Genomic DNA, 65,279 nt, shown 5'->3' with positions numbered 1-65,279 from the left:
TTGATTCCTTGAACTTCCGATGGCGCAAGTTTTGTTGCATTATTCCAGCTAACAAATCATGGTTCACGTGTAAGACTTCGTGCACCGCATGAGTAAATCGCCGAACATAGTCCCTCAAACATTCTCCTTCTTTTTGAATGACTGTGAACAAATATGCTGCTGTTTTTGGGTATTTTTTGTTAATTGAGAATTGCTGGATGAAGCAGTCAGTAAGTTGCTCCAAATTGGCAATAGATCCAGAGGGTAACTTGTTGAACCATGTGAGTGCTCTTCCTGATAATGTTGTTCGGAAAATTTTACAGTATGCAGCATCTGTGATATCATACAAATCCGCTTTCACGCAGAATTTGTCAATATGGTCTTGGGGGTCACTTGTTCCATCGAACTCAGGTAAGCTGGAGATTTTGACTCCCTTTGGTAATGCTTCAGATAATATGTCATCAGTGAAGGGGCTTCGGCGTGACGGCAAAATTGCGGACATATTCTCTCCAGTTACATGTGTGCGAGATCCATCCTTCCGAGCTGGATTAGTGATCTTGTTTTCGCCAGAAATGTCATGAACTGTGTGAACACTTGCTTCACCGTCTTTCTGAGTAGTATTTTTCTTGGTCCCCCCTTGATCTTTATCATTCACTTTAGATTTATCTTTATTTGGGTCTCCGTTATTAGGGTCAAGAGATGACGAGCCTTCAGTCTGAGCCTTTTTCTTGCTGCTTTTGTGCTTGCGGGTTTCTAGGTACTGAGCAACTGCATCTTTTGCTGCGAGTGCGGCTGTGTTTTCCATTAGCGCAGTCAAGTCTTCACGGGTGAGAGTAATACTCGGCGGTACGTTTCCATTGTTAATATTTTCTTGAGACATTTTTGAAGTAATATGTGTTCTCAATGACGTAGTGAACGGGTTCCCACGGACGGCGCCAAGCTGATGTAGCCAAAAATCACTTATATATGACACGTTGCTTCCGCAAAGTCTGGAGTATCAACGGATCCTTGTATGTTCCCGGTGGAGATCTTCAGTGGGTTGTTCCTACGTCACAAAACAAAATCAGAGGAGCCGGGAGGGTTCCCGGCGAAGGCACTCCGACGCTCAAGTCAGTTATTACTCAAGGAATAATAATCAAGAGTAGAGCAATATAGTGCTAAAGAAAGAGTGTACCTTAATAATGAGGTGACTTGAGCTATTTATAGATATTCGGAGAGTTTCACGGGCTTGAGCCTCTTATGGGCTTTTATAGAATTCAGGGCTTGCTTGAATTAAATATATATAATATTTAAATAAGCTTGGGCCTGAAAAATATTTGGAATGGACCTTCATGATTGGGCTCAGGCCCAGTTGAATTTTTAGGTGTAACCTATCAGTACCTTCAATATAACGATCAGTCAAATCAGGCACTGCAATGTCATGAGTATCACAAAAATTATTCACACTCCACAGAAAATCTTCCCATTCATCATCTCGCATTTTCTGGAAAAGCAATTTTGTAGTAGCGACTAAACTCATTGCATTCAAAATGTCTTTATTTTTTCGTTGCAATGCGTGGCACAACATATCAGATGTTTTCAAAACTCTATTCATCAACAACAAGATAAACACAAAATCAAATGTCATCATCACTTTAAGAAAACCTTTAGCCTCTGCACTATGCTAAAGGTCAACTTTCCGTCTTTTCCCCCATGAGATCTTCTAGAAATGTACAAATTGAACCAAATAATTCAATAACCAGGATAACAGGAGTGTAATGTGAACTCCAACGAGTAGATACGGGTCGTTGAAAAGTAGTAGCTTGATTAACTCCAGTTCTAGTCCCAAGCTCTCCAGATGTTATCAAATCAATGATTTCATCTTCTTGAATTGATTTCAATTGAGAATGTCTCTTTGAAGAAGAACCCACAAATTTGACAATTGAACTCAATTTGAAAAAAAAATAAGTCATACATCTGATACCTCTTTAGCTGCTCCAACTAAAGTAAGTTGCAGTCAGTGAGCAAAACAATGAATATAATATGCAAACGGACAATCTTTGAGGAATAATGCTTGTAATCCATTTCATTCTCCCCGCATATTTCTAGAACCGTCGTATCCTTGACCTTGCATATTTTCAATTGAAATCTTATGTTGTGTCAAGCTGTTATATATGTGTGTTTTTAAAGTCAAGGAACTAGTGTCATCAACACCAACAACTTCATAAAATCTCTCTCTAACAAACTCGTCACAATCTACGTACCGCAAAACAATAGCCATTTGTGATCTATGAGATTCATCAACTGCTTCATCAACAAGAATACAAAATTTAGCATCACCCACTTCATCACGGATTTTACTTCGCGCAAGATCGACAATTATTTTTAGTATCTTCGGTTGAATTGACGGCGATGTATACTTGGCATTTTTAACAGCTTTATCTAATATAATATCACCAATTTTTTTTGCACAATTCTCCTTGAAATTTGACCAATTCAATAAAATTTCCACGATTATGAGAATCTACAGATTCATCATGTCCTCTAAATTCACACCCTTGCAATGCTAACCACCTCACAGCTCTAATCGATGTCCTTAGAAGCAATCTATTTTGATTTATAATATTTTTTTATTGTATTTTCATCCTTCTATCAATATGTTGAGATTCATTTTTCAAGCCCTCCCATTTTTGCATACCATGTAGTGAATTGCAATCCCATGCATGTCTTTTCAATGGACATGTTTTTCAATTCACTTTTTTCCAATTCTTGAATCCTTCAATTGTAAATTTTTTATGATGTGATGAAGGAATATCAAAAATATAACAGGGGAAACAAAATGCACTTTTTTTTTTTACTTTAGAAAACTCGAGCCATGAAAACTTTACGAACCAAGAAGACTGAAAACTGCACTTTTGATTCTCAAAATCAACAAATGGATATTCATAAATGGGTTGATATGGTCCCATACCAACATATCCTCTCCGAACATCATCTTGTTTATCACAGGGATATTCCCATATTGCAATTCGTTTCCCAAGATCTCGCTCATAGAATGTATTATTTCATTCTAATGGATCAAGAGCAACTTCATTGTCAAGTTTGAGCATTTTGGTTTCCACTGTAGATCTTGAACTCAACGGAGGAGGATCATTTGGAGCACTTGAATTTTCTGATAATTGATCGCTATTTTTTTTGAATGAAGTAATCCGTGATATTTCTTTTTGACATTTTGATTTACCTGTGAATAAAAAAATTCACAGCTCATCAATTTATTTCACCTATAAACATATTATTAATGGAACAAAAAAATTCACAAGGATTTAATAAAAGATGCATTTATAAATTCTAAATTATGAAGCAAATTCTACTGCTATAAAAAATTAAATTTTCAAATCTTACAAATGCAAATTATAAAAAAGCTATGTAAATTTTATTCACAACCAAAATATGCAATATCAATGATCAAATAACCACAATTAACAATAAAAACAAATAAACTAGTGCATTCAACTATGTATCTATTGTAGGGGCGTAGCTAGAAAATTTTAATTTGGTGGACAATTTGTTTTCCATAACATATGTATAAATGCGAAAATAAAAATGCAGCACATTACATTTGAATATGGTCAATAAATCTAAAAATACTAAATAGCACGATTTCAGTAAAATATAAAGATTTTTTCATGCATATAAGATTTGAGGTTATGACATCTTATATTATATTTTTGTCAGGTAAATAACTCCAAATCCATTTTAATACTTATAAATTTTAAATTTATAATTTAAATAAATAGTAAAAATACAAGATGATAAATTTATTTTGGATATGAAATACAATACCTAATTTATTCAAAAAAATCAAAATTCAAATATTTTATATCACAAAATATAGTGAGACAAAAAATTTTATTTTCGTATATTAAAAACACAAGCAACAAATAGTGGTTAAATCGAAATAAATACAAGAAGATTGGGAAGAATGAATTGTTGGGTCAGAGAGTTGAGCACCTTTCATTTATATAAAAAAAATCAAGGAATTAATTGATTTATTTGACAAAAATTGTAAATAATTAGAATTCTGTAGTATTGAGCTTTAATTACAAAACACTTAAGCCAAAAAATTCTGCTGGGCAAGAGCCCACCTTTTCCCCTACATACCTCCGCCCTTGATCTATTGTCAATTTTTTTTAAAACATAAAAAAATACTTTTTGTGATTTGCCACTTGATTTAATATGAAAGAGTAAGGACTTAGTGTAGACTGCAAAGATGAGGGGAGATGAATCAACTCATGAGTCACAAAATGGACGATGAATTGTTTTTACGAAGATAAACTTGAAGAGAAGAGAAGCTGATTAATTTTTTAATGCAAAAAATTAAAGTGTTAAAACAGGATTATGTAGGATAAAATAATCGGGTGAACTTTGGTAAAATTGTGGACTATACACCTATATATATACAAAAAAAATTGTGGGTCAAGCTCAGCCAAGCCCATACATATCATACGCCATTGAGTCCACACCTCATGAACCTACATTCCTCTTGACCTCCAAAGATGCCGACTTCCCTTCCCTCATTGAATAAATTATAAATATTTGAATTTTGTCCCAATAATTTTATTCTCTAACTGGAAAATTTAATTATACATGATATTAATAGAGTGTAGGCATTAAAAAATTAACTAAAAGTGAAACATAAAGTATTTGGCTTATAATTTTAACCAAAAAAGCCAATACTACCCAATCTATAAAAACTATGTACGATTGGTTTCAATAAAAAAAAACGATGTACGATTACGATAAAGATATATCATTTATCAAAAAAATAAAATAAAATGGGGGATTCACAAAATCCACTCCATAACGTGTGTTTCTTGTACATTTAGATTGTGAAAACGATAGATGAAATCCACAAGAATATCACGAGGTCAACGCTGGAAGGGGAGAATTGAATTTTATAAATAATTAATTAATTACTAAAAACGTATATACCACGATATTTTTCTTCATATAATATAAATAGTAACAATACATTTTCAATCCCAATTAATCCACAACCAATATTATTTATTAGTAGAATTGGAATCCATTATTTTTTTAGTGGTGAAATGCTACTTGACCCCCCAACTATTCATAACTAGCTAAAAATTTCTGAAAAGGAAATATGTACATAAAAGAACATATGTCCTTGGAAATTCAAATTCGAAGAGGAACATTGTAAAAATAGGTTATTATATATGGTGTCACATGCTTCTACCCAAACCATGATACTTCTTCCTTGTAATTCAAGCTTTATAATTCATCTGACACCGATGTCTCAAATTCGATACAAAATCTTGAATTCAAAATCCAATCGTAACAACACCGCCCGGATAACAAAAAACTAGAAACAGTACGAAAGGAAAAAAATAAGTAAAAACGAATACTTAAACCATAAATATTATGCCAAAACACTTCATAGACACTGCAACCACATGCGTTACTAGAGAGAAACCCTGACTTCAATTAGACAAACTCTCCATAAACCTCCAGATGATAGGAAACAGAGACCAAAACGCAGTACCATTTCACGTAAATAATAACAGTCCCCAAATGACAGGAAACAGAGACCAAAACGCAGTGCAATGTTGAAAATTTCGCATTTTAATCTTTTGAAATATTCAAATTAAAGGTGTGAGATAAAACTTGTTGATAAAAGAAATTCAAAAGTGCAACCAAATTATAAATATGAAAAGTAGAGGGTGTAGAAAAGGGGAGGTTATTTTAGAAAGGGTAATGCTACATGTACACGTAGTCTTACACATTGGGTTACACATGTACATGTAGCATTATCCTTTTAGAAAATGTTAATGCTACATGTACATGTAGTCTTACACGTTGGGTTACACATGACACTTAAAATATTAATGCATCTCCCTCAATAATACAGCAAACAGAGTAGCCCATAAATTCCATGCACAACCAACCGGAACGGCCTTTGCCATTCCAAAGTTCCAGGCTAGACCGGTGGTTGTATTTCACGCTGGAACGGAACGGATCGGAGGAAAGTAACAGTTTCTATCCTATTTTTTGAAATATTATATGATTTTTTTAAGCGTTTTATATTTTATATTTTTTTAATGTTTTTTTGTGGTTTTTAACTTTCCTAATTTATCAATTATTTCTCCATCTTGGTTAAAATAATATTTAGTTAGTTTAGAACATGAAAATAAAATTATGATAATATCTCATTAATGGGAGTAAAATATTTAATTAATGTATTCCCATACATTTATGATAGATTATTATTACTGCTAGTAATATTTATGATATTTTTACTAATTTCTGAGATTTTTAATTTTTTTTTATAAATCCGCCACCGTTCCAGACCCGTAACTTGGAACTGGAACGGTGGTCATCGCGTGATGAAAACCGCTACCGTTCCGGCGAATCATGATGCAGAGAGATACGGTTATTATGTAAAGAGACATGTAAAGATGATTGTCTATTCCAAAACGGGATTTATGGTGTTCGTTATATAATACATATTAACTTCATTTCCCCGAGATCAATCACCCAACACTAACTAGTTGAATATAATCTTGATTTTCCAGAGAACCATGAGGATTGGAAACCTATGCCTCAAATTACAAAGTGCATCTAATTCTATAATCTTTGAGGTATCCCTTGATTTCTTTATGAATGGTAATTAGTGATAACTGCTAATACAACCGAAAATACTGGAGAATAAACAACAATTTACGTGGTATTATGAAACTTAAAAGTGAAACCCAGTACTAAATATGGAAGAAGAACTGATATCAGTAAGACAATCGCCTGACCTTATTAAAGCATGATTTCGAGATATAAATTACTTTATCTTAAAATTTTGATAAACCAAGATTCCGATAACTTTAAATCAATATTGATAAACCCGGGTTGACCCGAACCCAACCCATTAAATTTTTTGGGTTAGCTTTCGGGTCAACTCGATTCAACCCGAACTCAAAAACCCCCAATCCTAACCCGATATTTTGCCGGTCAACTCGTGTTGAGTTGAAGGATTAGGTTCATTTTTGCCACCCCTAGAACTATGGTAACCATTTATATTATGTCCAACTACAATTAAAGATATCTTTTAAAACAAAGAAGAAAATTTTGAAACCTTGCAGGATGTTCAAATAAGGCTCCAAATCCTAGAAAACAACCAAGTTACAATCAGAGGATTACAGGAGGAAGGCTACCACCATCTTTTGGTACTAAACTCTTATTAAATCAAAAAGGGAACCAAGGTGGTGCAGAAGCCTCTGAGACGATGAGAAAATGATCAATCTTATCAAGGGTGTCTCGGGAAAATAGATAAATTGATGACAACTACATAAAATATTGGTCTCGATGATCTTCAAGAACTTACGAAATCCTTCACAAATCTTAAGGTTTTAAAAATGAATACAATTGGGGATGATCAATCCTTAAGACAACCCTCAAAGATCAACAAGGGAAGAAAGCGTGAGATCTAGTGGCTCAAACATCAGAGAAAAACACATTGATTTTCAAGTTGGAGAGGAATCACACCCGGCGGGAAAAAAGGCAAGAAGGAATAAAATTCCCTTGCAAACACCATGTGGAAAGATTTTTTTTAGAACCAATACATCTTTATGGAGTTATGCTTAACCTAGATGTGCTGGACTTAAAAACCAGGGAAGATCTCATAGATGCATGACTTAACATCAACTATGAGAATCACATCAGATATTCTTAACCTAAATAAAGAGGGATTCATCAAACTTTTGGAAATGATTTTGATGGGATCAATCAATATAACATGGACATGACTGCAACAGGAGAATCTCTTAGTGAGATAATCGGAAGAATGACTATTATTTAAAGCACAATTCATATGATGGATTATTTTAATAGTTAAAACACAGAGAAGAAAAAAGAAATATACACAAGCTCTGTAGCGCCTAAAATTACTTGACATCTATTTAGTAGATGAATATATTATGATATTCACTAAATATAGATGGAACACATGAGTCGAAGAAAGTGATGCAATGAAACTTTTTTCCGCAAAAATGCCAAGTCTCTAGAGACAGATGCTTATAAAAGAATATGTTCCCGACATCGCAGATGCTCTAACTAGAAAAGTCTTTTTTCTTGAAGAGAAATTGGCATAATGGTGTCATCTGAAATAATTACAAAAGAACAAAAAAAAAAGATTAAGAGATATTAATAAACATATTCATTTATGTTTTAGAGAAAATAATTTTTCAACTATTATTGGAAGTAATCTATAGAGTCATAAAAAGAAGAAATTTAGAACTCATCTTTACGTTAAAAGTGGAAGAATTTATTGGAAACCAAGAACAGTCTAGTCAAGACAGAAATTAAAATCTTATAAATCTGGAGAAAAATGTGGACCATCAAGAAGTAGAATCTCGTCTCAATCATCGAGTTCATCTCGAAGCACCGAATGAACACCAACAAGAAAAACTTTCGGTAGAGCTCACTAGAGCTAATGAAAGTTTTAAAGATTGCAACAGTTTAACATGTGAAGCAAGAGGACATTTCAACCAACTGTTCATAAAATGAGAAAATAGGAGATTAGGAATAAAGCACTTTGAACCCACTCCAGATATTGAAGCAGCGGTTTTGTTGAAACATTTCAAGGTTCGGTGTTGACAACACAAATTTAGAAAAAAAAACATGTTGAGTACAGAATTGGTTCAGAATCCATGACTAAACCACTCGACTGAACAAGTTCACGACTGAAGTACTCAATTGAGTTGAATTTGACCATGATCAAAATTGAAGTACTCAAATAGTCAAGTCAACTGGACTAAACTAAACTGTTCCAGTAAGCTAAACTGAAGAATCACGACTGAACAACTACTTAAACCGATCACTTAGGAAAACCGACCGGTATAGCCAAATCTGCGACTGAAGTCATCATTCTACCTCAGCGAATGGATAAGGTTTTCCGTACAGGACTGACACCGTTGAACAAAGCAGAAGCATCAGTGTACCCTGTGTCAGAAGAATTACGAGGTAGCAGACATAGTCAAACCAACGGTAATAATTTAAATCAAGTTATCATTGAAGTTGTAAGTTATAAATAGAAGAGCAGCTGAGGCCAAAAAGAAGTGGAGAAGCTGGAGAAACAGAAAATGATCAACATCGAGTGAGATTAACAAAAAAAAGCAAGTTCACTCTCACATCTCAACTGATATAGCACACACTTAATTCATAGAATATATCTGATCATGTATAGAATCAATTTGTGCTAAGTATATTGAGTTGTAATATTCATATAATAGATCAGTTGAGGTGCTGCAAACCTCTACGTAATGAATCAGTCGAGGACTGTATTTATTCGAGGTATTAGAAGTTATGGGATAGGCAGTGGGTAAGTCCTAGTCTTTGATTGGAGTGTTGCAAGCTATTGTAATACTCAAAGTATTCTAGTGAATCCTTCCAACAAGAAGAAGGGGTGACGACTTAAGGGTGTGCAATGGTTGGTTCGGTATTAACAAAATCCAGTTCGGTGTTTCGGTTTACGGTTTTTTAAATTTCTAATCCAAAACTAAACCATTTTATTTCGGTTTGGTTTGATTTTTTATTACGGTTTCGGCTATTATGGTCATTTTTTACGGTTTGAGTAAGAATTCGAGTTATAAATGAAGTTGTATGTTAAGAAATTTAAAACAAATATAATAAAAAAACAACGAGCAAACCAAGTTTTTGATTATCTTGAAACATCAAAATTAAGTAATAAAAATAGGCATAGTTATGATTCTTGTAACCAATTTGTTATTTATCTTACAAACATCAAAACAAAATAATAAAATATATAGCGATTGACGGTTACCAGATTAGGGATTGACGGTGAAAAGTCATGAGGGGAGGCGGTAAATCTATAAACCTAATGAAAATTACATACTCGGTTTTTAAAAATTCAAAACCAAAAACTGGACCGAAAAACCAAAACTATCAAAAATAAAAACCAGAACCGACTGAAAAACCATTTAAACCGAACCAAAAAAACCAAAATTTATGGTCTGGTCGGTTTTTTCGATTTGAATCATTTAATGCACACCCCTAAATAACGTAAAAGCAGTTGAATATCTGAACATCCAGAAACAAACACTCGAGTTCTTACATTTCACTTGTCCCTTCTCACACCAGTTTAGTCATTTTGAAACATTGTTCTTATATGTCAGTTGAACTCACTCCGCACATTTATATATATTTGTTGGTCAATTGACAGGACAGTCGAGAAAGAAACAGTCCAGTTGCCAACCATAACTAAACTCTGTTTAGCAAGATTTGTTAGTGTAAACCGATCCCAACAAGTTTATTATCAAGAATTGATTCAATTATACCAGTTTGAGGATATTCACTCGAACAAAATTATACATGAAGAAGAAGAAGAAGAAGAAGAAGAAGAAGAAGAAGTGGTTTTGAGTCAAGAAAGAACTGATGAACAGACCGAATCAAAATCCGACTGAAGGAGAACTAGTGTTTTGAAATGAAACACATGAAGACTTATTTGATTTTTTTTATCCAGACTACGATATCTCATAATATGGTTCAGAAGATTATGAGAGAAAACAAGACCTCGAAAGATATAAAAAATTCTCTCCAAGACAGGTAGAAAAGTTCTTAGGAAATTTTTGCCTAAGAAATAATTTCATATCATCGTTTTATTTAAAATCGTGTGTCATGATTTTGTATTTTTGTCGGATTCATGAAACTATACAATCTAATAATATACATACATGCATACTTTTATATATCACATATATCATAATATGAAAATTAAATAAATAAGGATGATCACTTGCAATACTATTTGATCCATGTGAGCCAAATATAGATTCAAGCCAACATCCTAGGTAAATGCAGAGATTCAAATAAAACTTATTACATAAACTTCTAATATTTTACATGTTTTCATCTTAATCATAGGGCTCATCATCTTCCAATCTTGATCTCCCACTAATTCTAATAATTACATTTGAATAGCCATGACATATAAGAGATACATCTCATGGGGTGGAAACGAGCCATAAATCATACCCACTTTTATTGAAAATAAAAGAAATAATAAAAACATTAAAATATCCTAACTTACACCTAGCACATTGGTCATGACTCTCGATCATCCTTCATGCATATAATATCACATATTAAAAATTCCAAAAAATCATGTATCTTGTAATTTTATTACTAACCATCATAATTATTAAATGAATTAATAAATTAAATAAACTCTTTTATTTAATTTTCAATTAATTCAATAATAATTAATTTCTTATAAAACTCGTTTTACTATAAATAATTAAAATCATATTCTAATTATTTATTTCATAAGAAAATATTTATAATTTTACTAAAAATTAATTTTAAGGGTTAATTTGTCAAATTTTCTTAAAATTTCAATTGTACACAAAATAATTTAAAATTATGAAAATCGCATCGAACCCGAAAATCCTTTCGAAACCCGAAAACTTTTTCGGACAACTTGCCCCTTGCCCGTACACCGCCCGAACAATTCGAGCATCCTGCAATTGGGCCGTCAACACCGGCCCAATTGCAAATTGCAATTCATGAATTGCAGTTTATATAATTGTTTTTTTTATTTTTATTTTGGAAAAATATAAATTTTTAACGCGTTGCAATTTTTCTGAATTTTCTTATGCGATGACATGAAATTATCCATACGATATAGAGAATCTGGCTCGGATACCACTTTTGGAGTATCGTTTCTTTCGTGTCCAAAATGCAACGGAAATTTTAAAAAATTTCCTTTTGACGTTCAAAGCATACTTGGGCACTCGTATGATTTAATCAACATACATATGGTATTATAGAATTTATACCTTAGTGAAAAATTCATTTGACATCAACTATTCCAGGATTAGCGGAGATAGTTCTTGTTGTAACTTCCTACGAATAATCAACTTGAATACACATTTTTTCGATCTCCGAATCAGGTCCATGACTGGAATACATGTTCTTCTTCGAACTCACACTAGAGAGAAAGAAAGAAGTTTTTCGTTGAGATTTCAAACGGACAAAAAAACTCCACACAAAATCATCTATCAACCAAAGGAGGCGGTCGATTCTTGCATATATAAATTATGGTTTTTTTTTTCCGAAAATCATACATGTATATATTATGTATTTTTTTTGGTGAGCAAGTTATGTGTTAAGACAATAATATATCAACCATTGTATATTATTACCATATATATATATATATATCATATAAATATATATATTTTTACCCACACTCACACGCTTAAACCATATATATCCATATATATAATATTGCATACATATATATTAATATTAATATATATATATATATGTATTAACGTGCATATATATATATATATAATATTTATATGTCTGCTTTATGAACCTTTTAATCCAAGTCCAACTAGGATAAAATTAATTAAATCTATTTAATAATTTAATTATTTTGCATGATGGACTTGTACCCTTACAAGTTCGTGAATCATGCGCCCATTACAATGATCTCATCATAATCCCGATCGATGATTCAATATCACCGATATGACAATTGTAACTTGCTTGTTATTATGACTCACATTTTCATTTTCGAAATCAATGAAGGACAACTGCTAATTTTGTACACTTTCACTGAAATTAGATGTGTGGATTAATATTACTATAAACTCTTATAAACTCATTTATAAGCCTATCGTTTGATCCTATCAAACTTATTTATTATAAATTCAACTATTTGAATTTATTATCTCAACGGAAACAGGAAAACCAGTGCTTATGTGATCCTAAATGGTTTAGGGATACAGCTAGCCGTGGGTTCACAACTCTTTGTGATTCAAGACATCTTCCCTTATGCGAGCTTACCCTAACTCGCCCCATTCTATGCATTAACACCTTGATCATAAGAATGTCAAAATTCATTTCTGATTGGATCTATCGAATCATGGTAAGAGTGTCTAGTAACATCGCCCCGTGATTCCCTAGGTATCGCTGATATTGTCTGCAAGAACCAATCAATTATGGTTATCCTACAGTACGGTCCCTTCATCTCATATATCCCGATCGAATCTTCAATCATTGGTTCATCGAGAGTTGCATGTGAAGTTCGATAAAGATGTGATGCATCTTTGAGAATGCATAGTGGCATTGCATATGAAACGATGGAACCACTTTACCCTAATGCACATCTCATACTCTGGTCAGAGATTTCATGCACTACTATCTAATAAGATCACATAGGATATCCACACCCGTATGTGAGCGGTGAATTCTCTACTACAATGTACTGACTTCTATATGTCGCAACTATACCTAATCTCGCCACCTGATGACCCTCATGGAGTCGGTAAACAAGTCAAAGCACAGTCCTAGCATGTAGAGCGTCAGTGTTATCTCGGATCGTAAGAACTAATGGTGTAAAACCATAACCACAGACTTATGTGCTCGAGGAATGATAATCACTTTAGTGAACTTTTTGTATGTTCACCAATCTGTATGATTGAAATTCTCTATGTCTATACCAATGAAACGTGGTACACAACATCACAGATTCCAGTCTCGAGCTCGAGCAATCCTTATACTTATTTTGGACGGCCCAATCGACTAGGAACTTGATTTAGGATATACAGTAATTTAAAATATGTGTTTCATGATTGTTATCACATGTACAACCTCATATTTATTTACTATACTATATTTAAGGTGTGAGACCTCGGTTCTAAACATCTAATCTCGGACTAAACAATAAAAAACATTTAAAGATCCAAGATTAAATGCAGTAAAAGAAATTTTTTTTAAAAGTTGCACCGCTCGATCGGTTGAACTCAACCGATCGAGCGCGGCAGAAATCTCAACTCCCTGCCTCAAAGCAAACAAGGCTCCCGCTCGATCGGTTAAACTCGACAGATCGAGCGGCAGCCAAAACTCAAAAGTACTGCCTCAATATAAATGCCTCGCGGTCAATCAGTTTAACTCGCCCAATCGAGTGCGCACCTCTGAACAAAAATTCCAGAATCTTATATCTAAGGCATGCATTCCTCCATTCTTCAATCTCAACATGAATACTCGTTCCAATCCACAAATACAATAACGAGGTAGTTCTAGAGTCGTACAATAATCGAACTAGAAGAACATGCATCATTTTTAAGTTCTACAATTCAACGTTAAAAAAATACAAACGAGTTCTAATACTAAGTTCGACTTTTAAACCGAGCCTCACTTCTATCACTTTCAACTCGATCTAGTCATGCTACTTCTGACTCGAACCTGCCCCACCTATTGCCAAGTACACATACAAAACAAGACAACAGCCGGATAAACCCGGTGAGAAATATATTCCCAGTAAAAGAGACAAAACATGCATATCAATTAATATATCAACTCGTGATATACAAACATCAACAATACAATTCCAGAGACTCTAATATGAAATGCATATCTTTAAAATCTGGGATTATCAAGTCTGGATAATCACAAGGTAAATGTTCTCTGCTCATATTGGGATCCCGAGGACAAAATATCACCAACACACCGACTCTCCCGATCGAGGTGGACGGTTCATATTTTACTCTTCTAGACTCTGGACATCTATAGAGAGTGTTTCTCGACAATTGGTATAAATTCTGCTCACCAATGTCACTCAACTATAGCCCTCAGAACATCTAACTCTTCTGGGCCGCTCTTGCTAGTAAAACAAAGGTAATTGGCTCAATATGAATGCAATGCAATTCATAACTCATTCAACTAAATTCAAGTAAAACAAATAACATGCAAGTATGTGATTCTTCGGAACATTCGAATCAAGTCGGATTCGAGTTAATCATTCCATTCCAGTTTAAGTCATCTTTTACCTCTTCTTTGATTGGCGTAGCTACAATCCGGACAAGCTACAAGCACAAAAGACTCAATCAAACATCATTCGATTCAAGTCAAAGAATAAAATAACCTCGATACCAAACCTTGATCAATTCTTCAACGATTCGAATTCTGTCAATTCTGGACTCCACGATCTGCAACTGAATCTGAAAGGAGATATAAAAGAATTCCAAAGTCAATCCATTCAATTCAAACCATTCAAACTCAATTCCAACTCCTAAATCCAAAATCTCATCAATATAAACGATTGATATTCCAAAACTCAAAGTGACGGCATAACAGCTAAAATCTGACAAACCGAAAACCACAGACATCAGTATCTCAATCCAAACGAACTACCATCATCCATAAATCATCCAAAACACTTCAAAATCCAAAAAAATATAATTCCCCAATTTCAAATTATGATTATAAATTCATAACAAATCCGAACGACTTTCTTTTTCCAATTCGACAGAGAATAAACGATACATGCTAGCTCAAGAACGATATATCCGAATTTAAACAAATTATAACGGCATCCCAAAATCGAAGTATACTGGATCGAAGAAAAACTTACGGTACAACGAAGCTATCTCAGCCGTGATCGCTAATCTGCCTTCGGATTAAAATTCTAACGGACGGATCGAGCTCGGAATGAAATCTGAAAGCTCAAAAGGGCTTTCATGGAGGTTGGAGAAGAATGAGAAGGCGTGAGGAAGAAGGAGGGAGGAAATGAAGACCAAGTCAAAGATATCGATATATAAAATCTCATTTTTGCACTTTGGTCCCTGAATTTTCCCAAATTTGCAAATCGGTCCCTCATCGAATATCAATTAAAACCTCAAATTCCCTAATCTCCGATTATCAATTTTAATCTCCTAAAATCTCAAATAGGCTAATTTTTAGGGTGTTACACAAGGTCTTTATCTATGCTGGTTGAATGGGAACACAAATAAAGTAAATGCCAACATTGAATAAAAGAGTAATTATATTAAAATAAAAATTGTTTATTACACTTGAGTCAATGAAATCTCTAGCCAACAATTGACTGGGAGAGCATCTACTCTAACAAAGGAGACATAGTCTATAAATATTTACTTAAATTAATTCATCAAACACTTGCGTAGAAACACAATTTCAAGACAAGTAGAAGCACAATTCATTAAACAATTTCATTAGACGTACGTGTGTGTTCTTCTTGCAGGTGAATCAAGAAATTATAGGCGCAACAGATCACTTTGATTCATTGTTTATTTCAAATCATACTATAACAAAATCAATTTATGATTCGAAAGTGATCGTAGATATCGATGAAAAGGTAGACCGCTTTTTATCGTGTCCTGATATTGCTCCTGAAATATTCAACAACTTACATGCATTAGAATGCAAGAAAATACGGCCGCTGAAATCAACACAAGTAGACGAAAAACATGGTTATTTTGTCGAATGGTTAGTGAGGATCGTTGAAGAGTTGGGGTTTTCCAAAGAGACCCTCTATTCTATTATGTCATCCGGTATTTTGATAGTTGTATGATTGGGAAAGTGGCGGACGATAGAAAAACAGAACTACTTTGTGTTTCTTGCGTAATCCTTGCATCCAAGTATGAAGAAGTTCAGTGTCCTAGCACGAGATTCAATTCAACAAAATACAAGTTCTCTTGTGAACAAATGGCTGCACGGAAAAATCGGTTTTAAAGTCCTTGGGATATGAGTTATCCAATCCCACAACATGCTCTTTCATAAAGAGATTTATAAAAGTTGCGCAAGGCGGAGCCGAGTTGAGGTGCATGGCCTGTTATATCGCAGAGCTTTCATTTTACTCCTACAATATAAACATCTACTTGCCTTCGATGGTGGCCGCCTCATCGGTGTTGTTGGCGAAACATTCTTGACCCATCACAAATGCCATGGAACCCCACCTTGCAACACTATACGCTTTACAAACCACCTGATTTATGGGATTGCATCATAGAACTACATAATATCATTCTTGGGAAAACGTATAATTTTCCTGGAATCGGAGATAAGTATAGTCGGTTCGTTTATCAGCATGTAGGATTGAAGGGAGGTGTTCCTCTATCCATTCTTACAAAATATTTCTACAGTATCTAAGCTTTCACGAGTACCATCGATATCGATATATAGTACTATAGATTTTGTAATTTGTTTCGGTTTCTTTTTTTTTTTTTGAATAAACCGAAAAGATATAATTCCATCATATCATCGATTACAAAAGGGCTTAAAAACAAAGGACAAAATTCTACACAATCTAGTAATTCCCAGACGATAAACCATGAGAAGCTAACATATGAGCTACACGACTATCCGATCGTCTACAAAAATGTAGAGCAAAAGAAGAATCTTGACTACTATAACGATGGATGATATTAATGATAGGAGCTTCAGATGCAAAAGGAGATGGATTAGTGATAGCTTTCACTGCATTCAGAGCACCGGTTTCGACAATAATATTAGACCAACCAAATTGAGAAGCCAGTTTAAGACCTACTTGGATTGCCGATAATTCTGCTAGGTGGATTGGAAAGGCCCCTTGTAAAAATGTGGCCCGAGCCATAATCACAATTCCCTGATTGTCCCGCACAATAATTCCCACTCCAAAGCCAGACAACCCACTAATGACCGCATCATCCACATTTATTTTTATTGTACCTAAAGGAGGAGCATTCCATCTTTGATATTGAGGTAGTGTTTGAGACATCTTCTAGGAAGCACTTTTCAGCTTATCGTTAACAAAATTTCACAAAAATTCAAAATTTTGTTAATGAAAAGCTGAGAAGTACTTCTTAGAAGCTCTCAAACATTGCCTGAGAATGAGATGGACAGGTAGTAACCTTCAGATTTTGACAAAGAAAAAATTGTGCCCAAATATTGTTACCTGCACGAGAAACTATATCTTTGGCTAACATCTTTTCCTCAAAGACATATTGATTTCTGGTGCTCCAGGAAACCATCGCAAATGTTCCAAGATCATCACTAGTACAATTGAGAAACACCCATTGCCAAAGATCCATAAACGTCTGACATTTAAATCTGGAAAGAACCGACCATAAGGTTGTTTCGCACCATACCTTCCAAGCATCACAACAGTGCCATAAAACGGGAAAGCTATGTTCAGGAAATGAGTTACACCGGTTGCATAAAACATTAAGTTGAATGCCTCGAGAAGCCAAATGGAAATTAGCTGGTAGGATTTCATGAATTGCCTTCCACATAAAAATTTTAATCTTGCTCTGTATTTTGTAAAACGATTTTTTGTATACAAAGTTACAAACTCACAATTTTCATTCATTCTAGCTAAATTATTCTTTCTAATTTGTGGGCGTATATATTATCATTATTATTATAAAGTTGAAGAACACTAAACTTCTAGAATTGAATAAATTATAAATATTTTAATATAATATTGAATAAATCATAAATATTTTAATTTTGTCCCAATAATTTTATTCCAAATTGGAAAATTTAATTATACATAATATCAATTGAGTTTAGGCCTTAAAAAAATTAAATAAAAGTGAAATATAAAGTATTTGACGTTATAGTTTTATCGAAAAACAAAAAACAAATACTACCTAATCTAAAAAAAATGATGAACTAACGATAACACTATGATATATCATTTGTCAAAATATATAAATAAATAAAAATAAAATCGCTAGAATAAAAAATGGGGGATTCACAAAATTCACTCCAAAACATGTTTTTTGATAATTAAGATTTCGTAAATTTCAAATCAATCATAACCACTGTTACCTTTACCACATTAATTGGAAAATTTCACTCTACATGTACAGGTCCGGCCTAATAGTGTGTATTCACTATTCTTGTCTAAGGCGGTCTCAGTAGGCAATCCGAGGCTTCCAACGGGCGAGGCGGTTAAGGAGGCGGAGGCGATCGAGGCGGTGAATGATTTTAAAATCCATGTAATTTTAAAAACCAATCAAATTCAATCAATTTAAAAAATCCCAGATATAATAAAAACACATCTCACTCTCTTTTGTATTTACTTTTGGTTTCAAGTGTCCTCCACCATCTGCCATCACCTCCCTCTAATCGACTCCAGCCGCCCGTCGTCGCTGCCTGATAAGCCTGTCGTCAGCCAACAAAATTAAAATTTCTACTCCTTAACAAAACGAGTATAGTAATGAGCAGGGTCGAATCCACAGGGAACGGAAATTTATCTCTTTCGAGGAATAACAATTAAAAAGGGGGAATTTTTGGTTTTCAATAGAAATAAAAATAAAAATAAACGAAAATTAAATAAATGAGCTGAACAATTAAATAGATATGAAATTCAATAATTAAACAAACTCTGATTCAAGGAATTTCCGTATTTCAATTATATCACTGGTCATCGGCTAACAAATAATTTATTCATGCAGTTCTAGCAATTAACCTTAAAATCATAGGGATAACCACTAAGATTTTTGTGTTCTCCTATTTTAATTGACCAAAACCAGCATCCAGTCAAAACTTATAATAACCAACTGGGCACGATAGCGTTCCATTATGATTAAAAATAGCTTTTCGATTTGTGAAAACAATTAATCCTAAAATTTAACAATCAAGATAGCTGCAATTGTTAAATCTAGTTCCGTCACACCTAATCTATCGCTACTCAAGTACCAACCTTTCATGACAATTACGGATCACTGAATTCATGGATAACATTCAAAAGACGTAAAGCCAATTAATTTGTCAGATTAATTGACCTACAACTTTCATAAAATAAATCATAAATCAACAAATACTAGAGACAAGCAAGAACATCAATTTAAATCAAAGCCTCACAGTAATAAATCGAAATACAAGAAATATTCCTTGAACCAGAACTATAAACTTAGCCAAGCATAATTGGCTTCATAATTCTCTAAAAATATGAAAGATTAAATCTAGAAATAATTAAGAAGAAAAGAAGAAGAAAAATATTCACTGTCTTGGCCGTGCAGAGCGTTCAGATACAGAGCATAAATCTGGAAATCTCCAATCTCCAAAACTAACGTGTAAAAACTTAGAAAACAAAGAAAAAATAAAATCCCAAAAATTCAAAAAGAGATAAAGCCTAACCTAAAAAGATAATGTAGAGATATTGTTTTTAAATAGAAAATCTCCAACTATCTTTATTTATTTAAAAATCTCCTCTTCAAAATTCTTTCATTAATTAAATACCATATTTAAAATTCCTAAAATATGGTATTTTCTTCTCAAATTCTGAAATCTTCAACTACCACAAAACAGTAACATCGTAGTAACTCAGCGCGCCCACGCCTTGCCTCAAGACCTCTTCTAGTTTGCTCAATTTCTCAAACTTTCTTCTTGGCAATTTCAAATGTAATAGAATTCAACTTTTTAGCCCAAATATTTGCCAAAATCATCAAACTTCCTTCAACTACAAAACACGACAAAAACGCACCAATTAACAAATGCAACAGATAAAAACCCAAAAAACATGATATTAAAAATATAAATATTATAAACCTATCAAAATCTCCCACACCTAAACTATGCTTGTCCTCAAGCATATACTAGTTCAATCCATCATCCCAACTTATCATCCTCTTTTCTCTTCCTCAACCAATCCCAAACAAAAATTCATGCATCTCATGCATGAAAACAAGCCAAAAGAAGAAATTCTCACACCAACATCATAGACAATCAACTCAATCAATTGTATCAAAATTAAAATGTATAGGTCCAACAACTCCTCACAGGATTCACTCATTGCACTCCAAAAAAAATGTTTTTGGTATATATATATATATCAAAGAAAATGCTCATGTCAAAACATAGAAAATTTTTAACCATAAGCTTGCAAATATATCACGTATTTCCCACCAAATGAATGAATTAAAATGCATGATCAAAGGGCATAAAGATGGTTGTAACAGGGCTATGGGTAAGGTAGGATAAAAAAGATAAAATGACTAATAGAATTGAAATAATCATATAAAACCTTCCACAGACACCAATTCACCCAATTATCATCTGCAGCTCATTAAAATCTTAACTTCCAATAAACTCATTCATCACTCTTGTTTTTTTTTTTTCTCTCTCTCTCTTTTTTTTTCTTTTATTTTCCTTTTTGAATTCTTTTTTTTTTCTTCCCCGTATTTTCTCTTCATTTTTTTTTCGGGAATCTGAAATGTAGAAAAGAGAATTATAAAACTTGGAGCATAAGTAACTAAATCTCCACACTTTTTCTCAGCTTTTGCTACAAAATTGTGTCCTATGTGAAAAGTTTACATGATTTTTCAATTCAAGGTTCAAAAATGGGATAATCAATGAAGAAAGGATTTTCATGGCTTGTAGTGTGGGTATTTTTCAAAGAAAAGGATCAGGCTCAAAATTGGCTCACTAAGGATATATGATAAGGGTAAGCTCAAAGCAGGGGTATGTGAAAAAAAAATTGGTTTTAGGGCCCTTAATTTTTGAACAATGCATTCAATCCACCAAAGGGGTTAATTAGAACATGTATAACAATGCAAGTTCTAGAAAAATCAACAATGCATGACAAACACACCATCAAGAAAATAGAACATGATATAGTGATTGCTCCTTGGCTCAAATCTCACCACAAAAGATGGCTATGTGTTAGACCCATACATCTGTCCTTTCAACCAATTATCAAGAGCAACTACCCACAATGCAGCAAAGAGAATACAAAAAGGAATTTTTTTTTTTCAGAGGGGATCAGTGTCAGAAGTATCAAGGATTCGGAAACGAGAAACAATAATCATGAACTAAATACCTCTTGGACAAAAACTCACTAAATTAAATTAAAAGAATGAAAAACAAAAGCCATAATTATCCACCTATAAAAATGACACAAATAACTTAAACCCTCCCACACCTAAATCTGGCATTGTCCTCAATGACATAAATAAATGCTCAAATAAAACAAGAAAAACGTAAGGAAAAGTAGAGAACTCCCCTGAAAATTTTGAGCATCGAAGAAAGTGTAATCTACTGCTGAGGTGGGGAAAACGGCGGATCAAAACCCATGTGTCGATAAAATGCCAGCTGATTTTTCTCCATTCTTATCAATTTCTGCCGGATATCAGAAATTTCCTCGATGAAGCGCCTGGTAGACGGTCGAGAACCGGATGATGGTGTAGAAATCGGTGATGGTGGACGAATGTCCAGTGGCTCGGGCGAGATATCAGGATCAAAATTGGTCTGGCTAGACTTCGCTGTAGCAGGACCTGGTGGACAAAACGAGAAAACTCCTTGCATTTGTTTTATGAGTCCCATACTCTCTAAACAACGCAAATCCAAAGGATACATAGGACAAGCCACATGCAAATTATTATCATTCAAATCAAGCAATTTGGCATTGACAGCTAGTGCAGTAATCAAGGAACCAAGAATCAAATGATGTTTATTTGCTACTACACTAGCAAATTGTGAAACCAACCAATAACCCAAATTAACTTTTTTCTGGCCTTCCATGCACCAAAGGAAGAAAAGTTCAGATTTTGTTAGCACACCTGTAGAATGTTTTCGACCCGAAAAATTAAAAGCCAAGAACCTATGAATGTATTTCCAAGCTGGATCATAAAGGTACGAGTCCTTGGACTTACTTGGGTCATAATCTTTTTGGTTCGATGTAGCTCGATAAACAAGAATGGGGGTAAATTTGTCATCATAGTCACAAGCACTAGTCAAATAATCATCAGTTTTAGCAAATTCTTCGGTGATAAAACCAAAGGTCAAATTAAATTCAGTGACTGATAATTTGAAAGTGCGCCCCATCAAACGAAAACAAACTACTCCTGGGCTCGAGAGTGTAAAATTTTCAGGTTTGACAAATTCAAAAGTAGTATAAAACTCTCGCACCAGCTCGATATATGCAGGACATGAAACAGAAAAATAAGACTCCCACCCAATGTTATGAATTAATTTCAACACGTTATCCTTAATATTCAAAGTCTCCAAGGTGGGGTGATCAATATACTTACAGGGAATTATCTGTTTTTGACAAATCAATTTGTACCTATCCTTTTTCGCCTTTTTATTAAAAACTAAATTATCATTCAAATCAGATTCAGAAGGCGGTAACACATTCATTCCCTTTCCCATTCTCGGCCTTTTATACTCAGGAGACGAATTAGATTCACCAACTCTCTTTTTCGTAGCACTAGACTCTCGACCCATGATATCAAAAATATATTTTCAACAAAGTAACCGGCAACAATGCAATCACAGTAACACACAAATAAATAATCAATTAATGAGCAAACAAAAAGGGAAGAGATATCACCGATTTGTTATTGGCGGAGACGCTGTCGGAGATGAAGATAAGTAGCGGCCGCTGGAGTTGGATATATGTGGACGATGTCGCTGTTGTGGTGATGTTTGAAGATGATATATGGTGAAGATCGACAATGTCACTGGCAGAGATGGAGATGAGCGGGCGCGACTTCGGTGATGGACAACAGTGGCGTCTGGAATTAAGAAGACGACAAGTGATGATGGAGAGAAACACGGTCTGTGATTGTTCGGCGCGAGAGACGAACAGAGAAAGATGCAGGACGCTCGTGTTGCGACGCTGCTATTCCGTGACGACGAAGGTGAGACGATGGTGATGTTTGGGCGGGGGCCTAAAAGATAAGAATCGCAGCAGCGTCCCTGTTGTGAAGGGGAAGATGATGACCGGTGATGATGATGAGATAAGGCGGCTGTTGGTGCACGGACGGTGAAACAAAGGTGGCTGGACGGTGGTGCGGGCGGCGCTGAGAAGATGTCGGAGGGGTGGTGGTGATTTATGATGGTGAAGGTGGTCTGCGAAGTGAAGCGGGACAGTGATGATCAGACGGCAGCGTGGAGTTTGCAGGAACGATCGGCGGTGACTGGTTCAAAAACAGGCGGTGATGTTCGTCCCTACTGTTCGGCGCAAGGGATGATGGTGAGAAAGAGCAGAACAGTAGGGAGTGATTTGCGATGGGTAAGATGATGATGATGCTAAAGGCAAGGGACGAACAGGGTTATGCAGCGGCGGTGTTCCTTTTGTACAGGAAAAAAAATCGGCGATGAAGTTGTGAGGAAGATGGCGGTGTAAGAGACACGATCAGAAAAGAAACGAAAAAGAAAGAGGCGGCCCTGTACAAAAAAAAATTTATTAGGCTATAAACCCTATTTTAATTATTATTAACGTAATTATTAATAAAAAAAACTAAAACAAATTATTAAGTGCTATTTTAAAACAGAAAATAATTTTTAATAGGGCGTGGGCACGCCTTATAGAAATTTATTTTCTAAAAATTTTAACTTTTAAAGAAGAAAAATTGATTTTTTTGTACAGAAAAAGATTTTTCATAGGGCGTGGGCACGCCTTGTAAAAAATTATTTTCTGAATTTTTTTTTTTTAAAAGTAAGCATAAAAAAATCTAATAACAATAATAAATAAAAAAAACATTGGGTTGCCTCCCAAAAGCGCAATTTTTTAGCGTCGTTATGCTCGACGTTACCAATCCCCTCAAGTTGTGGAATAATCAGGATTTGTTAACTCGATCTCCATGTACGACACACTCTCATCTTCAAGATACACCTTCAGTCGATGTCCATTCACTTTGAAATTTTTTTCTGTATCCAAACTCTTAATTTCTACTGCACCATAAGGGAACACGTGAGTAACAACAAATGGACCAATCCATTGAGAACGAAGCTTACCTGGTATTAATTTCAACCGAGAATTAAAAAGCAGTACTTTTTGGCCAACAGTAAATTGCTTCCTCAAGATGGAGTTATCATGAAACAGCTTCGTTTTCTCTTTATAAATCCTTGAGTTCTCATAAGCCTCCAAACGTAGTTCCTCTAACTCTTGCAGGTGCAGCTTCCTAGTCTCTCCTGCCTTATCCAAGTTCATGTTACAGCGTTTCACCGCCCAATATGCTTTATGCTCAATCTCAACTGGCAGATGACACGCCTTCCCAAACACTAATCTGTAAGGGGACATCCCAATAGGAGTTTTGTATGCGGTTCGGTAAGCCCAAAGTGCATCATCTAGACGAATACTCCAATCTTTCCTTCCTGGATTTATCGTTTTTGCAAGAATCGATTTGATCTCCCTATTTGAAACTTCTGCTTGACCATTCATTTGCGGGTGGTAAGCGGTGGCTACCCTGTGATACACTCCATATTTTTTCAGTAAAGCCTCAACATTTCTATTGCAAAAATGAGTCCCTTGGTCACTGATTAGCGCTCTAGGGATTCCAAACCTGCTGAAAATATTAGACTTGAGGAAACCTACAATAACCTGTGAATCATTAGTCCTGGTGGGTTTTGCTTCTACCCACTTCGATACATAATCAACTGCCAAAAGTATATAAACATAACCACATGATGAAGGAAACGGACTCATGAAATCTATACCCCATATATAAAAAATTTCACAAACAAGAATTGGAGTTTGGGGCATTTGATTTCTATGAGATAAAGAACCCGTTCTTTGGCACTTTTCACAGTTTTTACAAAACAGATAAGCATCTTTAAACAAAGTTTCCCAGTACAAACCACTATCCAAAATTTTTCTAGCAGTTCTTTTCGGTCCAAAATGACCACCACATGCATAGTTATGACAAAAAACCAAAACTGACTTGTACTCATTTTCAGGCACACATCTCCTAATAACTTGATCAGCACAAAATTTCCATAAATCAGGTTCCTCCCACACATAATACTTTGCCTCACATCGAATCTTATTCTTACGGGATTTACTAAGGGAAGAGGGAAAAATTGAAAGAGTGGGTGCCCGGTTAGCCAACTTGTGGCTAAGGGCTTTTATGACTATGTAAAACAATCTTTTGTTTAATATAATTTACACTTTTATAATGGCATTGACTTTATCTTTCTTCATAATGTTATATTATGATATACTATTGTTGTTTTGATAAAAACCTTGAATATACTATAGTGTATGTAAGATGTGGTAGCACATGGGGATGGCTATCATGAAACACATCTTATAGTCACTGTATATTCTAAACTGTTCCTAGTCAATTGAGCCATCCGCAAATAAGGATAAGGATCGCTCGAGATTGAGACTAGCATTTGCGATGCCGAGTACCACGTTTCATTGGTGTGGAACATAGAGATGTTCAAAGCATGCAAATGGATATTCATATGATGAATGATCGAACTACCCTATTCGGACTTTCCAAGTGGTTATCACTTATCGAGTGGATAAAGTCCGCGGTTTTGGTTGTACACCATTAGTCCTTATTACTTGAAATATCATTGAGACTCTATATGCTAGTACTGTACTTTGACTCGTTTATCGACTCTATTGTGGTCATCAGGTGTCGGGATTGGGTACAGTTACGATACATATAGGAGTCGATGCTTTGTTGTCAAGGATTCACCACATACTTGCGAGTGTGGATATCCTATGCGATCTGAGGAGATATTAGTGTGACGAATCTCTGGCCAGAGTACATGATGTGTTTTAGGTTAATGGGTTTTCCTAGTAACACATGCGATGTCACTATTTGATCTCCAAGATGTAATGCATAGTTATCGAATCTCGAACGACTCTCGATATACCAATGGTTGTTGATTCGATCGGGATATATGGATGAAGGGACCGTACTGTACGCTAACCAAAATCTACTGGTTCTTGCAGGCACTATCAGTAATACCTAGGGAATCATGGGGCGATGTTGCTAGGCGCTCTTACCATGATTCGATGGGTAAGTCGGAAATTGTTGTTCCGAGTCACAAGGAGTTGTGAGCCCACGGCTAGCTGTATTCCTGAACCATTGAGGGTTACACAAGTAATGGATTACTAAAACCCCGTAGAGATAGTTAAATTTAAAGAGTTAAATTTAATGAAAGAGAAGTTGGACTTCTTAACTAAAGAGAGTGGGATTTCCTAAAATGACATAGGTATTGGCATTTTTGGAAATCACTGAATTCGGATTCAGAAAAATTATCTTGACTTTAAAAGATGCAGAAATGGTTTCTGTGTACATTGGTAAAATCAGTTTATCAATCGGAGTCACGATGAATTTTATATTAATTTCTATAACAACAGGCTTGGCTTGTTGGGCTTAAGTTATGGATTGTGGGCTTTAAGGAGTTATAGTCCTGATACAATTATAACTAGAAATTATCTATAAATAGAGGTTTTGGGTTCGAAAATTAAACACATTGAATACTGCAATTTTCAAAATTCACTCTATACTATTCAAGAGGATTTTTCGAAAATTCCTCTGTCCCTTTGAAGAAAATTCGGCTTGTGATTTTTGTGAAAAATTACAAATCGAATTAACAGATCATATCTGTTTATTCTCTACGTAAAACTTCTGATTGATTTCTAGTGCAGTCAATCAGAGGGTTTCTATTTTTCATTCGTGGACTTAATTCCGGAGTTAGATCGTGACTGTCATCGGTTCCCGGGATTTACAAGAAGAGCATATTAAATTCTGTTGGAGTCCACGATCAAGCCTTTGCTTGACGAGGTAAAAATTTAACTGTGTTTTATTTTTACTTGAACAAATTTAATCGTAAAAGTTTTGATACCCATATATGGAATCGTTCCATATAATAAAATAAAAATTTTAAACTTCCGCTGCATCGGGTATCAATTCTTAATTGATCTGAACACTGTTTTCCAACAGTGGTATCAGAGCCAGGTTGCTCAGATCAAACGATTAAATTAATCGATTGTACAAAATTTTTAAGCCTCGATTTATGAAACAAAACGAAAATTTAAAATATAATTTTAATGGGCAAATTGGGCAGCGATTGTCGCTGCCTGGGGAAGCGAGCGTCGCTGCCCAAGGGCAGCAAACGTCGCTGCGGGCTGCCCAGCCCGGGCCCCCTTTTGGGGCGCGGGCTGCCCGGGATTGTCCCGGGCAGCCCGGAAAAATTATTTTTAATTTTTAATTAAAATTTTAATTTTTGAAATTCTAGTTTTTGATCCGATCAAAAATTGTTTTTGATTGGTTCACGAGGCATCAGATCGAATTGTTCGAGTCCGAAAATTTTAAAATTTATTTTTGGATAATTTTGAATTTTTGAAAAATTTATAAATTTTATCCGTTAAATTAAATTTTATAAAATTAATTATTTTGGTACAATTGATGATAAAATATGATCTTATGGATGGATAAGATAAAATATGATTTTATCTTTTAAATTATGATGCCTTTGCATGTTTATCCAATTATTTAATTATTGAATTAATTAATGGATAAAGGATGATCGATTGCCATGACCAATGTTTTAGGTGTATGTTAGGTGATTTACATTTGTCTTATTGTTGTTGGTGTTTATTTATGGGCTTGGTTTATAGCCCAAATATGATTTTCATATGTAATAAAAGTGGGCCTGGTTTTTGGCCCGTTTCCACCCCTAAAAATGTATCCCATATTTGTCATCGAAATTTATTGTAAATTTATTAGACTTAGTGGAAGACAAAGATTTGAAGAAATGGTGGGCCCAGCAGACAATGAAGACCGAAGAAATGTAAATTGGAAGCTCAATGTAATAGGATTGCATTGCATACTTGCATATCACCTAGGATTGGACTTAGACTCGTGATTGGCAACCACGGGTCGATTAGTTAATGGGATCGATCATCCTTAAATAATATATGATATTATTGATGTATGCATGTTTAGACTAAATTGTATGAATTCCGCAAGCATACATAAATTGCATGATGAGACAAATTTTCAAAATTAAAAATCCCTCATTTTAAATATGATTTAAAATTGATATCAAGATTAATAAAAAGGGAATTTAAATATTGTTTAAATATTCCTACCTTCCATCAACGATCAATGTATGAGATGCTACCCGCGGATACGGTCTGGCTCATATTATTGGGGGGGCCCGTTCGTCGGAAAGTTGTACATTGGATCGACACATGTTGTAAGTTGGGTGGAACTCCCATGGGATTGGCTCATATTATTGGGGATCCACATGGCGACCGTCCATCACAACTTAATATTGATGGGTTATCTTGACATGTCACAATAAACAACGTCATATTATTGGGCCTTATTGGACATGAGGTAAAAACATGGGGGTTACTTTGGAAGTAATAGGGCTCTACCTTTTGAAAATTATGGTTGGCTGATATTATTCGGGATCATGATTTGTCAATTGGACTCCATGTTCTCACTAAGGAAAACAGTTTCCCGTTTTCACTAGAGGGTAGTGAAATCGTTAAAATAGTGGGAGTGTAATTCATAAAATAAAAAATTCGCCATATTTTATGTCTTAGTAAATTAATTAAACAATCATTGATTATTGTCTGTTTCCTTTTCAGTATACTATTACAATGACTTCTCGCAATCCACTGTTTTTAATTCTTGAACAAAACAAATTGACTGGCGCAAACTATACGGAATGGTTCCGTAAGTTGAAAATTATTCTTACTTCGGAAAAAGCTTCCTACGTGTTAGAAAAGCCGCCTCCGAAGGAAGCCCCGGCTAATACAAGTCCGAAAGAGTTGGCCAAACTTGATTTATGGTGGGACCATGATATCAAGGCCAAATGCTACATGCAGGCTTCGATGTCTGATGAGCTTCAAAGGAGATTCGAGGATACCGTGAATGCTGCTGACATTCACAAGAACCTCAAGGAACTCTTTGGAGCTCAGTCAAGGTCGGAGAGGTATGCCACCATCAGAGAGCTCATGACGAGCCGCATGCGAGATGGGACTTCGGTCCGTGAGCATGGGGTGCGCATGATTGGGCTCATTGAAAAGTTGATAACACTCGACTTGACTTTGGAGCTTGAACTTAGCGCGGACTTGTTGCTTCTATCACTTCCTTCATCATTTGACGGTTTTGTGATGAACTTCAATATGAACAAGATAGAGGCCACCCTTGAAGAGATGGTCAATATGCTTGTCACATATGAAGCCACACTAAAAAAGGATAAACCGGTACTCTTGGTTGGCTCCTCTTCTAACTCTAAGAAAGGACCAAGTGGAAAGGGTAAGAAACGTTCTGCCCCGCTCAAGAAGATTGTACCAAATAAGAAGGGAAATTCCAAGGTTTCAAATGGGATAAAAGATGAAAACGTTTGCCATTACTGCAAGAAACCCGGTCATTGGAAACGTAACTGCAAGGAATACCTTGAACAGTTGCGAACTGCAAAGGATATGTTTTACATTGAAATAAATGTTTTGCTTAATACTTCTTCTTGGGTATTGGATACCGGATGTGGATCTCACATTTGCAATGATTTGCAGGTGATGACAAGAAGTCGTAAGCTAAGGATGGGTGAGACCCAACTAAGGCTCGGGAATGGTTCTAGAGTCGAAGCCAAAGCTATAGGAGACATTTATTTAGTTTTGCAGAACAATTTTAAGTTAATTTTGAGAGATGTTTTATATGTTCCGGATTTGGTCAAAAACATTATATTTATTTCTATGCTTGATAGAGATGGTTTTTCTTGCAATTTTGTGAATGAGATTTGTAATATTTACAAGAATGAATGTTTGATTGGAAATGGACAACTTGAAAACGATCTATATAGCTTAAAATTAAAAGACGTTCCAATTAATTATGTTGATAAACCGGTAACAACAATTAAAAGAAAGGACGATAGTCAAAACCCGGCAAACCTTTGGCATGCTAGGCTAGGTCATATTTCCTCAAGGAGGATGAACAAGCTAGTGGGAGAGGGCATGTTTGATATGTCTGATATTAACTCTCTACCTACTTGTGAGTCCTGCCTAAAGGGAAAAATGACTAAATCTCCTTTCAAAGGGAAACCTGAGCGTAGTCAAAATTTGTTGAATTTGATCCATACAGATGTTTGCGGTCCATTTAGGATTGGTACTAAATGTGGCAACACCTACTTCATTATCTTTACTGATGATCATTCTAGGTATGGGTATTTATATTTAATGAAATATAAGTCTGAAGCATTTGAAAGGTTCAAAGAATTCAAGGCTGAAGTAGAAAACAAATTAGGTAAAAGTATTAAGGCACTTCGATCGGATCGAGGTGGAGAATACTTAAGTACCGAGTTTTTGGACTATCTAAAAGAGAATGGGATTCTCTCTCAGTGGACTCCTCCTATGACACCTCAGCTTAATGGTGTTTCGGAGCGTCGCAATCGAACTTTGTTGGACATGGTTCGATCCATGATGAGCTTCACTGAGCTCCCACCTTCGTTTTGGGGCTACGCGCTTGAAACGGCGGTATTGTTGTTAAACAACGTCCACACTAAAGCAGTAAATAAAACACCATACGAGTTATGGAATGGCAAAGCTCCTAAGTATTCGTACTTGAGGATTTGGGGATGTCCTGCTTACGTGAAGCAGACAGTGGGAGATAAGTTGAATAGTCGATCCACCTTATGTTATTTTGTAGGGTATCCGAAGAATTCAATTGGATATTATTTTTATCATCCTGCTGAAACAAAAGTGTTTGTTTCAAGGAATGCCACCTTCTTGGAGAAGGAGTTCTTATTGGATAAGAAAGACAAGATGATGGAACTCGAAGAAATTCGAGAAGAACCCGAGATACAAAATAGTGATCCTACACCTCAAGAATCATCACAAGACACGCCTATTACTAGGAGATCCGAGAGGACTTCTAGGCCTCCTATTAGATATGGTCTTCTTCTTGAAGGGGATCAAAGTGAACCCGACATTGGATGTGATCCAAGAAACTTCAAGGAAGCAATTTCTGATGCGAATTCAAATTTATGGCTTGAAACTATGCAATCGGAAATAGACTCGATGCATTCTAACCAAGTTTGGTCTTTAGTAGATCCTCCCGATGGAATTGTTCCAATTGGGTGCAAATGGATCTACAAGAGAAAGCTTGGGCCTTATGGAAAGGTATTGACCTACAAGGCACGATTGGTGGCAAAAGGTTATACTCAAAGACAAGGAGTTGACTATGATGAAACTTTTTTACCAGTCGCAATGTTCAAGTCCATAAGAATCCTTATTGCCATAGCAGCATGGTATGACTATGAGATATGGCAAATGAATGTAAAGACTGCATTTCTTAATGGAAACATTAAGGAAGAGATCTATATGATGCAGCCTGAGGGATACACATCCATGGGAAGCGAGCATAAGGTATGAAAGCTTCAGAGATCAATCTATGGTCTCAAACAAGCATCAAGAAGTTGGAACCACAAATTTGATGAAATGATAAAGGATTTTGGTTTTATCAAGAACCCGGAGAAACCATGCGTGTACAAGAAAGTAGTTAAGAATGCGGTAACATTCTTAGTACTTTATGTTGATGACATCCTACTCATGGGAAATGATGTAGGGATGTTGCAGTCAACAAAGATATGGTTATCAGGTAGATTCTCGATGAAGGATTTAGGTGAGGCATCCTATATTCTAGGAATTCAGATCTATAGAGATAGATCTAAAAGAATGATAGGACTCACTCAATCAACCTACATCGACACCATATTGAAAAGGTTTTCTATGGATGAGTCCAAGAGAGGACATCTACCTATGTTTCATGGAGTTTCTCTATCCAAGTCTATGTGTCCCAAGACTGACGAAGAGATAGAGAAGATGACATACGTGCCATATGCGTCAGCCATAGGTAGTATCATGTATGATATCTACCAGACCGGATGTGGCCTATGCTCTGAGCATCACGAGCAGATACCAAGCCAATCCCGGTCAAATGCATTGGAAAGCTGTGAAGGATATTCTTAAGTACTTGCGAAGGACTAAGAATTTATTCATGGTTTATGGAGGGAGAGAATTGAAGTTGGAAGGCTATACCGACTCTAGCTTCCAATGTGACGTGGATGACTCGAAATCAACCTCTGGATTTGTATTCGTGCTCAATGGCGGTGCTGTCTCTTGGAAGAGTTCCAAGCAGGACACCACAGTGGATTCCACCACTGAGGCAGAATACATTGCAGCATCAGCTGCTGCTAAAGAGGCGGTTTGGATAAGGAAATTCATCCAAGAGTTGGGTGTAATTCCTGAAGCTGTTGGTCCAGTCCCGGTGTACTGTGACAACACGGGTGCCGTTGCTCAGGCAAAGGAACCAAGGTCTCATCAGAAGTCCAAACACGTACTGAGGAAATACCACATCATCCGGGAGATCGTGGAAAGAGTAGACATCAGTGTCGAGAGAGTGGCCTCTACAGACAATATCGCTGATCCGCTTACTAAGCCCTTGCCAGGACCATTGTTTGACAAACATCGCGAAGCAATAGGATTACGTAGTATGACTAGTTGGCTTTAGGGCAAGTGGGAGATTGAAAGAGTGGGTGCCCTGTTAGCCAACTTGTGGCTAAGGGCTTTTATGACTCTATGTAAAACAATCTTTTGTTTAATATAATTTACACTTTTATAATGGCATTGACTTTATCTTTCTTCATAATATTATATTATGATATACTATTGTTGTTTTGATAAAAACCTTGAATATGCTATAGTGTATGTAAGATGTGGTAGCACATGGGGATGGCTATCATGAAACACATCTTATAGTCACTGTATATTCTAAACTGTTCCTAGTCAATTGAGCCGTCCGCAAATAAGGATAAGGATCGCTCGAGATTGAGACTAGCATTTGCGATGCCGAGTACCACGTTTCATTGGTGTGGAACATAGAGATGTTCAAAGCATGCAAATGGATATTCATATGATGAATGATCGAACTACCCTATTCGGACTTTCCAAGTGGTTATCACTTATCGAGTGGATAAAGTCCGCGGTTTTGGTTGTACACCATTAGTCCTTATTACTTGAAATATCATTGAGACTCTATATGCTAGTACTGTACTTTGACTCATTTAACGACTCTATTGGGGTCATCAGGTGTCGGGATTGGGTACAGTTACGACACATATAGGAGTCGATGCTTTGTTGTCAAGGATTCACCACATACTTGCGAGTGTGAATATCCTATGCGATCTGAGGAGATATTAGTGTGACGAATCTCTGGCCAGAGTACATGATGTGTTTTAGGTTAATGGGTTTTTCTAGTAACACATGCGATGTCACTATTTGATCTCCAAGATGTAATGCATAGTTATCGAATCTCGAACGACTCTCGATATACCAATGGTTGTTGATTCGATCGGGATATATGGATGAAGGGACCGTACTGTACGCTAACCAAAATCTACTGGTTCTTGCAGGCACTATCAGTAATACCTAGGAAATCATGGGGCGATGTTGCTAGGCGCTCTTACCATGATTCGATGGGTAAGTCGGAAATTGTTGTTCCGAGTCACAAGGAGTTGTGAGCCCACGGCTAGCTGTATTCCTGAACCATTGAGGGTTACACAAGTAATGGATTACTAAAATCCCATAGAGATAGTTAAATTTAAAGAGTTAAATTTAATGAAAGAGAAGTTGGACTTCTTAACTAAAGGGAGTGGGTTTTCTTAAAATGACATAGGGATGGGCATTTTTGGAAATCACTGAATTCGGATTCAGAAAAATTATCTTGACTCTAAAAGATGCAGAAATGGTTTCTGTGCACATTGATAAAATCAGTTTATCAATTGGAGTCACGATGAATTTTATATTAATTTCTATAACAACAGGCTTGGCTTGTTGGGCTTAAGTTATGGATTGTGGGCTTTAAGGAGTTAGAGTCCTGATACAATTATAACTAGAAATTATCTATAAATAGAGGTGTTGGGTTCGAAAATTACACACATTGAATACTGCAATTTTCGAAATTCACTCTATACTATTCAAGAGGATTTTTCGAAAATTCCTCTGTCTCTTTGGAGAAAATTCGGCTTGTGATTTTTGTGAAAAATTACAAATCGAATTAACAGATCATATCTGTTTATTCTCTACGTAAAACTTCTGATTGATTTCTAGTGCAGTCAATCAGAGGGTTTCTGTTTTTCATTCGTGGACCTAATTCCGGAGTTAGATCGTGATTGTCATCGGTTTCCGAGATTTACAAGAAGAGCAGATTAAATTCTGTTGGAGTCCACGATCAAGCCTTTGCTTGACGAGGTAAAATTTAACTGTGTTTTATTTTTACTTGAACAAATTTAATCGTAAAAGTTTTGATACCCATATATGGAATCGTTCCATATAATAAAATAAAAATTTTAAACTTCCGCTGCACCGGGTATCAATTCTTAATTGATCTGAACACCGTTTTCCAACAAAAATTCCACTAACCAAATAGTTTACTATATCCGCATACCAAGGAACCATATCTTTAACTTGGAATAATTGTTCATCAGGAAATAATTCAGAAATAGGCATGGATTCCTCTTCTTTCACCAATTTGCTCAGGTGATCGGCTACTGGATTCTCAGTTCCCTTCCGATCCTTGATTTCAAAGTCAAACTCTTGGAGCAGAAGTATCCACCGTATCAACCTCGATTTCGACTCCTTTTTCGCCAATAGATACTTCAGCGCTGCATGATCAGAATACACCAACACTTTAGAACCAAGTAAATATGATCTGAATTTATTTAAAGCAAAAACAATTGCTAAAAGCTCCTTTTCAGTAGTTGTGTAGTTGCACTGTGCAGGGTCCAATGTCTTTGATGCATAATATATGACATGACTCTTCTTATCAATACGTTGGCCTAAAACAGCTCCCACAGCATAGTTACTGGCATCACACATTATTTCAAAAGGCAAGGTCCAATCAGGAGGCTTGATTATTGGTGCAGTAGTCAGCATGTTCTTGAGTTTGTCAAAAGCCTCCTTGCATTTCTCTCCAAACTCGAAGGGCACATCCTTTTGCAATAACTTGGAAATTGGCAAAGCAATCTTTGAAAAATCCTTAATAAACCTGCGATAAAAACCTGCATGCCCAAGAAAAGCTCGAACTTCCTTAACGTTAGTGGGGAATGACAAGTGTGTGATCAAATCAATATTTGATTTATCAACCTCTATACCTTTTGAAGAAATAACATGTCCCAACACAATACCTTCATTCACCATGAAATGACATTTTTCATAATTCAAAACCAAGTTGGTTTCCATACATCTTTTCAAAATATTGGATAAGTGATCCAGACAAACCTCAAATGAGTTTCCATAAACAGTGAAATCGTCCATGAATACTTCAATGCAATTCTCAATATATTCAGAAAATATACTTAGCATGCACCGTTGGAACGTACCTGGGGCATTACAAAGTCCGAATGGCATGCGTCTGTAGGCGAATGTTCCAAAAGGGCACGTGAAAGTTGTTTTCTCCTGATCTTCTTGAGCAATGACTGTCTGGTAGTAACCTGAAAATACATCAAGAAAACAAAAATAAGTTTTTCCAGCTAGCTTTCCAATGTCTGATCAATAAAAGGTAAGGGAAAGTGATCTTTTCTGGTGGCTAAGTTAAGCCTTCGAAAATCAATGACCATTCTCCAGCCGTTTTGTACTCTTGTCGGTACCAACTCATCATTTTGATTTCTTACCACAGTAATGCCTGTTTTATTTGGTACAACATGGATCGGGCTCACCCATTTGCTATCCGAGATGGGATAGATTATGCCTTCATCTAAGAGCTTGATGATTTCTTTCATTACCACTTCCTTCATTACTGGATTCAGTTTTCTTTGGAACTCTCTTACCGGTTTGGCATCATCCTCCAAAAGAATTCTATGCATGCAAATCGACGGACTTATGCCTTTGATATCAGCCAAAGTCCACCCTATTGCAGTTTTGTGCTCCTTGAGTACTGTGACCAACCTCTCTTCTTGATCTTCAGTCAATTTTTTTGAGATGATCACCGGTAGTGTCTCTTCATCACCCAGATATATATATTTCAAATGGTCTGGCAAACTCTTCAACTCTACTTTGGGTGCCTGCAAAACGGATGGTAGCAATTTTTTATGAGAGAATGGAATTTCAACCTTTGAATTTGTTACCCTCGTTTGATCAATTACTGGTTCTGAAATCTCATAAGCCTCAGCTAAGTCTCCTTCCACCTCCAATTGTGCATACATTTGAAAATTTTCAGTCTCACATTCTTCCTCAAAAACCTCCTGCACAATTGAATCAACAAAATCAATAGAGCATATCGAATGATTTTCACTTGGGTACTTCATAGCATCAAAAATATTGAATTTTACAATCTCTCCGTCAAATTCGACGGAGAGGGTACCATCATCAACATCAATCTTTGTCCTAGCTGTCTTCATGAATGGCCTTCCCAATAGAATTGGAGGTGAATTCGACATGGAATCCTCTTCCATTCGCAAGATATAGAAATCTGCGGGAAATATTAATTCCTTAACCTGCACCAAGACATCTTCAACAACCCCTTCTGGGTAAGCATTAGAACGATCAGCTAGTTGAATCACCACTCTAGTTTCTTTCAAAGGACCCAGATTTAGAGCACAATAAATCGAATATGGCATGACATTTATGGACACACCTAAATCTAACATGGCACGCTCAATCTTCAAATTTCCAATAACACAAGGCATAGTAAACATACCTGGATCCTTGCACTTATTTGGTAATGACTTTTTTATCACAGCCGATACATTTTCTCCCACACTCACTTTCTCATCACCTCTCAACCTCCTCTTGTTAGTTCACAAATCCTTCAAAAATTTAGCATACCTTGGAATTTGCTTAATTGCATCAATCAAGGGTATGTTAATTTCCACTTTTCTGAACATCTCCAACACTTCATTCTCATAGTCAATCTTCTTAGATTTTTCCAACTTAGAGGGAAAGGGAGGAGCAACCACATTAGATATATCATATGAATGGGATGTGGGTTTTATCTTTGTTTGCTCCTCGGATGTGTTTTCAGTCTCCTTGTCCATTTCCTTTCCTTCATTAGTCTTCATAGGGGAGGTAGACTCAATTTCAATCTTTTTTCCACTTCTCAACACCATTGCACTTGCATTTTCTCTTGGATTTACTACCGTTTGTGATGGTAGTTTTCCAGAATTTTGAGCCTCCAAGTTGCTGACCGCAGTAGCTAATTGAGTTATCTGATTTCCTTGATTCTGCATGCTGGTCCTTGTTTCCTGTTGAAATTTTTGAGTGTTAGATGCAAGGGCCTTAACAATTTCATCTAGAGACATACCTGAGTCAGAGGATTGTGCAGGTGCTGGTTGTTTGTTGTAATTCTGTTGTGGAAATCCTTGTTGTCCTCCTTGGTTCTTGTAACTGAAATTCGGGTGATCTCTCCATCCCGAATTGTAGGTATTGGAATATGGGTCATATCGATGCTGTGGTTGTCCAGAAAAACCGCCAATTGCATTGGCTTGCTGCGTCGGATTTTCATGTAATGTTGAACACATATCAGTCGCATGTCCAACAACCGAACATATCCCACAAGATTTGACCTGTTGTGCTTGTCCTACAACCAATTTTTTCCAAAAGAGATGTTAAAGAATCTAATTTTTGATCAATTGGACTAACACTTACCTCTTTAACCTATCGTGGAGCGTTGTCTTCTCTTGTTCCGAACTGTTGAGCATTAGCTGCCATGTTGGCGATCAGATCACTTGCTTCTTGAGGTGTTTTGTTCACTAATGCCCCTCCACTTGCAGCATCCACCATGTTCCTATCAAAAACTGAGAGTCCCTCATAAAAATACTGAATTAAAAGTTGTTCAGAAATTTGATGTTGCGGGCAACTCGCACACAGTTTCTTGAATCTTTCCCAGTACTCATACAAAGTCTCTCCTTGTAATTGCCGGATCCCACAAATGTCCTTCCTAATGTTTGCTGCTCTCGAAGCTGGGAAGAACTTTTCCAGAAATTGCTGCTTCATTCCATTCCAAGTTGTTATTGTTCCAGATGGCAAATAGTAGAGCCAATCCTTAGCCTTATCTGCTAGAGAGAATGGAAAAGCTCGCAGTGAAATTTGTTCCTCTGTAATCCCTTGAGGTTTCATGGCAGTGCAAACAATATGGAACTCCTTTAAATGCTTATGCGGGTCTTCACCTGCAAGATCACGAAAAGTTGGCAATAAATGAATCAACCCAGATTTCAATTCAAAATTGGCTTCAGTAGTAGGAAATTGAATGCATAATGGCTGTTGAGTAACATTAGGATTAGCCAACTCCCTGAGGGTTCTCTGCGCTGGTTCTACCATTGTTTCTTCTGTCTCACTTTCTTCAGTTTCAAACTCGGGGTCAGATTCCCTTTCAGATTCGCTCGAGTTCAATTTCGCGTTCAAACTAGGAGATGGAATCAATGCTTGGTTACGTCGTAGCCTCGCCTCTTTTCTCAACCTCTTAGCCGTCTTCTCGATCTCTGGAATATATTCTAATTCACCTGTACGAGAAGAACGAGGCATAAAAAAATAATAATTAAATAACAAGAACTCGAAAGAAATAATTATAAACACCGTTCCCCGGCAACGGCGCCAAAATTTGATAAGCCTGTCGTCAGCCAACAAAATTAAAATTCCTACTCTTTAACAAAACGAGTATAGTAATGAGCAGGGTCAAATTCACAGGGAACGAAAATTTATCTCTTTCGAGGAATAACAATTAAAAAGGGGGAATTTTTGGTTTTCAATAGAAATAAAAATAAAAATAAACAAAAATTAAATAAATGAGCTGAACAATTAAATAGATATGAAATTCAATAATTAAACAAACTCTGATTCAAGGAATTTCCGTATTTCAATTATATCACTGGTTATCGGCTAACAAATAATTTATTCATGCAGTTCTAGCAATTAACCTTAAAATCATAGGGATAACCACTAAGATTTTTGTGTTCTCCTATTTTAATTGACCAAACTCAGCATCCAGTCAAAACTTATAATAACCAACTGGGCACAATAGCGTTCCATATTCATTAAAAATAGCTTTTCGATTTGTGAAAATAATTAATCCTAAAATTTAACAATCGAGATAGCTGCAATTGTTAAATCTAGTTCCGTTAATTTATTTAGATTAAATATGCCATGATAGCACAACACACCTAATCTATCGCTACTCAAGTACCAATCTTTCATGACAATTACGGATCACTGAATTCATGGATAGCATTCAAAAGACGTAAAGCCAATTAATTTGTCAGATTAATTGACCCACAACTTTCATAAAATAAATCATAAATCAACAAATACTAGAGACAAGCAAGAACATCAATTTAAATCAAAGCCTCACAGTAATAAATCGAAATACAAGAAATATTCCTTGAACCAGAACTATAAATTTAGCCAAGCATAATTGGCTTCATAATTCTCTAAAAATATGAAAGATTAAATCTAGAAATAATTAAGAAGAAAAGAAGAAGAAAAATATTCACTGTCTTGGCCGTGCAGAGCGTTCAGATGCAGAGCAGAAATCTGGAAATCTCCAATCTCCAAAACTAACGTGTAAAAACTTAGAAAACAAAGAAAATAAAATCCCAAAAATTCAAAAAGAGATAAAGCCTAACCTAAAAAGATAATGTAAAGATATTGTTTTTAAATAGAAAATCTCCAACTATCTTTATTTATCTAAAAATCTCCTCTTTAAAATTCTTCTATTAATTAAATACCATATTTAAAATTCCTAAAATATGGTATTTTCTTCTCAAATTCTGAAATCTTCAACTCCCACAAAACAATAACATCGTAGTAACTTAGCGCGCCCATGCCTTACCTCAAGACCTCTTCTAGTTTGCTCAATTTCTCAAACTTTCCTCTTGGCAACTCCAAATGTAATAGTATTCAACTTTTTAGCCCAAATATTTGCCAAAATCATCAAACTTCCTTCAACTACAAAACATGACAAAAACGCACCAATTAACAAATGCAACAGATAAAAACCCGAAAAACATGATATTAAAAATATAAATATTATAAACCTATCACTGCCGCCATCAGCCACCACCTTAATGATATTGTTAGTTTGCATTTATATATTTATTTTCACTTTGTTTAGATTGTATTATATTGTATAAAACTTTTTAATGCATAAACATTATTTAATTACATATATTATATAAAATATTATGACTATTTGTAATTACATTGCATGACTAAAAAAATTCAAACGCGTAGGCAACCGAGGCGGTGGACGGTCCATTGCCTCCCGCCATTTACAACATTGAGTGTATTTAATAGTAGAAATTTATCAATTTTAAATGTTATCGAGATGTGAATTTGAAATTAAGTTATTTATAGGGCAAATTTGTTTTAAATCCATAGACCCAAACATAAATTTGCATTCAGTCTATGTTTTTTACAGGTGAGCATTGAAAATATGGTATTAATATATGACATTTGAACACTAACTTTAGATCTGGTACAAAACATAAAATTTTGGGTAAAAACTTTGAGCAACTTTATTTATATCAACACATGTTTGGATACTCAATAATCATATATTAGTACTAGATATAAAACAATGTACTCCAATATCATATATGAATACCACATTTCCAATATTTTATACCGTTGTTCATTCGAAAAAAGGACAAATATGTAATTAATATTAATACTTGCATACATCTTTGAGTACTCGAAAATCATATATTAATACCAAATTTAAAACAGTTTATGCTAAAATATCATGTATTACTGTATTTTCAAATTTTTGTGGCGACTTTCATCCGAGGAAAAACATGTGGGGCCAAAGAGTGCATAAGCATTTTGTTATGGATCATGGAGTTCAAACATATTTTTTTTTACAGTGACTGAATGCAAAATTATGTTTGAGTTTGAGGATTTAAATCTAATTTACTCTTATTTATATTCACCTCGCTTATGATGGGTTTGGATTCTTTGCAAAACTGAAACTTTTCGACTTGTGTCTTGACAGATGTTGCAACACGTCCGAGAACACGACACCAACATAAAGTTAAAGTCGAGACTAGAGTTAGACTCTATGTCCTTAAGACGAATTTGTCCCACACACGGTGCTTATGAAATATGGCAATCGTCTCCCAAGATATAACGACTTTTGTTTTGTAATATGAGCACTCGAAATTACAAAATCCGACGAACTTCAAGATGTTTTTTGAACTTTCTGAAAATGTTGAACAAAAGTGTATGCAGAAATATGCTGGACAAAATAAATGTTAAATTCTGGTTTCAGAATGTCTAACAACCAACAACATTTTTCATTATGACTTGGGGTCTATTTATAGATGTCCAAGGGTTGGAGGGTTTTTTTCGTGATTAGTTGTGTCTCTAGGCTTCATATTCAATCTGATCCGTCAGATCTTAATCTGATGGTGTAGATCACACCCCTTTTGGTGAGCCACAACCATTGGATCATATCTCTTGATCAGATTTAATTTTATGCGTCCATTTCGAATTGGACGATCTAGATAGCACCTTTTTGAATTGATCACACCCTTTGGATGCAATCCTAAATGCATCAGATCACAACCGCCTAATCCAACGACTCAGATTCAATCTCCTTGATCTAGACAATCTAGCCATCCAACGGTCCGGATTTCATCTAATTACCAAACAATCACAACCCTAAATGTTGTCCCTTCGATCTAACGGTCATCAACCGCCGCCCTGTCATGTCCTAGTGGCACACACTCGGACCACCACATCATTCACTCAATGCCATGCGTACGTTGACTGTACCATGTGCCACGTCAGCAAACCACCACATCATCGAGCCCATTTCCGAGTTGCATAAATAAAATCTCTCGTGCCGATGCATACTTGTTGGTTGGCTTGACTTGGTTGACTTGAATTTAATCAATCTATTGACATATTCTTTCAACGTGGGACAACTCTCATTTTCCTACTATACAATTAATTGGGCTTTATACACCAATATTAAATCATTAATTTCTCATTTTCTCAAATCGGTTTTTAGCAAATTAATATTCCAAAAATATATAGTCAAAATGTAGATTCAAATTTTCAAGTCAATTTTGGATTTCATAGGACGAATCATCCTTGATTAATTCTCGAAGACTAATGGGCCTAAAAACCATTTTCTCCAACAGCTTGCACTTTATGCATTAGAAAGTCGACACTCAACTCCTGTAAAAATCCTAACATGCAAAAGAAGATGTTGGAAAAAAGCAAAAAATATAAATGTAGTAAATACAAATTGCCCATTTAAAATATATCAAACAAAAATTCAAACTTAAAATTGTAGTTTAAGAAATTGGGGGGTTGAAACGCCACGTGACTATGTCAACGGAGGACGAAGCTTGAAGTTTGACCAAGGGGGAAGCAGAGAATTGAATTTTATGAAGTAATTAATTTTGCTGAAAAAAAAAGTAATTAATTAATTATTAAAAACGTATTTATCAATATGATACAATGTTTTCATAATCGAACCGATGATTGAACCGGTCTATATTGAAAAATGGTCCAATCGATCAGACAATTTTAACCGGACGATCGGACCAAAAAATCGTTTATATAATATAATATAATTAATAATATATTTTAAATTTTAAAACTTAAAAGATGTATATAAATAGACAAAAAAAATATATTTATCCTAGTTTGAAAAATAAATAACGATATAAATATATTCAAAATATTAATTATAGTTATATATATTTTTAAAATTAAATTAATAAAAAAACTTTAATAATATTTTTGACAATGTACAAATTACAAATAATTAATCATTTATTATATAAATTTATACAGATTTCTCAAGCCAGTATTCGACCGCTAATATATTTATTAGTAGAATTACTCAATCTATCCTCAATATATAATTTTGTTTTCTTTGTCACACATTACAATTTACATCAGAAAAACATGCTATATTCAAACTACTCATTTTATTTTTATTTAATGTATTCAAAAAATAATTGTATAATTGTAGTTAATAAGGATATTTAGTACAAAAGTATAAAAAAGATATTACTAAATATAATGTAAGCTAATATATTTGAAACAAATAAAAAATAAAGATAATCTATATAATCGAAACTGATTAGTATTTATTTCGTGGTGAAACGCTAACTAGCTAAACATTTCTTGAAAAAGGAAATTCGTTCATAGAAATTCAAATCCAAAGAGGAACCTAGTAAAAATAGGTAATTATATAGGGCTAATTGCATTCACACTCCCTGTGAAAAGTTTAAAAGACATAAAACCCCCTGTGTAAAATTAATAGCATGTTAGACCCTATGTTTTAAAAAAATTAGCATAAAAACCCCTATGAGAAGGTATAAATGTGCCCGAGTTTGTATAACATAAGGGTGAAATGTGCTACATTTCAAAAAACTAAGGGATGCATTAACCTATTAATATTTCTTAGGGGGTTTTATGCCTTTTAAACTTTTCACATGAGGTGTGATGCAATTAGTCCTAATTATATATGGCATCACATGCTTACACCCAAACCATGATACTTCTTTGGTGGAACTCTTAACTTTATAGCTCATGTGAAACCAATTCTCAAATTCCAAATTATAGACAAGATCTGGGATTCGTGATCCAATTGTAAAAAACTCCAACCAACAATCAAAACAACTACAAATGGAAACGAAGGGGAAAAAAATTAACTAAAAACAAATACTTGAACCATAAATATTATGCCCAAACACTTCATAGACACTGCAACCACATACTTTACTAGACACTGACGAATTAGACAACCTCTCCATAAACCTCCAGAGATATGTTAACCAAACCTAACACGTTCCAAAAAATCCACCACGCAAATTGTCAAGCCATATCAGAATAAATCCCCACCAAATATAAGATAGAAACACCGACACAAGCAACTCGTAAATAACTGAGTTAGAACCTAATACGTTACACCAGGGCGATGCTGCTCTCACCGCCCGGTGGCTTACGAACCCCACCTAAGAAGTCTCGAGATTCCACCTTTCCGTCCGCGAAGATGTTACTGCCACTCATCTCTCGCAATTTGGCTGAACTCAGTGGTTTCTCAGCAGATGCAGGGGGTGCGTCGCCCCTGAAAATGTCGTTCCCCGAGAGCTCGCTGAATTTCTGGTTAGGAATCTTCTTTGCTGTCTTCACTGTGTTTTCTGCAGCAGAGGAGCCATTGTTTTGCCCCCCAGCACCCTTCAAAATACAGGAGAGCAGGTGAAGTTGACTTCATCTTTATGTTTACATGTTATATACAATCCTAAGTTTCAGTAAAAGAATACTGTTTGGTGTTGCTATATCTTAATCGATAAGAATAATGTTCCATACACTTTTTCATAATATCTATGAGTAGAATGTTACATACCATTTCACATAAACAATAAAAGTCCCCACAAGATAGGAAACTGAGACCAAAACGCAGTACAATGCCGAAAAAATTTCACATTTTAATATTCTGAAATTCAAACTAAGGCGAGATAAAACTTGTTGATAAAAGAAATTCAAAAGAGCAACCAAATTATAAACATGTAAAGAAGAGGGTGTGGAAGAGGGAAGGCTATTTCTAAAAATGCGAAAAACACTTCATTCAAGAGGTCAATAATCCATCTCCATCAATAATACAGCAAACAGTATATAAATCACAAAATTTCGCGATGCACAACAATCATAAATTCCATGCACAACAAAAAAGACGTTGTTTGAAAAATTTTACTAAGCTGAATAAAACTTCAATATGTAAATCACAAAATCTCACACAAAGCATATACAGATATTAAGTAAAGTTTGGAAGAAAGACATACATCATCCGATCCATGATCTCCAATGGTAATGCTTTCTCTTAATGCCAAAGCCCGAGCAGCCAAAGGACGGGGTAGAATTTCAGGCGGGGGAGCAAAAATATCATGCCCACTGAGCTCCTTGCTTTTGGCATCTGAAAATTGTTTTTTCAACTTTGCTTCAGATTCGCTCTCTAAATTTCCGCTCAACTCCCGCTGCTTTGCAACTTCAGGAAGAGTTGCAGGCTTCTTGGGAGAAATGTTCTCCTCTTCACCAAACGAAATTTGACTGACTCCGCCCACCACTTGCTAACAACAGTAATAACCATAAAATTTACCAAGACACGGCACGTCATATAAAATAATACAATGTAAACAAGAAGCCCTTGGGAATACCTGGTACATACGCAATCCAGTTTTATTTGCTGAGGTCTGATCATCATCCTCAGTCTCTGATATTCCATTTTCTCCTTTGGTTTTAAATATACCACTCCCAGTCATTTCCTTCATTTTATAGCCTGAACATGGTTTCCTAAAACACGTTGAAAGCAGGTGTGTACATTAAATGATGTAAAAGTACAAGGCACATGATTAGCAAGTGGATCAAGGAATCCTTTAATTAGAACATATCTGCATAACCATGGTGAATTAGCACAACAGAGGAATGAGGCCCAGCTCATATGTAATAAAAAAATCCCAAGTGCTTCAAAAAGGGTTGTGATGTTTAAGTGTAACTAAGCCTATACATAAATTTGTCCTGAATATTTGCGTTCGTAAATGATTTTCTCCTAGATTCAACAAAGCAACTAAAAATTCTATTCTACAGGACGTGTTCCATTGGTGTTGGTTCTGTTGAGCATTGCAGGAGAAATTATTATCATGTAAAGAGACACATGTAAAGATGATTGTCCATTCGAAAACAGGATTCATGGTGTTCGTTATATATTAACTTTATTTCCACGAGATCAATGACATGACACTACCTAGTTGAATATAATGAACAAAGCTTGAGCCAATCTTGATTTTCCAGTGAGCCATGAGGATTCGAAACCCATGCCTTGAATTAAAAGGTCTATCCAATTCTATGATCTTCGAGGTATCCCTTGATTTGTTTTCTTTATTTATTTATTTTTTGAATGGCCAGTAGTGCTGACTGCTAATACAACCAAAAATACTGGAGAATAAACAACAATTCACCTGGTTTCACGGAACTTAAAGCATGATTTTGAGATCGAAAATACTTTATCTTAAAAAATTGATAAACCAAGATTCCAATAACTTTATATCAATATTCAGATATAATCGCGACCAGCCTCACGCAGATTTTAGAAAGAAAATGATGCGTATATAAATAAGATCCAATTTCTAGTCAACGGTCAACAAAATCTCTTCATCGCAGACACTACAGAAAACGAAGAGAAAGAGAAGGACCCAATCATTCGGGAATGTTGTTACTAAGTGACAAATATAATTCCACATGAACAATTATTGGTACAATAGAAGAGCGATTGACTCCAAAAAACGGAGTCTTTCCATTCAAAATTTCAAATTCGATTAAAAAATTTTCAAAGATGCAGCCAAAAATATTAAATGCAACCCAAAACACGAGCCAACAAAATCTCAACACTGCATAATTTTCTCCGAGAAAAGGTCAACAGAGATGGTGAAAATAGCAGCAACAAAATCAATGAATTCAAACAAGAGAAAACGAAGCTAGATCTCCCACCTTTTATTCAGGCTCTCAACTTCTTCATCAGTAACCTGGCCCCCGAACACCACCTTGCTGATCCCATCCGAAGGCTGCATCCATCAACCAAAAACTCAAAAACAAAAATTTGATGGGAAAAAAACAAACGAAAAAACACTCCCACATTCATCAATCAATTGATTTAAATGCGCATCACCTGGTGCGAGCGGGTGGCGGAGGCTGTGGCGGGAGAGTTTTCCGGCGGAATCTCCGACCACGTGAGCAGATCTGCGGTAGAAGTGTGGGGCTTTCTGACCGGAGTTCCTCTCTCCATGAACAATAGGGCAAGCGGAGATCTGAGAGAGGGTGGGAGTGAAATGACGCGGATGCCCTCGCGGTGTCTGGGCTGGAAGCGTAGCTACGGAGAAGATTTGGAGGGCAATGGGAGGAAAACGAAAGTGTGGAGCAATAGTGAAGCTCGATGGAAGTGGGTATAGTAATATTCTTGCTTTGCGGGGAAGAAGATGAAAGAGTGGGGCGACACGTGCGCTAGCTGGGATGGCACGTGACGGTGACAGATGTGGGTCCCGATTCTATTATTTTTACTATAATACCCCTCGTGCGACTTGTATCTCCTCTTATATATAAAAAATTTACCTTTTAGACACTATTTTTTTATTTATCGAAATTATCTTTATGTGATATAAATATTAAATTTTTTTTTATTTTATTTTTTTTAAAATTTTGATATTTCAAATTACCATATTTTTCTCAATTAAATATTATAAATATGATAAATTGATAAATAAATTTTAAATTTATTTTTATATTATTTTATAAATGAAAAAAATAAATTTAAATATTATCAAAAAAATAATATTTATATATAACATAAAATATTAAATATATTATATGATTTTATACACATGCAACGCATGTGTGCGATTATGCTAGTAATAATAATATAGTGTACAACTAATCTCAAAGGGTGATTTCAATTAATCTATTTTCAAATGTTCTGATTTCAAATCATTTTTTTAAAGTCAAATTTATACATCCAAACGCAGACTAATTTCAAATTCTTAAATCTTAAGTGCATTTGTTTTTCATTTTTCATTTAAATTTTATTGGAGGGGCAAAAAAAAAACTCAACCCACATATTATATATTTTATATTATATATATCTCTTATGAACATTATATTATTATTAATTATAGATTTATAACATGCACTTAATCTTATGATATATACATGCATATATCGTCACTTGCAAGAAACTAAAAAGTCTTTCAAATATTAGCTTTACAACCTTTGGCTAACGTAATCGCAACGCCTTCCCTATCAGTTTGGGGTCTCCGAAAAGATCTCCCAATTTGAATTCAAAATTCAAATATTTCATTTCAAATAAATATTATTATACAAAATTATATATGCATCTTGCCCACTAACAATAACATGAGTGTCATCTTGCTCCTCCTATTAAAGAAATTGCCCATATTTACCATTTATATATTAAATTAGATTCTTTTTTGTTTCTGCTTGTTGTTGTATTAAGATCCGAACTTTATTTTTATGTCAAAATACATACATATACATTATAAGAAATTTGAAATTATTGAATTGACATATAAACATTTGAGAGAGGAAATATCGAAGGAATTTATTTGAAAAAGAGAAGTGGTCATGAAATGATAGTCATTTGTTTTGTTTATTCTACCAGAAAAAAAAGACTAAAATTTTCAAATATAAGTGTTGACGATGTATTCTTGATCTCCTACGACCAAGTGATGAGTGCCTGATTCCATCATCATCAACCCTTCTTCGTTAGCTCTCCCAAAGTCCTCACATGGATTCACTTGGAATTCAAGAGTGGCCTCCTCATTTGCATCCAAGCTAACAGTTTGAAATCCAACCAACTGTTTCGTTGGCCTACCGTTGGCGTCTCCGTCGCCGCGGATGAACAGCAGAACCGGATGTTTACCTGCAGTGGCGGAGCCAGAAATTTTGGTCGTGCGAGGGGTGCGTTAAACTATATGTAAAACTTTGAAAGGAAGGATCCATCGGTGTATACCTGCCATCTTTCCGTGGTTTTTAACACCAACGGCCGTGGAGAACTTGGCCTTCTCACATGATTCGGAGTTGATATCCGAAACCAAAATGCTTTTGTCTCTTTCTTGCTCGAAGGATATCAAATAAAAGCTTTTGAAGTTGATCACTTTTTGGCTGACAGAGAGGAATTTGTAAGCATATTTTGTGTAGCTAAGACCGTATCCGAATTCGAATACTCTTTCGCCTCGGTAGAATCTGTATGTTCTCCCTGGATAGCCTTGTGATGGATCAGCTCTCATTCTCATGTCTGTCATTGGCACTTTGGTGAAATCATTTGGATACCATGTAACAGGCAGCCTCCCTCCTGCACAGAAACATGTGTCATGACATTTTGGTTCATGTCGAAAACCCGGTAAAATGTCGGAATTGGGAATGATTGACATTTTTAATCACTATAACATGATGAGTTTTTACCTGGATTATGTGCACCAAATATTATATCTGCGATAGCTTGTCCCCCGGCTTCACCAGGATAACCAGCCCACAAAATGCTTCCAATATTATGATCATGTTTCGCGAAAGATACGTCGACAGGACCGCCACAAAGCAGGACCAATATAACCGGCTTTTTAGCTGCCTTAGCAACGCTGGTTACAAGAGTTGCTTGCTCACCAGGGAGTACTAAGTCTACACGATCAAGCTCTTCGCTTTCTCGATCTTGATTAAGCCCCATAACCAGTATAACATAATCTGCTGACTCCGCGATCTTGAGGGATTCACCGAGGCTAATGAAAGTGCAATTTATAGTGTTGCAGCCTTGGTTAAACTCGATATTCTTGATGTAGCTCTTCAACCCTTCGAGTGGCGTAATGGGATTGCAAGGAGGGCCGGCATAGTTTCCAACAAGTGTTTTGGCAACATCAGCATTGGGCCCTATTACTGCAAGAGACTCGGTTTTGGTCTTGGAAAGCGGAAGGAGGTTTCCAGAGTTCTTGAGAAGGACAATCCCATCGCGTGCAGCTTCAAGGGCTAATCCTCGGTGCTCAGGTGTGCAAACGTCGTTTCGACTGAGTTGGCCGTAAGGGAGTGCGGTAGGATTACCATTGAAAAGTCCTAACCTCATTCTTACAGAAAAGAGGTTGTGTAGAGCTCTGTCTATATCAGATTCCGATATTGTCCCCTTTTCAACTGCTGATTTTGTATGCTCTCCCAGGTAGGAGCCACAGTTGACATCCATACCTGTTTTTCCATTTGGTCCCATTAAAAAAACTAAGTTACATTGTAGAACTAAATATCTACCACTATACTAAAAACCGAAAGCTTAGCTTATAGCAACGGTTTAACTTCAATATTTACATCACATAACAATCGAATTAATTCAGCATACCGGCTTTGAGCACGTAGGCGACAGCCTCTTCATGCGACTTGGCATATTTCTGTTGCTCAAAGATTAGCGAAACTGCATCGCAATCCGAAGTTATGTAGCTGCCATTTTCAAATACAGTTAGTGACTTTTGCACCAATTAGTCCTAAACAGGCGGCCTTCATAAATTTAGCTAGATAAAAAAAGTTACCCTTTGAATCCCCAGTCTCCGCGAGCAGTTTTCGTCAACAGATTATAATCAGCACAGTTTGGAACCCCATTCACCAAGTTGTACGCACACATGATCCCACTAGCTCCCCCTTTCTCCACACAATTTTTGAATGGTGGCTGGAATGTATCAGCCATATCCTGTTTAGTAACCTTAGCGTCGAACGTGAACCGATTGAATCCCTTCCATTTATCCAAATCGTAGGCAGTAAGATGCTTGCAGCAGGAAGAAACTTGAAGATGGCCATCAACGAGTTTGCCACCTTCGAAACCATCCCCTTGTATTCCTCGGACGAACGAAACCGCGTAGTTGGATGTAAGCAAAGGGTCTTCTCCGGGCGTTTCTTGGCCCCTTCCCCACCTTGGATCTCTGTATATGTTAATGTTTGGTGACCAAAATGTCATTCCTATTGCACCCCCTTCATTGTACAATGCTCTTGCCTCAGTCCCAATCACCTTCAATTTTCAACATACATATATATATGATGCCAACCACCATAAGTAAGAAACAAGAAATATAGTTCTTGACAAATGACATGCTATTTGCATTCGATGACACTAAAACAACATGAAACATACTTGTAACCAATATTTGAAGTAGAAATTTTTAGGCCAGCTCATGAATCTTGGAATTCTACTACACGTACAATGAAAGTTACACATACTGTTACGGGTTATTTTTGAAATTACAAAACCATCTCAAACGCATTTTAATCGGAAAATCTCTTCATTCGGATAGTTTTGTAATTTTAAAGATGATCTGTAACCGTGTGTAACCTTCACTGTATAAAGTTATTTCCCAAATTTTGTCCAGACCACTAACTTCAAGGATTGGTGCTTTTCCTTTTGCATCTGAATATGATTTTGGAAAATCGATTCAATATTAATAAAATTACAACGTGTTAATCAAAATAATTATATACAATTTGTTTTTTTTTTTTCTAAATTATATTAAGGCTCAGGATGCAAGACCAATATTTACGAAAACAATTACATGTGTTTAGTGTTTGTCCTGGATGATTCACGTTCAGAGAGGACAAACACTAAACACATGCGCAACAACCCAACCAAAGTTTCCCTAAAACTCGGCTTTATGACATATAATTAGCTTGATACTAGAGTTCCAAAATCGAGATGGGATCTCATATTCGAGACTAAAGAAATTTTGTGCGTCATACTCATAAACATATGAAACATGATTTTTTTTTAAAAAAAAAGAGAAAGAAATAGTATGGGGAGAATCAGTGTGTGGGTGGTGGGAGGATTTTTTTTACTCAATTATTTATTTATATTTGAAATAAGAACAATGCACCAATATGAGTGAAGTGTGAATAAAAATTCCAGCTCGTGGACAAAATATATAAAAACAAGATCCAAAATATCAAAGACATGCTACCCCTAGTAATTAATTAATGGGCTTGACCTGACTAGAGAAATCTGGTCCCATAAGTTCAATCATAACACACCTTATCTTAATATTGTTACCCAATTCTAAATTTCTTTTTAGTTTTTACAAAAATATTTTGTATTATAAAATCCATATGCATAAAATACAAATATATTTATGTTCAGGAAGACTACTTTCCTTTCAGTTGTGTTGTGTTACCTTTTAAAGTTGATATAAATGAAATAATGAAATTGCTCTTTCAAGAATTTCTTGTTGAATCGAAACGTACGTAATCGCAATATAAACAAATATCTTTGCATTCCGTGTTAGCCAAATACTAATATCCTTTACTATATAAGTATAGAATTTGTTTTTTTTTTTTTTAAATGAAAATAATAAAACTAAATTAATATATGGAGAAATGAAATTTGTTCAGTAATGGAGTTTCGAAGTTTTTGTTTTACAGAAGACGAACCTTGGCTATGCGGTACCAGAGATGAGCGTCGAAGGTGGAGGCGGTGAGAATCACTTGAGGGAAGCTGGTGGCGGCTTTGATGGTCCTGTTGAACAGCATCCCCGTCTCCACGCTTAAGGCCTGCGCGACGCCATGTAGCGCCTCCGACCACCACTCGTAGTACGGGATGCCCAGCCGCGGGATCGCCGCCGCCTTGTTCACCAGCTGGGAGATCTTCTCGTCCAATGTGAGCCGGGAAATCAGATCGCCGACGCGTTCGCCGATGGGCAATGAGGTGTCGCAGAATCGGAAGGATCTGCTGGCGGGATCGGCGGCGTCGCAGGAGTATGGCGGGAGGTGGTTGCTGGGCTGGGCTGCGACGGAGTATGCTTTGAGGAGGAAGAAGACGATGATGGTGGTTGCAGGGATGAAGTAGTTGTTCATGGTGAATTTGGAGTGAAGAGAGGAAGTTGAGTGGAATCCAAATATATATAAATGCAATGACATAACAAATTAACTAATTTAATATATTTTATTTTATTTTATTTTTAATTTTAAATAAGGAAAGATGTATTTTTTTTTTCCTATTGATTATTAACCTCTTGTCATTTTAGTTCACGTTTCGTCAAATTTTAGTTTTGATCATTTATGCTTGAATTTTTGGTAACTTTTAACAAATTTTTTTTTCCGAATGTATTAATATGTATAGGTCGATCTGTTGTTTACGTAGAAATCGATACCACATCAGTACAATGTTAAAAAAGACTAAAATAAAAACAACAAAACATAAAATATATTGGAATTTGAGGGCAAAATCCCGGTTCAGTCCTAATTGTTTGGACACATTTTCGGTTCAGTCCTAAATGTTTGGATGTTACCGGTTTGGCCCTAAATCTTTCCCAAAAGTTTTCGGTTCAGTCCTAAATGTTTATACATTCCCGGTTTGGTCCTAAATGCTTTCCAAAAGTTTCCGGTTCAGTCCTAAATATTTTTACATTGCCGATTTCGTGCCAAATATTTCTCAAAAGTTCCCGGTTTGATCCTTCCATCTACTCGTGTGTTAAAACTAATATCGCGTAGTGTTATATCATTTATAATTGATTTTATATTATTTATTATATATTTAACATTAAACAAGTTGTAAATAAAACACAAATTTATTAGAGTTTTTATCTAAATTTAAATTAATTTTACACAATGTTCAAAATAAAAATATTAAATTCATTACGCTACAAAATAAAAACTTAAATAAAATAAACGAAACTTGAGGAATTAAAATTTAATGATGTTATTTCACATTTCTATTAATTTTGTTATATTCTCATTCATGATTCTTGTACATTTAAGAAAAAATTTGAAGGTTGGAAAAAGATAATATTTTTAAAAACTCTTTTTATAATTTAAAAAATACTATTTGAAAAAAATTTACTATTAAATAAATCTTAATTTCATATCACTACTTCAACGGTGGTCAAATACTTCATTATATTTTCTCAATTGTTAACCATAAGTATTCTTCTCTTGAAAAATTTGATGAAATTTTCAAATATTTTGTGAAATAAGTAATACTAGTTATTTGCTAAAACATTTGTTTATTTATTTGTGATTGATAATGTTTTTAACTATAAGATTGCACGGTTCAATTATTTTTTATTCTATAATTTTATTATGCATAATTTATATTATATTTTCATTTGAAAGAAATTTTTGTTCATTTATTATTATTATTATTATTATTATTATTATTATTATTATTATTATTATTATTATTAGCTTCTATTTTATTTAACTTTGTCTTTTGTTTGTAATTTTTTTTTATCACGCTTTGTTTGTAGATGAAAGTACGAAACCGAAAATTTTTGGAAAATATTTAGGACGAAATCTGAAACGTAAACATTTATTACTGAACCGGCAACTTTTTAAAATATTTGGGATCAAACCGGAAACATAAAAATATTTAGGATTGAATCGGGAGTTTTTGAAAAATATTTCGGACTAAACCGGGAACATTCAAACATTTAGAACTGAACCGAAAATATGTCCAAACATTTAGGACTGAACCGAGATTTTTCTCGAAATTTGACAACGTTTAAAACCAAAATCTCAATATATATATATATATAGAGAGAGTTTCTTTCAAGTGCCCACCTACCATGCCCACCACCATGCCCACCAATGATATGGCACTATTCTATTGGACCACATCTTTATCACATCCAATAGAATAGTGCCACATCATTGGTGCCATGGTAATGGGCATAATAGGTGGGTACTTGCTGAAACTATATATATATATATATATATATATATATATATATATATATATATATATATATATCTTTGATTTATTATAATATAATATGGTAGACAACTTACAAGTATTGATTTTATCCAATAATCTCACCACACACATATTTGTGTGTGTGTGTATGGTGAGATTATATCTTTGATTTATTATAATATAATATGGTAGACAACTTACAAGTATTGATTTTATCCAATAATCTCACCACACACATATTTGTGTGTGTGTGTATGGTGAGATTATATCTTTGATTTATTATAATATAATATGGTAGACAACTTACAAGTATTGATTTTATCCAATAATTTCACCACACACATATCTGTGTGTGTGTGGTGAGATTATTGGATAAAATCAATATATATATATATATATATATATACAATTTTACTATCCTGCTCACTCACCGTGCCCACCTAATGTGCCCACCATGAGGTGACACTCAACTATTGGATGTGATGAACTGTGCGTCCAATAGTTGAGTGTCACCTCATGGTGGGCACATTAGGTGGGCACGATGGGTGGACAGAATAGCAAAACTAACTGATTAATTGTACAAATTATTCAAAGTATATTTTTAATGTGCACAGATTTTAAAATTTAAGTATTAACATTCCTAGAACACTAACTTTAAGTGTTGTAATGTAGTATTTTGGAATGCTTCTAAAATCAGTTTTTAACTTTCCTTTCACAATTTTTTATAAACATTTCAAAACAGTGTGTTTGCATGGAATGCAAGCATCTGCTTCACAAGACACGGAGGATGGGTGGGATTAGGTAACGAGATTTGAAATGTGTGTGTGTTTTTTATAAAAAGAAATCCAATAAGATAACATTAAGATTTTAAAAAATTTCTCATGCTTTTCACGCTTAATGTCAGGAATAAGAATCTATACACCAACTAGAGCTTTCAATTTGGGTTAGGTCTGTCAGGCCGGCCTATCCCACCACACAATTCAATAGGGGTTGGGTTGAAATTTTTTTTAGTCCAAACAGAGATGGGTCAATCCGCGGCGGGCTTGGGTTGGCCCGCGGGCCTAGATTTTTGTGAAGAAAAAGCTTTTTAAATATGTTAGTTATTTAAAATTATATATTTAAATACAAAATATTTATTCAATTATAAAGTCATGACACATACATTAAGCTTTTTAGAACGCCCATCCACGAATTTCCCGTCAGACGTCCTATGCATTTGTAAAAATACCTCACACGCATTCGGCTCGTGCTTGTTCTTCTTACTCTGTAACAATACATTATATCATATGTCATTACAATTCCAGATCAAATAAAATTGCAATGTCTATTGACTATTCATAATAAAACAAAGTTAATTAGTTTCTGAAAATATTACCAGATTTGCTCTTGAAGTTTCCAAACTCGATACATGTAATAGAAGATTCTCTTTGATTTTCTTCTAATAAGTTATATATTATTAAAAAACATTAGTTTACCGATGTATTGAAGTAATGATCTGTAGTGAAATGAAATAAAAAAAAATACAAAGTATAAGTATCAAAGTATATTTATTATTGCACAAGATAAATACCATGTCGACAACATGCATTGCATAAGACTTGGATCCACCAGTATGCTTCGTCTGGCCTGTCCCAGGACCCGCAGGCTCGGAGTGCTTGTTCGCCTTGTATTTTTTGGCCGTGTCCAGCCAAGCTTGAGAAGCCCACACCTCCATCCACTTGGACCACGTCTCTTTAGTGACTGTTTCTGGATGTTTTCCCTGCGTTCGCCATCGGTGGATAGTTTGACGGTACAGTTCTTTAATGTTGATGTACCAAACCCTCTTGATATATGAGTCAATGGATACTTCCCATCTGTACTTTTTTTGCTCAATCAATTAAGAAATTATTCAATAGTTGAATGTGTAATATTAACAAGGAATCCTATTGTCAATTACTATGAAAGTATGAATATATATTCTTACCACGAACTCATCCCAATACCATTGTCGTTGGTCAGTTGTCACGAACTTCCAAGAGTATCCTTCCTCGCAAGTTTGTGTGTAGAATAAAGAAGTTATGTACGAAGAGACTTTATGATTCTCTGGGGCAAATCTTAAACGAGAAATATAAAATATAAACATAAATTTGACATCAATCATATTTATGCAATGATGATTACATGATAAACATTTGAAACTTAGTTATCATATTCCAACCATATGAACTCTCGTGGATCTTGGTCACTCTCGTCCTCGGAAAATGGGTCTGCCATGTCTTAATATATAATATCTACAAAGAGGCCAAAGATTACTTGTAACAAAGATATTGCATGGTTCACAAAGACAAACTAACTATGATATTGGATAGAGATTGTGCAATGAAAAAATTCAAGACAATTATTGACACCAGCAATAAAAAAATGCTTACAAATCATCATATCAAGTATAGCGCTTTAATAATCAGCCCCTTTCTCTACAATACTGCTTGTGCCTAATCAAATGCTTATAAGTTATCAAAATTCCAGCAAATAACAATTAAGTAGTGTGAATAAAAATCACACAGTAGTCTACCTAGAAACTACAACAATAATAAGTAAATTAAAAAGAACAATCAAATGCCCAATCACAAAAATAAGAGAAATGTGAGGCAGAGCAACCAAAACAAACAAACGTACTACCTTAAATATATAATACCGAAATACAAAAACACATCGAATGGCACAAATATGAATATTATGAAATTTCAGAAAATAGCTTTAAACAACTATCAAAGTCGAACAACCCAACTTAAGAAATCTGGAATTTCGAAATTATTTCAAATAATTTTTGAAAACTAACCGATACCTTTAATCTCCTTCAATATAGTTCCTACAACCACGAGTAAATCAAATATCAAACATTGGAATTAAATTTACACGAAATGTCTTAATTTTCGAAACCCTAAGCTTGAAATTATACCTCAAAAACTTCGAAAAATGTTCCAAACGACATAAAAACCTTCCCATAGAATCAAAAGCTGTCGGAGCCGGCGAAAGGGCGGCGATACGCTGGGCTGCTAAAAATGGGTTCGAACAGGTTTTGAAGAAGAAAGAACAAGCAGATCGGGAGAACAGCTGGCCGGGTATCGAAGATGACGATGAAGATAATACTGAGGCGAATCGTTGGAGGCTGCCAAGTAGCTTTCCCCCGGATTAGAACGGCGAATCGATGGACCCTGCTAGGTTAAAGCAGGGGACGCGTGAATGGATTTGGGAAGGATATAGAAAGGTCGGGGGAAGGATATAGATTAGGCACGTATATGTATCTATGTTTATAATAGCTATAATAACATATTTAATAATATATGTACTTAAAATTAATAATGGACATAATTATAAAATATTAATAATTTTTTTTGCACATGAATTGTTAATTTTTTTTATATTTATTTAGAATAAATATATGAATGATGATGTAAACATAATAATTTTCATACTATAAATGTAAAAATATAAATTTTGAAAGTCAAATAATATTGTCATTTTTATATTTATTTAGAAATTCATAAATAAAGATAATTTTGTCAACTAGTATAATAAAAATATAATTTGAAGTGTGATTAATATTTTTTGGAGTGTCAATAACACTACCCAAAATTTAATTATATTATAATAATAACATGTTACAACATCATTTTTTTGCTTATCAAATAATAAATATAATTGAGCATTCATTAACAATATTTATTCTAATTACATAATTATAAATACGCATTAATTAAATTATTAATTTAATAATAACTTTGGTGATTTCGAGAATTTTTTTCAAACTTAATTATAATAATAACTTTGACAATAATTATTATATAAATTAAGTATTCGACAACAATAAATAATAATAATAATAATACTAATGGTTAGATGTTAATTATTACGAGAATGAATTTTTTATGAACGACTTATTTATGAAAATAAAAAATAACAATAGTAATGGACAGATATTAATAAGATTAATGAAAAAAATATTTAATAATGATATTAATCTAATATAAAAGCAATAAATTTCATAATAGCGAAAATGGTAATTTAATACCAGAGAAACATTCACAGATTTATAAATATAAAATTACTTAATCACTTTCAACTTCGAAGTTTTCGTCGCTACTTTCTTGTACATCTTCGGTTCCGCTGTCTGTGCTTAACGCGTCAAGTTCATCGTCAAAGTTAACAGTGGCATCGAAAAGGTTTTCTGAATTCAAAAGAAATTGTGTTTCAACTTCATGAACTTGACTTTCATTGTTTTGAAATGCACTTGTCGCGTCGGTCTGTACGTTATTGTCAGTTACGATGTCTGCAACATAAGCCCTCTGTCTCAAATCGCTTACATAAAGCCAAGCTGAAGGGGTTCTACCTGAAGTTGGGTATTGCAAGAACACGACCTGTGAAGCTTGTGTAGCGAAGACGAAGGGTTCGTTTGTGGGAAGATGTCTGGTCCGGTTCACCTCAACAATTTTGTACTTACGGTGAACGCGCGTACCTAGTCTAGGATATGGATTGTACCAACAACATTTAAATATTACGGTTTGCTTCAACGGGAGACCAGGGTATTCAACCTCAATGATCTCTTCGATGAAGCCGTAATATTCGGTTTGAACACCATCACTTGAATGACCACGAACTTGAACACCTGAATTATCTGTAGCTTTAAATGTTGTGAGACGAACTCTCCTTGTTGCTCGATAGCCTACGTTGAGCATACAATATTGTCAATATCACCTCGAAGGTGATGAGAGTAATAATAATTAATGTTAAATATTAAATTAATTACAATTTAATCTTACTCTTATGTAAGATTTGAACCAACCGAAGTAGTTAGCCTGTATGTTGGAGTCTAAATCTTGATTACTTATCCCAGGAATCTCGGCACGTATTTGGTCCTCGTAAATGCTGTGCAGATATGAAAATGTTGTCAGAATGAAATACTACGAAAATGTGTATACATATCGGTAATATTGAAAATGCAAACATAACATTGCATACCTCACGTAGGACTTCAGTTCAACACAGTTCAACAAAACATATGTCGCCACAACATGGTATTTCTCGTTTGACAGCAATCTAGGTCTTTTACTATCGATATGTCTACCACGTACCATAAATATTGCAAAAAGCTCTGACCCAATCTCGTTCACTATGTTTTGTTGTTGGCGTCTAGTCTTCCGCTGTCTTGTTTGTATCGAGTCACCAAAGTAATGCTCGCAAAAAATGGAAGCCTCACTGACCAAATAAGCATTGCATATGGATCCCTCCACGCGTGCTTTATTACGAACCGTGCTCTTCAACCTTCGTAAAAATCTTTCGAAAGGATACATCCACCTAAATTGTACTGGACCAGCAATGCGAGCTTCGTGGGGCAGATGGACGCAAAGATGTTCCATACAATCAAAGAAACTTGGTGGAAATATCTTCTCCAACTTACAAAGAATTACTGGTATCTGCTCATGCAAGCGCATCATGTCACTCTGTTTAATATTACGAGCAGTTAGGTCTGCAAAAAATAGACTTAACTCGGTCAATGCCTCCCAAACCTCTCTGGGTAACAACTCCTTGAATGCAACGGGTATTAGTCGTTGCATGAATACGTGACAATCTTGACTCTTCATACCGAACATCCGCAATTTGTTCATGTTAACGCACCTGGACATGTTCGAGGCATAACCGTCCGAGAAACAGACATCCTTAAGCCATCTGCAAAGAACCTCCCTCGCACTACGCTCCAAAGTGTAACTAGCCTTGGGATGTCTACCTGTAGACACGTCTGGATGTAACTCAGTTCTGATACGCATTTCAACCCGATCTGCCCTTGATTTTGCATTGTCTTTCGTACGTCCGGGGACATTCATGATCGTGTTGAAAACATTGTCAAAAACATTCTTCTCGATGTGCATGACATCCAAATTGTGTCTGATCAGATTCGTACGCCAATACGGTAACTCCCATAAAATACTGCGTCTTCTCCAACCACATCTTGCCAAATGACATATCTCTCTATTTCGGATCTCTGATTCGACATCGTATGAAGGTAGAAAACCATAATCTTCTATATCATTTAGCAGCTCGGTTCCTGTTCTGATGGCAGAAGCAGGATGCAAAACAATTCTCCCTCGTACAAACATGTTTTTCTTACGCCGTAGTCGGTGATCATCGGGCAAAAAATTCATGTGGTTGTCGAACCATGACGTCTTACCACTGCGCACTAGTGTGAACGCTTCCGAATCAGACATGCAATAAGGGCATGCTTGTTTTCCAGCTGTGCTCCAACCGGAAAGCATCGCATATGCTGGGAAATCACTTATGGTCCACATAAATGCTGCTCTCATCGTGAAGTTAATCTGCGAGTGTATGTCGTATGTGGCAGCACCATCGTACCAAAGTTCTTGAAGCTCGGCAATCAATGGTTGCAAAAAACATCAAGCTTATCCTTCGGGTTACTCGGTCTAGGTGTGATCACAGAGAGGAACATGACCTCATCTTTCATACACATCCAAGGTGGCAGATTGTACGGCGTTAAAATGACGGGCCAGGATGAGTATTGTTGTCCCATTTGGCCAAATGGTTGGAATCCATCTGTTGAAAGTCCTAACCTGACATTTCGAATTTCTGCAGCAAACCACGGGTGTGTTTCGTCAAAATGACGCCATGCTGGAGAATCAGATGGGTGTGTCATCGTCTCCATGTCAAAATGGTGGTCGTGATGCCATCGCATATGAGAAGCAGTCGCAGTGGATGCATACAGCCGCTGTAGACGAGGAGTGATGGGAAAATAATACATCCTCTTATACGGAGTTTGTTTCTTATTATTTTGGATTCCACGCCGACGAGATGGTTTGTATCGAGGATGTTCACAAATCTTGCATTCGGATAAGTCTGAATCTGTACTCCAGTAAATCATGCAATTGTTGTTACAAGCATCGATTTTCTCGACGGGAAGACCTAGATCTTTGATGAGCTTCTTCGTCGAATAAAAACTGTCAGGCATGTGGTTATCAGATGGACATAACTCTGACATTAACTGGCACATGTCGTTGAAGTTTCTTTCTGACATGTTGTGCTCATGTTTCATCTTCAATAACCTCGCAAGGACAGACAACAAAGAGTGACCGTGTGGATTTCCATCCCAGATTTCTTTCTCCGCTGATTTTATGAGGTCATATAATCCTTTGATGTAGTCGTTGGGGCTTTCTACGTGACCGATATTGGGTTCTACATATTGCGACGGGCCTTCTTCCTGATAATCTGCAGGTATTTCGTGACCATGAAAACTGTGATCTGCATGTATGTTTTCGGATTTCCAACGCCTGTTCTGAGACCGTGAAGACGACGGAACATCTAGATTGGTATTTGGAAAATTTGGACGAATATACTCTTCTCCGTGAAGATGCCAATTGTAATAATTCGGTACAAAACCATATCGACCTAAGTGCTCCTTCACTGTGTCGTCATCTAAGAATACTTTGTTCTGACAATTTTTGTGATTACATGGACAACGTACTTTACCCGCTGATAAACATTCAACATGACTAAGAGCAAAGACCATGAAATCCTCTACACCATTAATATACTCGTCAGTAATATAGTCATTTTGCAATCTACGATACATCCATCATCTGTCAGTGTAATTCATATTTTCCTACAATAAACAGAATCAAAAATACGTAACATATTAGCTTACAATTATATTTTTATAATTAATTAAATGCATATGTATCATACAATAATTATTACAAAAGTATTAAATATAATTATAGTCTACTATATCTGTATTTTCACAAATAGTCTTGTTTAACAAATTATAAAATACGTATATAGCTTTGATAAAATATAATATATGCCAAAAAATATATGATTTACAAATATAAATATGATCATAATTTTTGTTACCATAATACCAATTGAAAATCTGCTCAACTAAAATGTCGTGTTCATAAGAATAAATTAATTAACATACAATAAAATAAATTAATTAACAAAAAAATATTATTTTGGGTTCTTTCCGTCACATTTAAAACATAAATTAATTTGAAATAAATTTTTATTAAAAAATTATAACCATCAAAATAAAATATAAAAAAAATAATAATGATAACTAAAAGTAGATCGTAAATTGTGTATAATTATCTGAAAATTTTTTTAAACATGTATCTGAATATCCTTAATCAACATTAATAAAAGCAATGCAAATAATAAAACTATCGATCAAGAGACATTCCAAATTCATAAAGAAAAAAATATAAGATCCAAAGTTGTACTTACTTCAGCGAATTAAGAAGCCGCAAATAATTTTGTAAGTGAAGGAAAGCAAAGACGGCGACGAACGATGGATGTAGGAATTGGGTTCCACGGAATAAATTCTGAAATAAGAGAAATTGGTACTAAAAGAAAGGCCCAAATAAGAGGATTTCGGAACAACTCTTCGATCTAAACTTCGATCACCGACGAATTATTTATTGACGATCAAAGCTGCGTTTTTTAGACAGAATATGAAAAGGAGAAAGAAAGAATTAATAGCGATCGGGAGAGATGAAGTGTTTGTATATAAAATGGTTAATTAGCCACGCTTTTTATAAAACCGTGGCTATTTTAGCAACAATTTTTTGAAGCGTGGTTAAATATAGCCACGGTTTAGAAAAACGTGGTTATTATAGCCACGATTTATTTAAAAGCATGGCTAATTTAGCCACGCTTATTTAAAAGCGTGGCTAATTAGCCACGCTTTTTTAAAGCGTGGCTAAATTTAACCACGGTTATAGTAAAACGTGGTTAAAATTAGCCACGCTTTTTTAAACCGTGGCTATCATAGCCACACTTTTAAATAAACGTGGTTAAATAATCGTGGTTAAATTTAGCCACGGCGGCTCTGTGTGGGGCCCTTGGGGGTGGGGCTCACCCTTTTTTAAAAACCGTGACAGTTTAACCACGGTTTATACAAATGCGTGGCTAAAGTAGCAACGGTTTAAAAAAGCGTGGTTATGTAGCCACGCTTTGTAAAAACCCGTGGCTATATTTAGCCACGATTTTTTAAAACCGTGGCTAAATCAATAATTTTTTTATAGTGATCAGAGACTGCCAAACTAATATTTTTACTTATCGTTGTAACATATAATGTGCCAATAAAGTTCCTTTGTATCCTTCTGTTTTTTTGAAAAAAAAAAGCCCCGATTGAGTAATATTTTCCAGATTTAGTGCCATTTAAATTTTTAGTGTATAACGTAATTTCATAGATCACATTTCAAAGAATTAGAATAAGAAGATATGAATGAGAAAATAATTGTATATATTAAATAATAAACTTCATTTATTAAAAAAAACTAAGTATACAAAAAAAACGATTCGCATATAGTATCAAGCATCATTGACTAGAAATCTTCGTACATGACCCAAAAATTCCATGTTTGTGAGAACCCAGCTTTCAGCCTTCAAGCAAGCAATGAAGAGCCTTAACGGAAGGAATGAAGGCAGATGTTTCAAATTCAAAACTGATGTGAGTAACAGTCAAGAATTGTAACAGCAAGAATAAAGAGGAATCATGGCTGTTAATGGGAATTATTGGCAATGAATGGGAGGCTTTTCAGTTTAGCTTTTCAGCCTATAAATAGTGGCCAAAGTCTGAATGAAGATCACACCCAAAAACTCCAAATTCTCGAGCACCAAGCTGCTGTATTTCAGTTTTCTTGAGCTCCATTTTTGCTGCCCAGTGTGCTACCATTTGTGGTTGATAGAGGTTGCCGAATCCTGTTCGTATATTAGAATTTTTACATAGCTTGAGTCCCTCCTAAATTCGAAGCACACCAGCAACCGTTCGAAGCTCAGAAATCTGCTCATCGTTGAGAACAAGTGATAACCAGAAATATCGGAACTCGGCATCGCTTCGAGCATACATTCTGGCCATTGTCGAGAGTTTTAACACTATTTTTGAAAGCAAGAATTGGTCCATTCTCCAAGCCTCTAAGTCTCTTGAATTCGAAGCTCAACAACGACCGTTCAAAGCTCAGAAAATCTGCTCATTATCAATATTCAAAGCTGTCCAAAAAACTCGAAGAACACGGCATCATTTCGAAGGAGCTTCTGACCATTTTTTTCGAAACCAGTACGCAACATTCTGAGATCAACTTGCTGTCCAGTTTTGAAGCCGTTGAATCTGTCTAAGCGTCGAAGCCAACACCTGCAGCAGCCATCGAAGAGTTAGCAACGATCAAGGTCTAAAAATCTGTCCGAAGTTGCGCCGAAACATGATCGAGGAGCTGCACTTTTTATGTCCAAACCAAGCAGATTAGCTCCCTTAAAACCGAGCAGATTTTTGTCGTGAATCTAGTTCGAGTTTTTGCTCCAGTACAGGCTCTCCAACAACCTCTACTCCTACACAATTTTTTTAGAAATCGAATAAAGTAAGTGGGCTTCTACCTTTCTTTTGTGTAATATAAGTTTCTACACTTATATTTATTTTTGTATGTGAGTTAAGTTTTATAAAATAAATAATTATGCTTTTGAAAATTCGATCGGCAT

The 65,279-nt window shown here is 35.2% G+C and overlaps 5 protein-coding genes across 5 annotated transcripts in view; all 5 read right to left on the bottom strand.

Moving 5' to 3' along the window:
* Positions 1 to 481, bottom strand: part of LOC140865267 (uncharacterized) — a 2,112-nt gene extending 1,631 nt beyond the window's left edge. Inside the window, exon 1 of the mRNA XM_073269854.1 lies at positions 1 to 481. This exon is cut by the window's left edge and continues 1,011 nt beyond it. Coding sequence (XP_073125955.1) covers positions 1 to 481 — 481 coding nt within the window.
* Positions 482 to 24,328: 23,847 nt separating this feature from the next.
* Positions 24,329 to 38,055, bottom strand: LOC140865260 (uncharacterized). The gene is made up of 6 exons (XM_073269842.1): positions 37,364 to 38,055; positions 36,288 to 37,321; positions 35,920 to 36,030; positions 34,986 to 35,724; positions 25,294 to 25,475; positions 24,329 to 25,164 (listed from the first exon to the last, which is right to left on the bottom strand). Exons 1-6 carry the CDS (start codon positions 38,053 to 38,055, stop codon positions 24,329 to 24,331), a joined length of 3,594 nt encoding a protein of 1,197 aa, XP_073125943.1.
* A 6,143-nt stretch (positions 38,056 to 44,198) lies between these two features.
* Positions 44,199 to 47,498, bottom strand: LOC140874814 (uncharacterized). The gene is made up of 5 exons (XM_073278232.1): positions 47,214 to 47,498; positions 47,036 to 47,109; positions 45,706 to 45,841; positions 45,334 to 45,618; positions 44,199 to 44,728 (listed from the first exon to the last, which is right to left on the bottom strand). Exons 1-5 carry the CDS (start codon positions 47,328 to 47,330, stop codon positions 44,456 to 44,458), a joined length of 885 nt encoding a protein of 294 aa, XP_073134333.1. The 5' UTR covers positions 47,331 to 47,498; the 3' UTR covers positions 44,199 to 44,455.
* A 1,146-nt stretch (positions 47,499 to 48,644) lies between these two features.
* On the bottom strand, positions 48,645 to 52,944 carry LOC140875285 (probable beta-D-xylosidase 7). The gene is made up of 6 exons (XM_073278942.1): positions 52,499 to 52,944; positions 50,620 to 51,092; positions 50,433 to 50,530; positions 49,520 to 50,284; positions 49,068 to 49,409; positions 48,645 to 48,977 (listed from the first exon to the last, which is right to left on the bottom strand). The coding sequence occupies exons 1-6, from the start codon at positions 52,919 to 52,921 to the stop codon at positions 48,736 to 48,738; spliced, it is 2,343 nt and encodes a 780-aa protein (XP_073135043.1). The 5' UTR covers positions 52,922 to 52,944; the 3' UTR covers positions 48,645 to 48,735.
* Positions 52,945 to 61,167: 8,223 nt separating this feature from the next.
* LOC140865255 (uncharacterized) lies at positions 61,168 to 62,376 on the bottom strand. The gene has a single exon (XM_073269830.1). The coding sequence runs from the start codon at positions 62,374 to 62,376 to the stop codon at positions 61,168 to 61,170; it is 1,209 nt and encodes a 402-aa protein (XP_073125931.1).
* Positions 62,377 to 65,279: the final 2,903 nt, after the last annotated feature.

The sequence above is a fragment of the Henckelia pumila genome, chromosome 1, assembly GCF_033568475.1.
Source record: "Henckelia pumila isolate YLH828 chromosome 1, ASM3356847v2, whole genome shotgun sequence".
Lineage (NCBI taxonomy): Eukaryota > Viridiplantae > Streptophyta > Magnoliopsida > Lamiales > Gesneriaceae > Henckelia > Henckelia pumila.
The sequence above is the reverse complement of the archived record's forward strand: the minus strand, read 5'-3'. Positions and strand labels throughout refer to the sequence as shown.

What these genes read in the sequence shown, in the direction of transcription:
- LOC140865260 (XM_073269842.1), bottom strand. Translation starts at nt 38,055, where the DNA reads ATGTGTTCAACATTACATGAAAATCCGACGCAGCAAGCCAATGCAATT. An exon ending in CGGACTTTGTAATGCCCCAG is followed by an intron (nt 35,725 to 35,919) that starts GTACGTTCCAAC and finishes TGGTGAATGAAG; the next exon opens with GTATTGTGTTGGGACATGTT. An exon ending in GTTAAAGATATGGTTCCTTG is followed by an intron (nt 25,476 to 34,985) that starts GTATGCGGATAT and finishes TCAAGTTATTAG; the next exon opens with GAGATGTGTGCCTGAAAATG.
- LOC140874814 (XM_073278232.1), bottom strand. Translation starts at nt 47,330, where the DNA reads ATGGAGAGAGGAACTCCGGTCAGAAAGCCCCACACTTCTACCGCAGAT. An exon ending in CTGGATTGCGTATGTACCAG is followed by an intron (nt 45,619 to 45,705) that starts GTATTCCCAAGG and finishes TACTGTTGTTAG; the next exon opens with CAAGTGGTGGGCGGAGTCAG. An exon ending in GAGATCATGGATCGGATGAT is followed by an intron (nt 44,729 to 45,333) that starts GTATGTCTTTCT and finishes TGTATTTTGAAG; the next exon opens with GGTGCTGGGGGGCAAAACAA.
- LOC140875285 (XM_073278942.1), bottom strand. Translation starts at nt 52,921, where the DNA reads ATGAACAACTACTTCATCCCTGCAACCACCATCATCGTCTTCTTCCTC. An exon ending in GGAGACTGGGGATTCAAAGG is followed by an intron (nt 50,531 to 50,619) that starts GTAACTTTTTTT and finishes TGAAAATGGCAG; the next exon opens with CTACATAACTTCGGATTGCG. An exon ending in ATTTGGTGCACATAATCCAG is followed by an intron (nt 49,410 to 49,519) that starts GTAAAAACTCAT and finishes GTTTCTGTGCAG; the next exon opens with GAGGGAGGCTGCCTGTTACA.
- LOC140865255 (XM_073269830.1), bottom strand. Translation starts at nt 62,376, where the DNA reads ATGTATCGTAGATTGCAAAATGACTATATTACTGACGAGTATATTAAT.